This window comes from Pongo abelii, chromosome 7 (genome assembly GCF_028885655.2).
Source record: "Pongo abelii isolate AG06213 chromosome 7, NHGRI_mPonAbe1-v2.0_pri, whole genome shotgun sequence".
Classification (NCBI taxonomy): Eukaryota; Metazoa; Chordata; class Mammalia; order Primates; family Hominidae; genus Pongo; species Pongo abelii.
This window is the reverse complement of record NC_071992.2, coordinates 101,225,806-101,297,894: the sequence shown is the minus strand read 5'-3', so window position 1 is coordinate 101,297,894 and position 72,089 is coordinate 101,225,806. Positions and strand designations below refer to the sequence as shown.

Here is a 72,089-nt window from a genome sequence, read left to right as displayed (position 1 = left end):
CACCCTTTGAAAAAACACACAGGCTGAATGCAGTGGCTCACACCTGTAATATCGGCACTATGAGTGGCTGGGGCGGGTGGATCACTTGAGCCCAAGAGTTTGAGACAAGTCTGGGCAACATGGTGAAACCCCATCTCTATGAAAAATGCAAAAAATTAGCCAGGCATGGTGACGTGCACCTGTGGTCCCAGCTACTCGGGAGGATGAGGCAGGAGGATCACCTGAGCCCCAGAGACTGAGGTTGCAGTGAGCCAAGATCACATCACTGCCCTTGAGCCAGAGCAACAGAAAGAGACTCTGTCTCAAAAAAATAAAAAATAAAGAAAACACACAACTTTAATTCCTGAAACTTCCCTAATCGCCCTTCAATTCAATTGCTATTCAACTGATCAAAGAATACAAGTTTTATTATTCATAAATTCAAGAATATATGTTGCTTTATTGTGGTTGTTTTCTCATAATTATAGTGAATTAAATGAGGAAATATAGCTCCAGTGTTAAATATAAAATATTATTTTCATATTATATAGGAAAGATAAACTTAATTCAATTCAGAATGAAGTAGACACTTAAATATATATGATTTCACATATGATCATTTTATTTTTAATAAGAATTTATATTCATATTTTACTTTTTTATATCTAAAAGTAATATGAAGCTGTTTATATCATCTCATAACTCAATATATGCATATTTATCTTATAAATTATATTCCTTATTCACGCTCATCTTTTCTTCTTCCCCCTGAGGAGAGACTGTATGAGAAGAAAGCATTCAAAAGAGAGAAGGAACAATGGCTTTTCAGGAAGAAGAGAAAGAAACCTGATTGGTAGGAAAAAAGCCCAGGGTGGGCTGGTGCTCTCAGCTTCCTATTGGAGAGGCACAGCACTGATTTCTAAGAAGACTTTGAGAGAGGGCAATTGTCAGACAGAAATTCCTACAGACCTATAAAATAACCTGACATACAAATGCTGCAAGCATGTGTCAGAGTAATTATGTTGAGGTGAGCCAAACTTAAGGCAAAAGATTCTGAAGAGGTGGTAGGTACACTAAATAAAATAAGAATTTGCTTCCATAATTTCCCACTCAAGTTGCTTTATTTTTATTGACATCCGTATTTCTCCCAATTTGCTATTTGGTTTTTGTACAATTAACTTAAGGTGTTTTTGCCTTGACAGAATTTTTATGCAGTCGAATTCATCAATCTTTTCTTTTGAATATGGATTCTTAATCATAGTTTAAAAGTGTTTTCCTATACCTAGATTATAGAAGAATTCATCCATCCTTTAGTACTTTCATGGATTCTTTCTTTTTTTCTGTTTTTCATGTGTGAGAGGTGAGAAAATGATCTGACTGTATCTTTTGTCAAATGACTTAACTCTTTTTTTTAAATTTATTTTATTTATTTTATTTTTTTTGAGACAAGGTCTCACTCTGTAGCCCAGGCTGGAGTTCAGTGGCATGATCTCGGCTCAGTGCAACCTCAACCTTTTGGCTCTAGCGATCCTCCCACCCTTGCCTCCATAGTAGATGGGACTACAGGCGCATGTCACCACACCCAGCTAATTTGTATTTTTTGTAAAGACAGGGCTTCGCCATGTTGCCCGAACTTGCTGGTCTCAAACTTCTGGGCTCAGGTGATCTGCCTGCCTTGCCTCTCAAAGTGCTGGGATTACAGGCATGAGCAACTGCACCTAGCCAACTTTCTTCTTTTCCCAGCAATTTATTTAAAAGTCTATCCTTAGTCCAGTAATTTGAGACATTACTTTCACTAATATTAAATTTCCATGTTTACTTTGATCTATTTCTAGACTTTTTATTGTATTTCACTAGTCTGTCTGCCTACTCATGTGATAGTACCATACGGTGCTAATTACAGAGGCTTTCTAGCACGTTTTAATAGATGGTAAAGAAAGTCTCCTCATAGCTTTTTTTTTTTTTTTCCAGTATTTTACTGGCTATTCTGGTTTTAAGATTGCATTAAAGTTATAAACTAACGTAGAGAGAAATGACATCTTTATGATTGAGTCATCTTACCCAAAATTAATGGATATCTCTTCTTTTTTTAATTTTTTTGAGACGGAATCTCACTTTGTTGCCCAGGCTGGAGTGCCGTGGCGCGATCTTGGCTCACTGCAAGCTCCGCCTCCCGGGTTCACGCCATTCTCTTGCCTCAGCCTCCCGAGTAGCTGGGACTACAAGCAGGCACCCGCCACCATGCCCAGCTAATTTCTTTTTGTATTTTTAGTAGAGACGCGGTTTCACCGTGTTAGCCAAGATGGCCATGATCTCCTGACCTCGTGATCCGCCCGCCTCGGCCTTCCAAAGTGCTGGAATTACAGGCGTGAGCCACCGCACCCGGCCTGTGTTCAGTTTTAAATATTTATCTTCTTTTGCTATGTAAATGAAGTTTTCTGTATCATTTTATCTTTTAGCTTGCTATTTTTATTTTGTATATAAATGCTTTTTCTACATATTAATTTTATATCCTGCTACATTACTGAATTGTTTTATTATCTGAGTCCATGGACATTCATTTGAAAGCTACATGCTACAGACATTGTGACAGATGACATTGCCTAACTGAGGATGCTGTACTTTGGTCAAGGGTATGTGATGTTATTTAGAGTTGAAGGAAAATAATCTACAACAATGTTGAGCCTTAAAAATCTGTTTGTTTCAAGAAGAAATCAGCGTACTTCCTGATTTTAAAACGGTCTATGAAGAAATGGTAATGAAACCAGTGTGATACTGCTACAAGAATAGACATCTATACCAAATAAATAGAATTGAGAGTCTAGGTATAAAACCATACATTTACAGATTGGACAAATGGAAGCCAGTGCCAGAAAGGAAATTATGATCTGCTGCATAGTTCTGACTTTCAGAAAGGGGCGAGCAAGTTTGCCAGGTGCGGTGGCCCACACCTGTAATCTCAACACTCTGGGAGGCCGAGGGGGTAGTGGATTACCTCAAGTCAGGAGTTCAAGACCAGCGTGGCCAACAGGGCAAAACCCCATCTCTACTAAAAAATACAAATAATTAGCCAGGTGTGGTGGCTAGCGCTTGTAATCCCAGCTACTGGGGAGGCTGAGGCAGGAGAATCACTTGAACCCGGGAGGCAGGCTGCAGTGAGCCAAGATGGTGCCACTGCACTCCAGCTAGGCAACAGGGCAAGACTCCACCTCAAAAATAAAAATAAAAAAGGAAAGAGCAAGTTGATCAGTTCCCAACTACATAATCTTTTTATCTGCCACTAAACTCTTGAAAGTCTAAAAGAAATTTTATAAAAAGAGCTATTGAAGAATTTAACATGAATATTCCATAATATGCATATTTATGGTAATAGTTACAATTATAATTCTTCTAAATTACTTAAACTAGAAATATACAGTGTCTTATTAACTTGTATTATATCAGATTTCAGGAGATTGTTGAAGGTAAGGAAAGAATTATGTGAGAGGAGGAGCCAAGATGGCCGAATAGGAACAGCTCCGGTCTACAGCTCCCAGCGTGAGCGACGCAGAAGACGGGTGATTTCTGCATTTCCATCTGAGGTACCGTGTTCATCTCACTAGGGAGTGCCAGACAGTGGGCGCAGGTCAGTGGGTGAGCACACTGTGCGCCAGCCGAAGCAGGGGCGAGGCATTGCCTCACTCGGGAAGCGCAAGGGGTCAGGGAGCTCCCCTTCCAGGGGTGACAGACGGCACCTGGAAAATCGGGCCACTCCCACCCGAATACTGTGCTTTTCCGACGGGCTTAGGAACCGGTGCCCCAGGAGAGTATAGCCCACACCTGGCTCAGAGGGTCCTACGCCCACGGAGTCTCGCTGATTGCTAGCACAGCAGTCTGAGATCAAACAGCAAGTCGGCAGTGAGGCTGGGGGAGGGGCGCCCGCCATTGCCCAGGCTCGCTTAGGTAAACAAAGCAGCCTGGAAGCTTGAACTGGGTGGAGCCCACCACAGCTCAAGGAGGCCTGCCTGCCTCTGTAGGCTCCACCTCTGGGGGCAGGGCACAGACAAACAAAAAGACAGCAGTAACCTCTGCAGACTTAAATGTCCCTGTCTGACAGCTGTGAGGAGAGCAGTGGTTCTCCCAGCACGCAGCTGGAGATCTGAGAACCGGCTGACTGCCTCCTCAAGTGGGTTCCTGACCCCTGACCCCCGAGCAGCCTAACTGGGAGGCATCCCCCAGCAGGGGCAGACTGACACCTCACACGGCCGGCCAGGTACTCCAACAGACCTGCAGCTGAGGGTTCTGTCTGTTAGAAGGAAAACTAACAGAAAGGACATCCACACCAAAAACCCATCTGTACATCACCATCATCAAAGACCAAAAGTAGATAAAACCACAAAGATGGGGAAAAAACAGAGCAGAAAAACTGGAAACTCTAAAAACCAGAGTACCTCTCCTCCTCCAAAGGAACGCAGTTCCACACCAGCAACGGAACAAAGCTGGACGGAGAATGACTTTGACGAGCTGAGAGAAGAAGGCTTCAGACGATCAAATTACTCCGAGCTACGGGAGGATATTCAAACCAAAGGCAAAGAAGTTGAAAACTTTGAAAAAAATTTAGAAGAATGTATAACTAGAATAACCAATACAGAGAAGTGCTTAAAGGAGCTGATGGAGCTGAAAACCAAGGCTCGAGAACTACGTGAAGAATGCAGAAGCCTCAGGAGCCGATGCGATCAAATGGAAGAAAGGGTATCAGCCCTGGAAGATGAAATGAATGAAATGAAGCGAGAAGGGAAGTTTAGAGAAAAAAGAATAAAAAGAAACGAGCAAAGCCTCCAAGAAATGTGGGACTATGTGAAAAGACCAAATCTACGTCTGATTGGTGTACCTGAAAGTGACGGGGAGAATGGAACCAAGTTGGAAAACACTCTGCAGGATATTATCCAGGAGAACTTCCCCAATCTAGCAAGGCAGGCCAACATTCAGATTCAGGAAATACAGAGAACGCCACAAAGATACTCCTCGAGAAGAGCAACTCCAAGACACATAATTGTCAGATTCACCAAAGTTGAAATGAAGGAAAAAATGTTAAGGGCAGCCAGAGAGAAAGGTCGGGTTACCATCAAAGGGAAGCCCATCAGACTAACAGCGGATCTCTCGGCAGAAACCCTACAAGCCAGAAGAGAGTGGGGGCCAATATTCAACATTCTTAAAGAAAAGAATTTTCAACCCAGAATTTCATATCCTGCCAAACTAAGCTTCATAAGTGAAGGAGAAATAAAATCCTTTACAAACAAGCAAATGCTGAGAGATTTTGTCACCACCAGGCCTGCCCTAAAAGAGCTCCTTGAAGGAAGCGCTAAACATGGAAAGGCACAACCGGTACCAGCCACTGCAAAATCATACCGAAATGTAAAGACCATCGAGACTAGGAAGAGACTGCATCAACTAAGGAGCAAAATAACCAGCTAACATCATAATGACAGGATCAGATTCACACATAACAATATTAACTTTAAATGTAAATGGACTAAATGCTCCAATTAAAAGACACAGACTGGCAAATTGGATAAAGACTCAAGACCCATCAGTGTGCTGTATACAGGAAACCCATCTCACGTGCAGAGACACACATAGGCTCAAAATAAAAGGATGGAGGAAGATCTACCAAGCAAATGGAAAACAAAAAAAGGCAGGGGTTGCAATCCTAGTCTCTGATAAAACAGACTTTAAACCAACAAAGATCAAAAGAGACAAAGAAGGCCATTACATAATGGTAAAGGGATTAATTCAACAAGAAGAGCTAACTATCCTAAATATATATGCACCCAATACAGGAGCACCCAGATTCATAAAGCAAGTCCTGAGTGACCTACAAAGAGACTTAGACTCCCACACATTAATAATGGGAGACTTTAACACCCCACTGTCAACATTAGACAGATCAATGAGACAGAAAGTCAACAAGGATACCCAGGAATTGAACTCAGCTCTGCACCAAGCAGACCTACTAGACATCTACAGAACTCTCCACCCCAAATCAACAGAATATACATTTTTTTCAGCACCACACCACACCTATTCCAAAATTGACCATATACTTGGAAGTAAAGCTCTCCTCAATAAATGTAAAAGAACAGAAATTGTAACAAACTGTCTCTCAGATCACAGTGCAATCAAGCTAGAACTCAGGATTAAGAATCTCACTCAAAACCGCTCAACTACGTGGAAACTGAACAACCTGCTCCTGAATGACTACTGGGTACATAACTAAATGAAGGCAGAAATAAAGATGTTCTTTGAAACCAACGAGAACCAAGACACAACATACCAGAATCTCTGGGATGCATTCAAAGCAGTGTGTAGAGGGAAATTTATAGCCCTAAATGCCCACAAGAGAAAGCAGGAAAGATCCAAAATTGACACCCTAACATCACAATTAAAAGAACTAGAAAAGCAAGAGCAAACACATTCAAAAGCTAGCAGAAGGCAAGAAATAACTAAAATCAGAGCAGAACTGAAGGAAATAGAGACACAAAAAACCCTTCAAAAAATAAATGAATCCAGGAGCTGGTTTTTTGAAAGGATCAACAAAATTGATAGACCACTAGCAAGATTAATAAAGAAAAAAAGAGAGAAGAATCAAATAGATGCAATAAAAAATGATAAAGGGGATATCACCACCGATCCCACAGAAATACAAACTACCATCAGAGAATATTACAAACACCTCTTTGCAAATAAACTAGAAAATCTAGAAGAAATGGATAAATTCCTCAACACATACACCCTCCCAAGACTAAACCAGGAAGAAGTTGAATCTCTGAATAGACCAATAACAGGAGCTGAAATTGTGGCAATAATCAATAGCTTACCAACCAAAAAAAGTCCAGGACCAGATGGGTTCACAGCCGAATTCTACCAGAGGTACAAGGAGGAGCTGGTACCATTCCTTCTGAAACTATTCCAATAAATAGAAAAAGAGGGAATCCTCCCTAACTCATTTTATGAGGCCAGCATCATCCTGATAACAAAGCCTGGCAGAGACACAACAAAAAAAGAGAATTTTAGACCAATATCCTTGATGAACATTGATGCAAAAATCCTCAATAAGATACTGGCAAACAGAATCCAGCAGCACATCAAAAAGCTTATCCACCATGATCAAGTGGGCTTCATCCCTGGGATGCAAGGCTGGTTCAATATACGCAAATCAATAAATGTAATCCAGCATATAAACAGAACCAAAGACAAAAACCACATGATTATCTCAATAGATGCAGAAAAGGCCTTTGACAAAATTCAACAACCCTTCATGCTAAAAACTCTCAATAAATTAGGAATTGATGGGACGTATCTCAAAATAATAAGAGCTATTTATGACAAACCCACAGCCAATATCGTACTGAATGGGCAAAAACTGGAAGCATTCCCTTTGAAAACTGGCACAAGACAGGGATGCCCTCTCTCGCCACTTCTATTCAACATAGTGTTGGAAGTTCTGGCCAGGGCAATTAGACAGGAGAAGGAAATCAAGGGTATTCAATTAGGAAAAGAGGAAGTCAAATTGTCCTTGTTTGCAGATGACATGATAGTATATCTAGAAAACCCCATTGTCTCAGCCCAAAATCTCCTTAAGCTGATAAGCAACTTCAGCAAAGTCTCAGGATACAAAATCAATGTGCAAAAATCACAAGCATTCTTATACATCAATAACAGACAAACAGAGAGCCAAATCATGAGTGAACTCCCATTCACAATTGCTTCAAAGAGAATAAAATACCTAGGAATCCAACTTACAAGGGATGTGAAGGACCTCTTCAAGGAGAACTACAAACCACTGCTCAAGGAAATAAAAGAGGATACAAACAAATGGAAGAACATTCCATGCTCATGGGAAGGAAGAATCAATATCATGAAAATGGCCATCCTTCCCAAGGTAATTTACAGATTCAATGCCATCCCCATCAAGCTACCAATGTCTTTCTTCACAGAATTGGAAAAAACTACTTTAAAGTTCATATGGAACCAAAAAAGAGCCCGCATCGCCAAGTCAATCCTAAGCCAAAAGAACAAAGCTGGAGGCATCACACTACCTGACTTCAAACTATACTACAAGGCTACAGTAACCAAAACAGCATGGTACTGGTACCAAAACAGAGATATAGATCAATGGAACAGAACAGAGCCGTCAGAAATAATGCCACATATCTACAAGTATCTGATCTTTGACAAACCTGACAAAAACAAGAAATGGGGAAAGGATTCCCTATTTAATAAATGGTGCTGGGAAAACTGGCTAGCCATATGTAGAAAGCTGAAACTGGATCCCTTCCTTACACCTTATACAAAAATCAATTCAAGATGGATTAAAGACTTAAATGTTAGACCTAAAACCATAAAAACCCTAGAAGAAAACCTAGGCATTACCATTCAGGACATAGGCATGGGCAAGGACTTCATGTCTAAAACACCAAAAGCAATGGCAACAAAAGCCAAAATTGACAAATGGGATCTAATTAAACTCAAGAGCTTCTGCACAGCAAAAGAAACTACCCTCAGAGTGAACAGGCAACCTACAAAATGGGAGAAAATTTTCGCAACCTACTCATCTGACAAAGGGCTAATATCCAGAATCTACAATGAACTCCAACAAATTTACAAGAAAAAAACAAACAACCCCATCAAAAAGTGGGCGAAGGACATGAACAGACACTTCTCAAAAGAAGACATTTATGCAGCCAAAAAACACATGAAAAAATGCTCACCATCACTGGCCATCAGAGAAATGCAAATCAAAACCACAATGAGATACCATCTCACACCAGTTAGAATGGCAATCATTCAAAAGTCAGGAAACAATAGGTGCTGGAGAGGATGTGGAGAAATAGGAACACTTTTACACTGTTGGTGGGACTGTAAACTAGTTCAACCCTTGTGGAAGTCAGTGTGGCGATTCCTCAGGGATCTACAACTAGAAATTCCATTTGACCCAGCCATCCCATTACTGGGTATATACCCAAAGGACTATAAATCATGCTGCAATAAAGACACATGCACACGTATGTTTATTGCGGCATTATTCACAATAGCAAAGACTTGGAACCAACCCAAATGTCCAACAATGATAGACTGGATTAAGAAAATGTGGCACATATACACCATGGAATACTATGCAGCCATAAAAAATGATGAGTTCACGTCCTTTGTAGGGACATGGATGAAACTGGAAATCATCATTCTCAGTAAACTATCGCAAGAACAAAAAACCAAACACCACATATTCTCACTCATAGGTGGGAATTGAACAATGAGAACACATGGACACAGGAAGGGGAACATCACACTTCGGGGACTGTTGTGGGGTGGGGGGAGGGGGGAGGGATAGCATTGGGAGATATACCTAATGCTAGATGACGAGTTGGTGGGTGCAGCGCACCAGCATGGCACATGTATACATATGTAACTTACCTGCACATTGCGCACATGTACCATAAAACCTAAAGTATAATAATGATAATAATAATAATAATAAAAGAAAAAAAGAATTATGTGAGAATCACTAAATTTACGAACAAAATGAAAATTCGTAGGAGTTCTTTAATCTCTAAATGGACTCTGGCCTCAAAATTGTGATTGTGAAAAACTGCCATTCTTCATCAAATATTTGAGACAGAAAAACTAGTGAAGCACAAAAGTCATGCATGCAAACGTACAGTCTTTATATTTAAAAAAAAAATAGTAGCCACAGTTTATTGAGAACTTGCTAGGTTCTAAATGTTGTGTTAGTACTTTAAAACGTTATATTACTGAAGCCTCACAAGCACCTAATGCAGTTGCTGTTTATAGTCACTACTTTACAGATAAGGAAACTAAATGTGAGAAGCAGTGGTAGTTTTGTCAATGGTCCACAACCACAGCTAGTCCATGGTTGAGCTTGTTACTTTAGCAGATGACTTGCTTTCACATAGCAGGGCTCCCAATAATTAATATTTCTCGACATGTTACCAATGAATAAAATAACTAAAAATGTAAAATTGTGTATATAAAAGAGGAACATTTTCACCATATTGTTTATCTTAGATTGCTTTAATTTATTATTTATCTTCTAAAAGATTTGGCTGATCCTTTTTCACCTGTCTCTCTTTTGTCAGAAGCAAACTCAGTGTTATATAAAAATATGATCACATTTCCCAAAAGGCAAGGTAGTCAGAAAAAGCCAGTGATGATGACATGATACTGGACATTAAATATAGCCTTAAGCCAGACTTAAATTTCAGGTGGAGTCACTTGTCTGCCGAGAGAAATGCCATCATTGCTGATAAAGATTTTTAGACCCTAGCTTCAGAGTCCTGAGTTCTGAGTGATAGTTCCAAATGGTCAGTTAAAATCTGAGATCAGAGTCATGGCACTGAGTCCAAGAGCAAGATTGATTGTACATTTGCAGACCTGGCAGCTTTTGAGATGATGATTTAGGGTAATCAACTTTCACCTCTTCCTTTCCTCTGAGATTTGTGGAGAACATATTTAGTTTTGGAGGTGTTTCTGTTTTGTTTTGTTTTGTTTTTTGTTTTCTTACAGAAGAAGGATGCTTAGCTTTAGTGACACTCTAACTTCAGAACTAATTCAGAAAATCACACTAAAGTCTTTAATATGTTTGCATAATAACATATATTTAAAGCATTATAATTACAAAAAAAGTAGGATAAATCACCTTCTGGGTATTTATAACCAACTTTAGACTAAAGTAAAAGCTCAACATACAGTTTGCAAATTATTTAGATTCTCTGTTTCTTCTCCTGTGGTATCTACCTGGCTTTCGGCTTGTTGTTAAAAGCTGCATAGAGTAGAAGAAAATAGCTTTGCAGATATTATTTTTAAAAAGAAGAGAACTTGAAGTTAACTTGATTGCATTCTAATTATTTATGGATTAAATTTTCTATGTGCTGGTTGCCTATTCCTGTTAACCTCTGAAGAAGTTTAGAGAGACTTCATTGAGCATATATCTAAACTTGTGTCCTAAAATATAAATAAATTTATATAAAGATGCATTTTAGTGAGCACACACATTCCCTTTAAGAAATCAACAGGGAAATCACTAAAATATATGGAAAAAAATCATTGGATTGAGTCAGAGTCCTTTTTTATTTTTGGTGACAAATGGATCAGTAATCTCCAACATCAAGACTCCTACTGTCTTGATATTGAAACTTTTCCTGTCCTTTGAATGTCTGCCTCAGTCCTAGACCAATGCATTGTCATTACCCCTAACAAGTGCAGTTGTCTACGGCTCTCAAATATTGCCCAGGTCAAATTCTCTCAGCCTAGCTTGTGTCCTCTCTAGTGACCTTCAGCCAGCCTGGTCCTGGCATTTACATAAGAACAGGATATTAAAACATTCCCTGTGCATGTTTGAAGTTGATACTCACTGCACAGTTATTTCAGAAACTTTTTAGAACAACTGCTCTATCTTTAAAGTGTCTGCAGACAGGTGTCATAAATGGGCCATCCACGAATGTCAGAAACCATCAAAGCATTATTTGCAAAGTCAAAGCACTCTAGTGATGTTATTCATTGAACACAGTCTCAAAGTTTGCAGGTCATCTAGTCCAACTCTGTCTAATTCAATAAATTCTTTCTCCAGCATTCGTGGAAGGGGGCCTGAGGGGAAAGAGCACACGATATTTGTGAAGTCAGAAGGCCTGGGCCTGAGTCCTAGCTCCAGTTCATTCTACCTCTGTGTAAGCAAAATACAAACCCTCTGAACCTCAATTGAACATGTTAAGTACTTGGGTACATAGTAAGTGCTTAATACATAATTTTGAATGAATAAATATGACAACAACATCAGTCTCTCAAAGTTGTACTTGTAATTTTCCAAATCATTCTCTTCCTCTCAACTGTGCATTTGCATATCCTATATTCTGCCTGGGATTGCCTTTGCACCATTTCACCTGGTTAACTAGTACCTGTCCAGAGAAATCTCTCCTGACAAGAGCCTCCTACCCCAGGCACCTGAAGCCTGTCTAAGGTACCCTCTTTAAACATTCTGTGCTTATCGAATTAATCATGTGTTACAATCACTTGTCTCTACCTATGTCTGCCTACCAGGCTGTGAGTTTCTTGAGGACAGGGACTATGTTTTATTCCTTTATTTATGTACTTTCTGCAGGTGCAGAAGGTCAAGTTAATCACATCTCTCAGTTCAGGGGAAATTGCCATTATTCCTGTGAAAGTCCCTTTCTTCTTTTCCCCCTTTGTTATATTACTTTTTAACTTATTCTTTTTTGTATCCCCATAACCATCTCCCATTTTTCTCCCCTGCACAAGCATCCATTATAATGCAACTATATGTATCTTTTTGTTTGCATGTATTTTCTAAATGAGCTACGTTGTTCCATATAGCTATGTCTTACTTGATTTTAATGAATTGACATATTTTTGTACCAACACTTGTTTCCTGACTGGCACATCTTTAATTTTCAATAAATGTCTGTGAAATTACAAAGGAATAAGTTTAAAATGTGGTCACTGAATTTACTGTGAATCTGGCTTAGAAAGAAAATTGTGAAATAAAGTATGTGAAATTGATGTACAAATAGTATATTACATTACAAGAGTTACTAGTAACTAGTAATCTTTTAGCTTTTTATAATGTAATTTGAATGGCAGGAAACTTACTAGTTCACAAGAGAGTACATGGTAATCTAAAACAGGGATCCTCAACCTTTTTGGCACCAGGGACCAGTTTCATGGAAGATAATTTTTCCACAGACCGATGTGGGGGCGGGAATAATTTTGGGATGATTCAAGCAGATTACATGTATTGTGCACTTTATTTCTATTGTTATTACATTGTAATATATAATGAAATAATTGTACAACTCACTGTAATGTAGAATCAGTAGGAGCCCTGAGCTTGATTTCCTGCAACTAGAAGTTTCCATCTGGTGGTGCGGAGAGACACTGACAGATCATCAGGCATTAGATTCTCATAAGGAGCACACAAACTAGATCTCTTGCTTGCACAGTTCTCAATAGGGTTCATACTCCTATGAGAACCTAATGCCACTGCTGATCTGACATGAAGTAGAGCTCAGGCATTAATGTGAGTGATGGGGAGCAGCTGTAAATACAGATGAAGCTTCCCTCGCTGGCCTGCCACTCACCCCCTGCTGTACAGCCCTGTTCCTAACAGGCTAGGGACCTGTACTGTGACCTGTTAGATCAGGGGACTCCTGATCTAAAACACAAAATTTGTATCATTCATTCTTAGTGAACCAGTGCTGGCTCTTGGTGATTACCTCCATCTTTTGGTTTGTAATGTTTATGAGGGTATTTATGCACAGAAATAGTCTCTTAGTCTACAATATAAGGTTTTCTTTTCTTTCTTATTCTGTTTTTCTTTTTTTTTTCTTTTTTTTTTTTCTGTAATTGTGCGGTCTTGACCCAGTTTGAAGCCCTGGCTAAAGGCTGATAAATTCCCTTTCTCCAGCAGCTGAGTAATTCCACACCTTGAAGACTTTCCTTATCATGCTCTCACACTCACATCTGCCCTAATCTGCCCTGGGACCTAGCACCAAACAACTAGGGACAGTCCCTAAACCCCAGGGCCCACCAAAATTATTTAAATCATCCAATCCACAGAGAGCCTATGAAACCAAGCTAGCCCCACCCTGTGTGCCATACGTAAGCTGCTTCCTGTAGCTTGCAGTTACTCAGTTACTCGGTCCCCGACACAACTCCTGTAAGTGTCCACCATCAAAAGTCTTCAAATCTTATAAACAATTGGTACTGTGAGCAGGAAGGTGTGGCCATGATTGTGGACTCTTGGGTAGCTCCTTGCGGGGGCAGGGTGCAGGGTGTGAGGGTCTGCTCTTGGGTTACCCATTGGCTCCAGACCCGCACCAGCACAACTAGGGATGCAACTGCTGCCTGTTGGTGAGCTGCACTTTAGCTGGTGCTGCTGTGCCTGCCGGTGGTTTCCAAGTCTCTCCTTATCCACATTCCTGTGTTGGAACATTAAAAATGATCAGTGCTGAGTGGCTAAACTCCAAAGCTGTACACTAGTACAGCTGGGGCCCACCTTAGACCATTAGGAGTGATGAGCCACTTGAGCTGCCCTTTGCAGGGTCTGCATTCCCCATGCTTCTGCTCATAGCCTGTGTTTGGCAGAAGCCTATTCCAGGAGTCTGTAACTTCTTTGGAAGCAGTGTTTCTTTATTATTATGTAGGGCAGAATCCTGTTTGTCTGAGTGTTTCAGGTAAACTCTTGTGGAGGAAAGTGTTGGTTGGGCTCTCCCACAATACAGAAATGGCACCCCGGTCTCATTGTCAACTGGACCAATTTAACCAATTACTATAAAGGAACTATAAAGGAACATAGAAATTGGTTAAATTGGAGGGCTTCCTACAGACTAGTACTGGAGTTACAGCCTCAGCCGTAGATATATTAATTGGCAAACAACCTGACACCCTATTAACCATATGCACTCAAATCAGGCCATATGATTTAAAACCTGTGTACAGCAGAACCCCTCTCATCACACGTCTAGAAAAACCAGGGACTGTTGAGAGCTTTTATATTCAGCTTCCTTTATTTTTATTAATTTCATTTTATTTTAAGTTCTGGGACACAGGTGCAGGATATGCAGGTTTGTTACATAGGTAAACCTGTGCCATGGTGGTTTGCTGCACCTATCAACCCATCACCTAGGTATTAAGCCCCACATTCATTAGCTATTTATCCTTATGCTCTCCTTCCCCCTGCCATTACCCCTGAGAAAGGCCCCAGTGTGTGCTGTTCCCCTCCCTGTGTCCACGTGTTCTCATTGTTCAGCTCCCACTTATAAGTGAGAACATGAGGTGTTTGGTTTTCTGTTCCTGTATTAGTTTGCTGAGGATAATGGTTTTGAGCTCCAGGATGCAAAATCAATGTACAAAAATCACAAGCATTCCTATACACCAACAGTAGACAAGCAGAGAGTCAAATCATGAATGAACTCTCATTCACAATTGCTGCAAAGAGAATAAAATACCTAGGAATACAGCTAACAAGGAAAGTGAAGGACCTCTTCAAAGAGAACTAAAAACCACTGCTCAATGAAATCTGAGAGGACACAAACAAATGGGAAAACATTCCATGCTCATGGATAGGAAGAATCAATATCATGAAAATGGCCAAAATGCCCAAAGTGATTTACAGATTTAATGCTATTCCCATCAAGCTACCATTGACTTTCTTCACAAAACTAGAAAAAAACTACTTTAAAAGTAATGTGGAACCAAAAAAGAGCCCATATAGCAAAGACAATCCTAAGCAAAAAGAACAAAGATGGAGGCATTACATTACCCTACTTCAAACTATACTACAAATTTACAGTAACCAAAGCAGCATGGTACTGGTACAAAAACAGATACATAGACCAATGGAATAGAATAGCAATCTCAGAAATAAGACTGCACATCTACAACCATCTGATATTTGACAAACCTGACAAAAACAAGTAATGGGGAAAAGATTCCTTATTTAGTAAGTGGTGCTAGGAGAACTGGCTAGCCATATGCAGAAAATTGAAACTGAACCCCTTCCTCACATCTTACACAAAAATTAACTCAAGATGAATTAAAGACTTCGATGTAAAACGCGAAAGTAAAAAAAAAAAAACCCAGAAGAAAATCCAGGCAATACCATTCATAACATAGGCATAGGCAAAGATTTCATGACAAAAATGTCAAAAGCAATTGCAACAAAAGCAAAAATTGACAAATGGGATCTAATTAAACTAAAGAGCTTCTGCACAGCAAAAGGAGCTATCATTAGAGCAAACAGGCAACCTACAGAGTGGGAGAAAATTTTTGCAATCTATCTATCTGACAAAGGTCTAATATCCAGAATCTTCAAGGAACTTAAACAAATTTATAAGAAAAAAAATGAACAACCCCATTAAAAAGTGGGCAAAGCCCATTAACAAACACTTCTCAAAAGAAGACATATATGTGGTCAAGAAACATAAAAAAAGCTCAACATCACTGATCATTACAGGAACGCACATCAAAACCACAATGAGATATGATCTCACACCTGTCAGAATGGTGATTATTAAAAAGTCAAGAAACAACAGATGCTGGCGAGGCTATGGAGAAATAGGAGTGCTTTTCCACTGTTGGTGAGAATGTAAATTAGTTCCACCATTGTGGAAGACATTGTAGCAATTCCTTAAAGACCTAGAACCAGAAATAGCATTTGACACAGCAATCTCATTACTGGGTATATACACCCAAAAGAATATAAATTATTCTATTATAAAGATACATGCTTATGTATGTTCATTGCAACACTATTCACAATAACAAAGATGTGGAATCAACCCAAATGCCCATCAATGATAGACTATAAAGAAAATGTGGTACATATACACCATGGAATACTATGCCGTCATAAAAAGGAACAAGATCCTGTCCTTTGTAGGGACACTTAGCTGCCTTTAATTGAGACTTTGATTGTACCATTCAGATTCTGGCATTTTGGTCCAATTATAGCAGTATTCTGGATGCCAGCATCTTTGCTAGCTGTGCACCCACAAAGCCTTTGACTTAAAAGACATTTGCGAATCAAGCTCCCAGGACCCAACATTGTATTCAAATTCTACAAATGACTCAGCCTCATTATAACACCACAGAGCCACAAAAATACGGCCCATATCAACCCTAGTGGGTATCCATTTGGGAAGGTTACCCTAGTCCGACACTGCCCTAGCTCAAGACCACGCCATTAAAGATGACATGCCCCCTGCCTCCCAACCAACTACAAGCAGTGCCAACTACACCAGCATATGGAATGTCTTGCCATTCACAGGAGACCAGAGGCTCTTGGTTTTCCAGTAGCTGGTTACACTGCTGACTTCTGTTTTAAAAAAGCAAGACCCACAAAACTGGAGTAACTTTCCAGACTTTACAGACACCTATAAAACTCTAAGTTCTGCTCCCTGTGATTGTAATTCCACTCTATACCAGGTTAAGCCCTTATGAGACCAAGTCCAATGCCTCCTTAATGCTTCTAAGATTCGGGTTCCTGCTAATCCCACCCACTTCTCCTGACTAAAGGGTAACCTAACTGAAGTATCTACCCTGTGTGCTCTCCTAGGAGTAAAAGGAGCATCTGCTGGTCTCCCACTGTCAAACCATTTATTCCCTTCCATCCTCTTCCCTTTCCCTTTCTCATTGTCAGTATCCCTACTCCCACCCCCATCTCTTCCATCCTAACAGCATCTTCTCCTCTTGCCCTCTAAAAGACTACATAAGTAAAATTCAAACCCACTGCCCCAGCTTCTCTGATATTTATACGGACATCCAAAATACAAACACATTTGACTGAAGTAGACTCTTCTGCACTGACTATCCATAACTCATCACCCTGCTTCCACATATCCCACACCACACATTTACCCAACTGATAATTTCCCCAGAGATGAAAAATACTGAGAAATGAAAACCACTTCCAAATGGCCTTTTCTCCTGTATTGTGGTGCCCCCTCATGGCAAGTGGCAACTGCACTCATATTTTCTCAATACATACCACAGATGGGCTACCCAATGAACAACTGCATATTCTCACCTTATGCCCAACAAAAGCCACTGTCTTCCTCCAGTCCCATTCTTTAGTAATTTCCGTTTACCTAAATCAAGGTACAATTTTCCAATCTAAAGGTAATGCCACAAAACTATATTGTGTCCCAACCAACAAGGGTGTTTATCCCCTCTCCTTTGCCCTTCCATTACTCTGAAACTGGAAGCCACGAGATGCATTCTGGCCTCTCTTGGCATTCCTATTTATATAAATGTTAATTATTCTTTCCCCACCCAGCCAAATGTCATTGATGTGCCACATTCGTACCTATAATACTGGGACTCACCACTGCTCTGGGACTTGCTGCAATGGCCACAAGGACCATTGCTTTAGCCCAACAGTCAAAAATAATTGACGCTACCCTACAAATGTCCAAAATTCTAGTATATCATATTTCTAAATTACAGCAAATATTAGTTCTGCTAGACCAGGGAGCTTTGGCAAAAATGTTTTTTGACAGTAAATTTGTCCTTGATTATATATTAACTAGTCAAAGAGGTGTTCGTAACATTATTAGAGCTTCTGGTTGTAGGTGGGTTAACACCACCAGTCAAGAAGTCATTCTAACAGAAAGCCTGGATCACAAAACCATCACCCTAAAAAAACATGCCTTACATATTTAACACACTCTGAAATCCAGTCAAAATATGACTAAAGGCCCTTGCCATGACTGATGTATTCTCCCGGCCAACACCAAACAAATGGGAGCCTGGTTACAAGTCAGCCTTCAGGGACTTGTCACATTTCTACTTGGTTTCTTCCTTCTTATTGTCATAATAAAATGTTTTCTATGCTGTTTGGTGCAACTTAGGCCTTATTCTGTAGAAGTCTCCTCTACTATTCAGGCCACTCAAATACCCCAAATAATTGAGTTCAAAATCGACATCAAGATATAAAGCAGTCAGTGACTAAATATATTTTATATATGGTATTTTTATTGATTATTGTGCTGTCTTGACCTGGTATGGAGGCCTCTGCTAGAGGCTGGTCAGTTTCCTCTCTTGAGCAGCTGATTAAAGCCACACCCCAACCACTTCCCTTATCAGGTTCTCACACTCCGGGGCCACTATGTACCCACTCTAATCACCACAGGGCCAGATATCAGACAATTAAGGACAGCGCCCATGCCCCAAAGCCTGCCAAAATTATGCAAATTATTCAACCTAGCTAACCCCACCCTTTTTGCTGTACATAAGCTGCCCTTTCCCCCTCCAGCTTGTGGTACCCGGTCCTCAGGTGCAACCCCCTGCGTGGTCCTCTGTGGCAGCCTTCTCTCATTTGGAGCTGTAAGTAACAAAGACTTCTGCCTTTCATCTAGCTGAGCATTGAAGTGTTTTGTCCGACTGCCAAAAGAATCTTTAAATCTTATAAAATACAGTCGTACCTACATCTTAATTACTATTCAATGAATGAAAGCTGTAAAGTTTAAAAAGCCTTTATAGTTTTTCTAAACCTTTTATATTTATCAAGCAGATATCTATAAATCTGAAAAGGATAATATAAATTACCTTTTTTTTTTTTGAGACAGAGTCTTACTTGGCAGCCTAGGCTGGAGCACGGTGGCACCATCTCTGCTAACTGTAAACTTTGCCTCCCAGGTTCAAGTGATTCTCCTGCCTCAGCCTCCCGAGTAGCTGGGATTACAGGCACATGCCACCACACCTGGCTAATTATTGTATTTTTAGTAGAGGGGATTTCACCATGTTTGCAAGGCTGGTCTCGAACTACTGACCTCAGGTGATCTGCCCTCCTCAGCCTCCCAAAGTGCTGGGACTACTGCAGGCGTGAGCCACCGCACCCGGCCAATATAAATTACCATTTAAACTTATTCCATGACTAATGTTCAATTTGACGTTAATTCCCCTAAACAATTAATGCAACTGATAGACTTGGTTAATTAAGTTCCTTTAAATATTATATATTATATCAATTACAAATTTATTCTACCTGAATCTCTCAAACATTTCAAATGCCTGACACATTAGTATCTTTTATACATCTTGCAAGTTTACAAAAGGAGGGAGGGGGTTCTAATAATTAAAGCAATTCCAGTAAAAGTAATAAACCAAATATATGCAGTAGTAAGTTATGTTCTCTTGAACATTCAAACACTGTGTATAGACCGAAGAAAATGCTCTTGTACTTTAAAATTGAAATTATATGGTTCATATATCTGATTTTCTAATATATCAGGTTATATTAAATGCTTCAAGTAACTTAACAAACAATCTTTCATAGGTTATCTCAAGGATTAAATAATTAAATTTCTAAAGTTAATACAAATGTGTTAATACTGTGGATTTGACTAACTTCAACATTCTTATAGTTATTTCTCTCTTCTCCCAGTATTGTAAAGCCACTTATGCAAATAAAGAGAATAGAAAGATGTATGATCTGATTGGGCTGAGGATACTGTATCAGAGAATCAAGGCCAGGGTTGAAGTGTCAGTTAAAGAATTTGAGAGAGGCTCAGGGACCTAATTAGGTACCACACATGCCCAGGGTGCCTCTACACAACCCAAAAGTCAATCTGCTGGGCATCTCCTTGAGGTAACAGAGCTTTCCAAACTCACAATGTTTCATGCAGTCTAGTATATCATGTGTACCCTTACCTAGTTTTATTTTATTTATTTATTTATTTATTTATTTATTTATTTATTTATTTTTGAGACAGTGTCTCTGTTGCCAGGCTGGAGTGCAGTGGTGCGATCTCGGCTCACTGTAACCTCTGCCTCCTGGGTTCAAGCGATTCTCTTGCCTCAGTCTCCCGAGTAGCTGGGACTATAGGCATGTGCCACCACGCCTGTCTAATTTTTGTATTTTTAGTAGAGACAGGGTTTCACCATGTTGGCCAGGATTGTCTCAATCTCTTGACCTCTGATGATCCGCCTGCCTCGGCCTCCCAAAGTGCTAGGATTATAGGTGTGAGGCACCGTGCCCGGCCCCCTTACCCAATTTTTAAAGTTACCTCTTTTGTAACTTCTTTGTTTTTTTGAGACAGAATCTCACTCTGTCAACCAGGTTGGAGTGTAGTGGCACGATCTCTGCTCACTGCAACCTCTGCCTCCCGGTTCAAGCAATTCTCATGTCTCAGCCTCCCAAGTAGCTGGGATTACAAGTATGCGCCACCACGCCCAGCCAATTTTTGTATTTTTAGTAGAGATGGGGTTTCACCATGTTGGCCAGGCTGGTCCCAAACTCCTGACCTCAAGCGATCCACCAGCCTGGACCTCCCAAAGTACTGGGATTAAAGGCGTGAGCCACCATGCCCAGCTTCTTTTATAGCTTATAACTGTGTAATTTGATAGTTGAAATTCCCTCTGTAGGATATTATTCAGTACTGGACTGAATTTAATCTCTTTATTGCCTGATTGGAGTCAACTTGCGTTTTACGTGTTTTATATCCAGTTCAATATCAAGAATCCTTTTGTCATTTTATTGACCATTCCCTACGTGATTAACACTATCTACTGAATACTGTATCTTAGAATATTACCCACATTTGCATCAAGCTCATGATCTATAGCTCACCTACATCCACCATTCTATTTTTGAAATTTGGGATAGCAATTGCCAGGATACAGTTGTTCTGCCTGAGTCTTCACTGCACCTCAAGTTATTTTGAGGTTCATCCATCTTATCTGAACTTTCTCTGTGCTCTGGATTTTATTTCTCTCCAAGAGACACAAACTCATTTAGAGCATGTAGATCTTCCCTTGGGATGTTTCTGCCTATTTTATTCCTTGTTTCTATCATGCCAACATTTGTTCTAATCTTTCTATTTGTTCTAATTTTTTTTTTTCAAAAGAAAAGGAAAAAAACAGGTATTTTAGGCACCACTGGTCAGTGTAGGGCCGGTGGGTGGGACATGGCATTAGATGTGCTAGTTGAGCAGAGCTGTGCTGTTAATTTTCTGAAAGTGGTAACAAAATACATAAAATAAAACAGTGCAATGCCAGGACAGGCCAGCATGAGATACGTGAGTTCTTCCCTCCGAAGCCTTCCTTCCAGGCTGTTTTATGTGTCTTTCCTTAGTGTGTCCTTCCTGTCTAATTAGGTTTCTCTCATTGCCCTTGTCCTAATGTTTTACAGTTATCTAAGGTGGAATAGCACAGTGGAGAGAAGCAAAAATGTTGGAGTGAGACAGACTTAGGCAGAGGTGGCAATATTGTAAAAATAATGATGCTTAAGATGTAAGACTATTCATTGCTTGATTTACTCCCAAGATCCCAGAAGGGCACAAGAAATGTGTTCACACAATCATATGTTTTAAATAAAATTTGCAAAAGATATTTAACCACAATCAGTCAACCCCATGATCATTTTACTCTGACTGTCCGGCATCATATTTCCTGTATCAGGTGGTATTGGAGGGTCTGTGGGCATTTTTGAGACCCAAATGGGGGAAGTTGAGTTGAGAATAATTTCAGTTTGGCTTTAGTGGGACATATTTATGTGGGTGTCAGTCATATCTGTATATTGATAATCTATTGCTAGCTATTCAGGGTAGCATCCACTATGCCAAAACAAATATGCAGGGCCAGAAGTCATATCAAAAAGTGAAAGTGTGCTTCCTAATGGCTCCCAGGTTCAGAAATTTGTAGGTTATTGAAGAGAAGCAGATGGTGAAATGCACAGAGACAAAGCTAATCCAGGGAAAATAATTTCAATCATCCAGTGTGTAAAGCTGCAGACAGAGAATTTGGTTTTAGAATTTGACCAGAAAACCTAGTTAAGACAGGTTCTGTCAGGAATGTATCTGATAATGTCTTATGTACAATTAAAACCACATCATACGTTACAAAATTTTTTTGATGAAAATAGTACAAAATTAAAGAATCCGGTGTATTAAGACGCAAACCTATAGCAGTACTTCAAATGTGTGTGAAATTTTATGAATCCCAGTGTTAATAAGAACAAACATAAATTTTAATCAACTGTGCTTGAAATAAGACTGAAATATCTTTCTATTCTCTCTACAGAAAATAATATAAAATTTTTGTTATATGAAGAGATAATCCAGAATTATGAAATTAAAATATAGATAAAAGCTATTAGAGAATTATGTCTGGCAGTGGCTGAATATAAAATATTGTTTTTTTGATTATGTGATATTTTTGATATTTAACTTTGTAAAATATTTGATTTATTATAAATCATTTTCTTGTTCTAAATAGATATTCACTTTTGTCACTAATTTTATTATTAATTTTGTATTCTTTTTGTGGTAAAATTAAATTTACTACTTTAAACATTTTAAGGTATACAGGTCTGTGGCATTAAGTACATTGACGTTGCTGTGCAACCCCCATCGCGCATCATCTCCATAACTTTTTCATCTTTCCAAATGGAAACTCCATATTCATTAAACAATAACCCCCCACTCCTTCCTTCCCCGAGCTCTGGCAGCAATTACTCTATTTTCTAGCTCGATAAATTTGACTATTCTAGTTATCCCATATAAGTGGAATCACACAGTATTTGTCCTTTTGTATATGGCTTATTTCACTTAGCATAGTGTCTTCAATCTTCATCCATATTGCAGCATGTATCATTTCTTTTTAAGGCTGAATAATATTCCCTTGTATATACAGTAGTCCCCCTTATCTGTGAGGATACGTTACAAGACAATACATGAAACCATGGCTAGTACCGAACCCTATAAACACTATGTTTTTTTTCTTATACAAACACACCTATGATAAAGTTTAAATTATAAATTAGGAATAGGAAGAGATTAACAACAATAACTAAAAATAAAATAGAACAACTATAACAATATATCATAATAAAAGTTATGTGAATGTAGTCTCTCTCTCTCAAAATATTGCATTGTACCGTACTCACCTTTCTTGTGATGGGAGATGCTGTGATGTCTCTGTGATGAGATGACAGGAGGTGAATGATGTAAGCATTGTGATGTAGCTATAGGCTACTACTGATCTTCCTTATTTCTGAATCTGTGTAACCAGCCCTTTGCGGTGTGGTGTCACTCATTTCTTGCTTGCTGAAGTCTTCGCAGATGCTCAGTGCTTTCTGGTGCAACAGGTTGTTATCAAAACATGTTTTCTATTCATGTCTTCCACCCACCCATTTAATGTCTTTTCCGTCTTAACGAAACACCCATCTTCCACTGTAGCTGTAACTTTTACAGTTTGAGCTGCAACAGCAACACTAGCATGAATTTCTTTTTCCTCCTTCACAATTGCCTGGATAGAAGATTTGTTCTTACCATAGATCTTAGCAACCTCAGTATATGACTTTTTTCCTTTCCTTATTAAGCCAAGAGCTTTCAAATTTTCACTTAAAGGAAGGACTGATGGCTTCTCTTTGGCATATCCAAATTACCAGCATCACAAGTCTTGGGCTTTGGGACCATTATGAAGTAAAATAAAGGTTACTTGAACACAAGCACTGCAACATGGCAACAGCAAATCTGATAACTGAGAAGGCTACTAAGTGACTAAGGGGAGGGCAGTGTGTACAGAGGCGATACGATGGACAAAGGGAAGATTCACGGCCCCATCAGGATGGAGTGGGATGCTGTGAGATGTCATCACACTACTCAGAATGGCATGCAATTGAAAACGTATTAATTATTTCTGGAAGTTTCCATTTAATAATTTTGGACTGTGGTGGATCATACATAACTGAAACAGAGGAAAGCAAAGCTTTGGTTACGGGGGAAACTACTGTATATATAGTACCACATTTTGTTTATTCATTCATCTGACGATAAATACTGGGTTTGTTTCCACCTTTGGACTATTGTGAATAACGCTGCTATGAATACAGGTGTACAAATATCTGTAGAAGCCCCTGTTCTCAGTTCTTTCAGATATATACTCAGAAGTGGAATGCTGGACCATAAGGTAGTTCTGTGTTTAATTCTTTGAGGAATCACTATACTGCTTTCCACAATGGCAACAGCTCTTTACATTCCCACCAGAAATGCACAAGGGTTCTCATTTCTCCACATCATCACCAACACTAGTTTTCTGCTGTATTTTTGTCTGGTTGGTTTTCTTTTTGTTTCGTAGTAGCCATCTGATGAGTACAAAGTGCATTCTTTTTTAAAGAGGGCCTCCCAAAAACCTGGGTCTTCTCTGTGCTCGCGTCTGAATTTTAATTCTACCATGGCATATGGTCCATCGTCCATGATTTTGTTTCCTCGCTTGTAAAATGAGGATAAAAATAAACATGACTCTAGGATTGTTTTAAAGATTTGGTGAAATAATATATGTGAAACCATTAGCACGTAGTCTACACTTAAAAAGTAGCAATCCCTTTCATTATTATTTACTTACTTGTCTTTCTCCTGTACAACATTATGAGCTCCTCACTCATTTTCTGTCCTCAACACCCAGCATAGGACTTGACATATACTTGGTGTTTAATGGATGTTTGATGGTTGAGCTTAAAATCATCCATAGAAGACAGGCCACAATTCTTTTAGTCACAATGCATATAGAAGTTCAAAAGTTCCTCAGTGAAGAGGAACTGAAAGTAAATATCAGAACCTTGCTGCTCTGTAATTCACTGAGTGCAATCAAGTCTTTATCAACACAGTAAAACCTTTACTGTTCTCATTCTCTAAAGTAGCTTCACTCACGCTCAGCAAATGATTTTATTTTTCTCATTAAGTTGTAAATCATATTACCTCTCTGGGTATTGCTTTAGACAAATATTTGTATTGGGTGGACCCTACCTGACTACTGCTGACAAGATTCTGGTGCACCAAAGGGCAAGAAAGTTTCAATGGCATGTGATTTAGGATGCTGCCCCAGCTGGGCTGATTTCTGCTTAGGTGTACTACACATGGCATTAAAGCCTGCAATATTCAGAGACCCCATTCTTTGGGGGTTGCCTTAGGATTCATGAAAGCCCAGAAACTGTATTCAAAATTGTGAGCATGTGTGTATACGCACACACACCTGAGAATATGTGCACTTTCAAAGGAAACAAACCTAACTTTTGTCATAATTTCAAAGGAATGCATGACCAAAAGAATTAAGACTAACAGACCTAGAAAGCCTAGGGTGGCAGAATCATTATCAAGCCAGAGGCTTACCTTTCGGAAAAGAAACAGGTCTTGAAACAATTTGTGGTATGAGTTCAGATCTTTAGGGGAGCTAGAACCCCCAATTACTAGGACCAAGGCACAGAATCAGCTAACCAAACTCCAAGGATGAAGAGTCATTGGAGTTGGCAGGGCAATTTAAATCTCCTTTAAACTCCCTCTAACTGCACATAAGTTAGATTCAGAATCTGTGGATCCATCCTAAAGATGGCAGTAGTCATTATAGCTGGGAGCTATTCAGAGAGGCATTCCAATATCACAGTGTGTCATATGTTAAATGCAGACAACCAAAGGTGATAGAATTATGACATCAAATTTAAAATTCCTAGAAGTATCCAGAATAGTATGAAAATGTAAATTTAGCACTTCTAAGATCCATTTAAACACAACAATGGCAAATTATATTTTAACCTATTTTGTGTCTTAATCTGATAAGAAGAAATTTGAAATTGTGCATCTTTTAATACAGGACTGATTAAAATAATTTCTGAGAAAAGTCAATAAAAATAAATATTAGCTGAGAAAAGAAAATCTAAGACATGAATTTAAAATAGTGTATCCGTACATACTTATACTACAGGTTGTCATACATTTTGACAGTACTTGTCATTTTTAGAAAATTGAAATTACTTTCTATTTACTCTCTGTAAATAAAAAGCATCTCTACTGAGACATGGTTACTGAGTTCCATATTTACAGAAATGAGCTAGAATGTTTTACTCTCTAACTACAATAAAATCACCAAAGGTGATCATAAAGTTCCCATATCTCTTTCTAAAAAATAAAAATAAAATAGAACAAAGCTAAAAGATTTTAAAACTTTAAAAAAAAAACTCCAAGGTTTTAGTACTATTAAAAAATGCCTAAGTTTAGAGAGTTTTGATTCAATTTCCTCTTAATTTCACTCTTCCCATGATAACCAGTCACTACCATTTGTATCCCCAGAGGTTTGAATGAAGTCTGACAAAAGTTTACTTCAACTGATTTCCTGCCAATCTGAGATAGGCTGAGACTGTCAAAGTGAAGGAAAAACAGTACAAATAAACATATAAAATACAAGAAGCATAAATCTTTATGGGCTTATAAATTACAGGTATTAATATACAACGATCACTAGTTCTCTAGAACAGTCCTAACCTATTCTATGGCTGTGCCATCTAGTCCTTAATGACAGGGTTCAGCTTCAAAGAGAGCTGGTTCAACATCCCCCCATTTCAGTTCCTGGCCTGATTCCGAAAGGTTTGGTGTCATGTTATTTCTCACTACAGAGGAAAAAGTTTGCTGGACACATTAAACCCTACGTAGCCAAATTCCAGGGATCTTATTTGGTCATATATTACTTGGCTACTTGTTGAACTGTAATCCTATCCTCTACATACAAGTCCAGGACTATAACAGTTTCTTAATCATAAGTAAAAGTAATTTCCAATTAATAAGAAACAGACTAACATGGGTAACAGGCGTAAGGGATGAATGGAGAACATCAAGATTAACCCACCATAGTGCCAGGGTTCCCATTCATTTCCCCTTCAGGTAGCCATTTGGAGTATACTTTTAAAAGAGAACCCTGTTCACATGCTTTCTCTTAAGTACAACTTTTGCATCAACCAAACGTGGACTAGCTATTATGATGCAAAGGACCACGGGAAGCTGCTCTGGCTAAACATCTCCTTCTCGCTGGTCCTACCAGTCCACCGCATTTCATTGTTCAAAATGCATTTCTTTACTTAAGATCGTTGGAGTTGAAAATCACTATGTAAAGCAAAGATGTGACTAGAAGTTACCACATTAAGCTATTTTCTGTCATTAATGCATTGATATGAATTTGTTTCAAGATGGTTAACTAGCCAAGGTTAGGCATTGAAAGTTGGACAGATGCATCCTAGGCAAGCCGGGGTGATCTCCAAAGTGGGGTAACCAAGAGCATTAGGAAACTGAAGTTGGAAAAGAGAGGGTAGCATGAAAGATGAAATCTGATATAAATAAGGGGGTAGCAGGGCAAAGCCATTTCACAGATCTGTAAACAAACTGCAATGCTGACCTCTGGTTTCCCTAACATAAGAGCTTTCACAAAGTAAACATGTTATTTAAAAATAATATCTCAAATAGCCATGCAGTTATGATGCACAGTTTAACTGAGGCAGGGGAGATTCTCAGAGGGAAGAACCCAGAGATCAGGGTTCAAGGCTGGGAGAGAAGTGGCTACTTCCTTGGAAATGTTCCTAGGTGTCCTGATCTGCCACTGAGCTACAGCCTTCAAACTCAAACTGCAAGGGAAGCTTTTTTCGAGCCTCCCTGGAAAAAACCCATGACCCCAAAATCCTTCCCTCGAAACTCTGTCCAGAGGCTTGGTACTGCTTCAAGTAGAAAATCTGATTTGGTTTCTGGGAAGGAGGACCTGTTGGAAAGTTACAAGATTGACACGACAGTGACAAGTCTGGAACCTCCTGGCTCTGATGCACAGTGCTTGAACTCCCTTAGAAATGAAGCATTGCCCCCAAGATAGTATAAAGTTACAGTTATCTAAAGTTTTCTCTCTTTTTTTTTTTTACCTGTTTCTCTTTCTCCAAAAAAAAGTTTAATTTTAAGAACAATGAAAAATCAATCTTGAACAATTATAGGGAAACTCAAAAGAGCACACTGTGCATTTCAGCTACTTCAGTCACAATGAAACAATCATTAAAAAGATATTATGTTTCACACAAAGAAAATGTGAAAAAAAAACCCTCCATATTGTTAAAGCAATCATGTACCACAACTAAAGACAGGTAGAATTTTTAAATTTTAAATTTGGCCAGGTGCGGTGGCTCGCACCTGTAATCTCAGCACTTTGGGAGGCAGAGAAGGGCAGATCATGAGGTCAGGAGTCCAAGACCAGCCTAGCCAACATGGTGAAACCTCATCTCTACTAAAAATACAAAAAAATTACTGGGGCATGGTGGCACACTCCTCTAGTCCCAGCTGCTCAGGAGACTGAGGCATGAGAATCGCTTGAACCTGGGAGGCAGAGTTTGTGGTGAGCCGAGATTGCGCCACTACACTCCAGCCTGGCAACAGAATGAGATTCTGCCTCAAAATAATAATAATTATTATTTTATTTAATTTTTTAATTTTAAAATTACAAACGATTCGTAAACATTCTGTCCTCTCTTCTTTCAATATTTTATTTTCTAATATGTATAACTAGCTGGAAAATTGTACAGTTCATATTCTAAGTAATGAAAAGAAAATAAGTGAGATTTAATATATATAAATAATTTTCTATTATTCTTTAATGCTTTTTATTTATTTAGTGCTTTTGTTTTATACAACATACAAAATACTACCGCAGCACATGTAGTGTAATAGACAGCTTAGTTGTAATCTTACTTTTCAAAAAATTGTATATAATACATAATCTCAACCCCAGTATCAGATATCACTTGTGTACATCTTGCCTTTATTCCTATTCTTGCTTCTGGAAATCTTAGCCATTTCTGGCAAAGGGTATACAAGGAATATTTCTAAAACAGTGGCTCTCTAAGTGTGTTCCTCAGAGCAGCAGTATCAGCATCACCTGGGACTTGCTAGAAATGCAGATTCTCAGTTTCCATCCCAGACCTACTGAATCAGAAACTCTGAAGGTGAGGCTGGGCAATCTGTGTTTTAACAAAGCCCTCTGATGCACAGAAATGTTTGAGAACCACTCAATTAAAGGAACCACAAGGCAAAGATTTTTTACATGCTTCAGAACTTATCCCTAGCTTTGTTTTTCTCTTTTCAATCATTTAATTTAGATGTTTTCTCTTATGCCACAGAGTTGAGTGAGAGTCCCCTGACTCCCTTGGTTTTTTTCAAACAAGTACATTTCTTTTCCTCTTAGGAGTATAATCATCATGTAGATCGTACAAAATAAAATAACTTCTCCATGTGTTCATCTGCTTAGGAGATTTCCAATTTTATAAGGCAATAAAATAGTATTCAAAAGGGGGCACAATAGCTATATTGACATGTCAGTAGACATGTAGAAACTATAGAAATGGTTCTTTTCCTCTTATAAACTTTTTTTATTGGTTAAAACAAGATTTTATTAAAATATTGGCTTATTCTTAGGCAAGAAATTTTTAACTTTTAAATTCTATAATCTGTCTCTTGGAAATTCTTCAGATTAATATCTCAAAATCTTATAAACTTTTAAATATGAGGTTAAGAAAAAATTTAAATAACTTTATTACAAAAATGATATATGTTCTTTGCAACTATCAAACAATACAGATGTAAATCAAGTAACAATTAACAATCTGTCATCTTTTAAAGTCATATTCTCTTCAAGGCAACAAATGTTACCAGATTGGTGTTTCTTGCTAATCTCTCTTCACTGAATGCATAAGTGTGTAGATGCAAAACAATTTTATATGCAAAATCAGGATCATATTATGCCATTGCTCTTCAATTCACTTTTTACACTTAAAGTATCACAAATGCACTTGTCTAGTATCACTATTTAATTCCATTCCCCTTTAGGTTATTTTGAAATGCCTGCTCTTATAAACATTGATTCAGTTAGCATCCTTGCACATTTATTTCCAATTACTCTTGTTAATTTTTCAATTTCACAGACTCCTAAACGGGGAATATTTGAATCTAACTCTATGTCCATTTATAATTTAATTAAGTGCTGCAAATGAATTATTGGAGTACTTCGTGTTTCCACAGGAATATTATCAGTCTTTTGAATTTTGCCTCCCATTCCCATGGTCTCTCATTGTTTTGATCTACGTTTCTCTAAACAGTGGTCACATAGATGATCTTTTCTCACACTGTTGGCCATTGGCTATTTTGTGAGCAAAAGGTTAAAAGTCTTCCTTGGAGGCTAAGGGGGAAAAGTGACCTTTTGAAGCTCAGGGTGAGAAACAGCATGATGGGTAGCACACAGTAACTCACACCTGTAATCCTAACACTTTGGGAGGCTGAAGTGGGAGGATCACTTGAGCTCAGGAGTTTGAAACCAGCCTGGGCAACATAGTGGGACCTCATCTCTACAAAAAAATCGTAAAAAAAAAAAAAAGAAGAAAGAGCATGGTGGGGCTTCTCCCCTCCTTAACTGTGTGGATTAACAATAGTTCTGCTCAAAGTTGCAGTTCCTCTCCAGGGCTGCTAAAGTTGGCCTGCAGAAGCAAGCTGTACATAGGACATTGGCAAAGGCAATTTTTCGCCAAAGACCAAGAGACATCTACTGGGTTTCACTGACTGCACTCACTCAGGGAGCCAAGGGTTCTGAGTTCCTTATCCCAGGGCAAAACATCAACCCTGTACCTAGAGGAGACACTGCCCTCTGCCTGGGTCTATAAAAGCCTTCATTATTTTGGAGGTCCCTAGGCCTTGCTTATTCTACTGATTGACTCTCACCTGCAGGGCACTAGCAAGAAGAGGGAGGTCATGGATATGCAAGGAAATTGTCATCTGTCCCAATATTTTGTATTTTCTTCATGTGTATGGCCACAGGTGTTCTCCCTGAACTTAAAAATAAATTAACAAGCCCAGGCTATACTGAAGGTGAAGAGGAGATGATTTTAAAATAAGTTTTAAAGGGAATCAACCATTTATAAATTTATTTAGAATATAACACAAGCAAAGTGCATAAAATGATTTACCAGTTCTTCCAAATGCTCATTTTAAAGCAAAAGCCCTGTGTACGAACGAGTGCAGAACACTGTGGCACAAAGTCCGTCTTTGGCTTCCCCAGCCTGCAATGTGAGAGATTCCTTTTACCATAATAATATTAGGGAGGCTCTGTCCAGCCAAGCAGTGCTCACTTTCTTAAGTCATAGAGGTTTATCATGTCAGGCAAAGTTCAGAATCATTTAATCTCACCTTTCATCATCCATTATGGTAGAGACGGAGCTACCTACTTCTAGATTTATGTGCCTGTAATTTTTTCATGTTGTTCTGAAATGAAGTGCCTGTTAAGTTTACTCCCCAGATAATCCTTTGTTTCTGGAAGTTCATGGAAGTCACCCTTTGTCATCATTAATGTAATATTGTCTCACAAGCAGGTATTATAACTCAATTCTGAGATTCCCTCACCCTTTTATATACCGGTGATGCCATAACTAATTACTCTGCTTCACATAGCTCAGCTGTATCTCCAACCAGGGCCTGAGGCCTCCTCTTAAGCCCCTACCCCATCTGACCACCCACCTCCCCATCTCATCCTGGACCTCTTGCCCACAGAGGGAGAGCAGAGGGCTGCCTCCAGAGCCAAGAGACAGCTGTTGCTGCCAGTACCGTCTAGAAGCTGAACACCTACACCCACCCTCAGCACCTTTCTCTCCACATGCCCCTCGGCTGGCACTGCAGGGTGGATAATGCTCAAGTTAATTTGATACTCCCAGCCCTGTCAGAGTTATGAGCTATTAAAAATTGAAACTTATTTATTCTCCAGGTAGGTTTCACATTTCTGGTACTAAGACGAGGTCATGTCTTAGGGAAAGAAATGGTATCTCTTTCCTGAAAATAGTGTACTAAGATTCTGGCACCTTTTCCAGCATGAGATTTTTCATAGCTCAGTGGGTATTATAGCAGTGTAGCTTGATTAAAAATTCTGTTACTCTAGTTCCAGATGGTTTTTATTTTGGATGTGCTCAAAGTGTTTGTTCACCACATCACTAATGTTCCGTAGAATAAATTAACAAAATCAATTCACTTGCTTATTCATTCCAATATTTAACAAAAGTTTTTGATTATCTACTGAAGAGAATGGAAGATTCCTAGGACTGATAAAATTCAGACTCTGATTTTAAGAGTCTTACTACCCATCTGGTGGAGAGACAAGTATACACATAAATACAACCAAGGTTTCAACGTGTGAGTGCTGTCATAAGAAAGATGTAAAACAAACTCTATGGCAATGCAAAGATGAAAGACTTTATTCAAGAAACACCTATCATCTGAGATGTATTTTTGATGATAGGTTAGGTTTTCACAAGTGGATATGTGTGTTTGGGACAAGAGTTGGGCATTTCACATTAAAGAGCAGCACATCGCAAAGTCTGAAGGTAAAGAGAGAAAGACACAGAATAAATTTGGGGTTAATAGCCAGGTGCAGTGGCTCACGCCTGTAACTCCAGCATTTTGGGAGGCCAAGGTGGGCAGATCGCTTGAGCCCAGGAGCTCAAGACCAGCCTGGGCAACATGGTGAGACCCTGTCTCTATTTAAAAAAAAAAAAAAAAAGAAAAAAGAAAAGAAAGGAAAGGAAAGAAAAGGAATTTGGGGACACCATATAGTCCTGCTTTACTGAAAAATAAACAGTATAAAGGAAACTATTGAAATAAAAATCTGGAAAAGTAGATCTGAGGCCCTTGCCTGCTAGGTGGTGGTGTTTGTCTTTTATGCAAAGCACTGGGAAGCTGTCGAAAATTCCCTGACCATGAATGAGCTGACTGGAACAGGGCTTCAGGGCTATCATTCTTGCAGTAGGTCTGTAGCTGGATATGAGGGAGCAAAGGCTTAGACAATGAGATCAGTTAGGATGTGACTTGATGTCAGCAGGTAAGAGGCAATGGTGATGAAAGGAGAAGGAAGAAAAGAACACCAGAGGGGTTGTGAAGATAGAATTGGCAGCATTTACCACGAGAGCCTAAGGAAAGGGAAGGAGACACAGATAACTCCAAACCAGTGGGCCTAGACCCTTACCTTTGATAAGGATGGCAACAGTAACCAACACACTGGAGGCAGGAAGGGAACAATCACCAATTCATTTGGAGGCAGGAAGAGCTCAGAGTGTGGGCAAGTCACTCAGGTGGTGCTCCCTTCAGCAGAAAGGCTGTGTAGATGAGTGTTTAGTTAAAGAACTGACATTTTCACAGATATGCCTTGAAAATATGTAAATCTGTATTTCTTAAATGGTTAGCAAGCGGAGCCCTCAACAGCATTTATCACCTGCATGAACAGAATTATTTATTGTGCTGTGCTCCTGTGAATGGTATTCCAGGAATTGGAAAGATGTGGACAAAGTTTTGTTTTAAAATTAACTCTTAAAGAACAGGAATTTCTCTCATTAGTAGTAAAAGCAACAAGAGGTTGCCAAAAGCAAAAGTGTTGAGAAAGAAACATGTTCCCTTTACTTTTTCTTTAAATTATAAGTGAATGGACATGACACAAAACAGCAACCATGATGACTGAGCAAACCTATGTAGACTTAACAGCCCTTATAAAACTCACATCACCCTGACTTGCTTTCGTGCTATTGTGCCACAAGGGAATTGCAGGCAAACAGTTCACATAGATGACTATATTGATAATCATTCTGCCAAACTACACATCTTTAGTTCTTTCTAATTGCTTCTTCTCATGTATCTATTGCTAATATCAGCACTGATATTTTCATCAAAATAATATATGATAAGTTATCTGCCTAAAAATTTCAATAGAATCAATAGAATCGATGGATGACTCTTTTCTGCTACATCAACTACAGCCAATTGAATGATATCCATCAATATCCAGAGAATGATAAGCTTTAGTAATGAAACTATTTGTACATTTTATTATTTCAACCATTACTAACTCCCCTTGCTCTCCCCCTACACACCACAATTATACTCCCAATTTTGCTTTTTAGAAAGCAAAATCCCTGAATCTTTTTCAGCTCTCAGTGAAGCTAATTTCCTTGAATCCCACCCCCTCAAAATATGCCAATTCAATTACACCCAGGGCCAAAAATCATCTTTTATTTCCTGTTTGGCCTGTTTCCTCCTCAATACCCCAACCACCACCACCTTCAAATGCCACCATCACTAAACGAGTCCTTGAGAAGTTTCCCCTTGCTTCCTACCTGTAGTAGGCTAAATAACTGGCCCCAGTGATGTCCACATCTTAATCCCCAGAATCTTTGAAAATGTCTTACACAACACAAGGGACTTCACCGACGTGATTAAATGAAGGATCTGGAGATGGGAGATTATTCTGATTCATCCAGATGGGCCTGATATAATCACAAAGATTCTTATAAGAAGGAGGAAGAAAAGAGGAGGGAGAGAAGATTTTATACTGCTTGCTTTGAGGATGGAGAAGGGATCATAAGCCAAGGACTCTAGGAGGCATATAGAAACTGGAAAAGACAACAAAACAAATTCTCCCCTAGAGACTGCAGAAGGAATGCAACCCTGCCAACCCCTTGATTTTAGCCTCAAAAACATATTTTGGATTTGTGACTGCCAGAAGTGTCAGGAGAATAAATTTGTACTGTAAGAGGCTAAACTTTTGGTGATTTGTTTCAGCAGCAGTAGAAAACTACTATATTACCTCTCTGTATGGTCTGCCATAAACTCAATACCGTAAAGATGTGGATTGCCTGCCCAGAGAAGGTAACTTGCATGATCGATGTGCACCTTCAGATGATAGTAGCTGGTGAATTGGTGCTAATAGCGCTGGTCCAGTGAAGAAAGGATGAGGTGCAATCCACATGGAGTTTCCACATAGTAAGCCCCACTGAGTGTTAGACATCAAGCTCAATACTTCACGTCTGTTATTTTATTTTATTTTAGTTTATTTTTTGACAGAGTCTTGCTCTGAGTCTTGCTCTGTCACCTAGAGGGCATCTCACATTGCACCCAGGGAATGCAGTGGTGTGATGGCTCACTGCAACCTCTGCCTCCTGGGTTCAAGTGATTCTCATGTCTCGGCCTCCCATGTAGGTGGGATTACAGGTGCCTGCCACCATGCCCAGCTAACTTGTGTATTTTTAGTAGAGAGAGGGTTTCGTCGTGTTGGCCAGGCTGGTCTCAAACTCCTGGCATCAAGCAATCATTCTGCTTCGGCTTCCCAAAGTGCTGAGATTACAGGTGTGAGCCATGGTGCCTGGCCACATCTGATATCTCTTTAACATTTTCTTCTTTATTATCTTTTCAAATGTATTTGACACATACAGTGCTTATCTTCTTGGGTATCTGGTGGTCTTCATAAACTCATTATTTGATGATTTGGGGGAGTCCTAAATTCCTAAACTGGACAATCTTTCCTTAAAGAGATCAGTAGCCAGTGGTCATCAGCAACCATGAACCAGTTCAGCTCCCTTGAGAGTGTCTGAGCAGAAGAGTCACAGATTCAGATTTCCCCTCCCAGTGGCCTGAGCCTCAGAGTTATTATTGGCATCCACTCTCAGGATGGGACGCCATGTGCCTCTAAGGTCCAGTTCTCAGTTTTGGGGGGGTTTGCTTTGTGTTTAGAGGGAAAAGGTGCATTTCCTGAAAGGATCAATTACTTCTTGCAGAACCCACATTCTCTCCAGGAGTGTGGTCTCCCCAGGGCCTGGTGGTTCTGCAAGAGAGAAATGGTTGATGGCAGATGGTGGTGCAAAAGTAGATGATTTAAATTACGTTTAGGAGGAAGAAGCTATTAAACTTGCTGCTGATTTGATAAATAGATTTTGTGAAAGGAAATATTCAAAGAGGACTCCTAGGTTTCTTCCTTAAGAAATAGGGATGGTATAATGCCATTTACAGTTACCGGAGATGAGAAACAAGAGTTATGCTTGTATCATTTTTAATTGTTTATTCATATATTTATTTATTTATTTAGAGACAGGGGGTGTCGCCCAGGCTGGAGTGCGGTGCTGCGAACACAGCTTACTGCAGCTTTGACCTCCCAGGCTCAAGCAATCCTTCTGCCTCAGTCCCCCAAGTAGCTGGGACTACAGGCACATGCCACCACGCCTGGCTAATTTTTGCATTTTTTAGTAGAGATGGGGTTTTGCCATGTTGCCCAGGCTGGTCTGGAATTCCTGAGCTCAAGTGATACTCCTGCCTTGACCTCCCAAAGTGCTAGGATTATGGGCCTGAGCCACTACACCCAGCCAACGCTTGTGTTGCTTTCTAAAAAGGCTTTACTGTTGAGTGCCCAGGCCATTTTAAAAATTTTTTACCTTTTAGATCGACAAGGAAAGGTCAGCAGTGTCTTTAGTTTCACATTTAGGCCTACTTTCAGGGAAAACTGGTATTTCATCTTCTCATAAATAAAATCTGGCTGGCTTGATTTTTCTATTTAAGATATGAAAAATTACTAGATATTTCAAGCAAGTTAGGGTTAGAGGAGGTAAAAGACTACAAAATCTCATATTTTATCTTTCTAGAAGGATTTATGGAAGAAGGGCTATGGAATTTGTTCCCAAAGACTGGCTAACAAAGATTCAATGGGACTTGAACCGTTCTTTCTATATGTTCATAGCTTGCTTTTTCAGTGTCTTCTTTTTAACCAAATGCTACAACCAGAAAACATAATTTGTCTGGAACATCAGCACATGTTTTCCATGGTCTTCCAGGGAATTTAGTCTCCTTATTGGTAAATCATACGCAATACCAATAAGTGGGTTTTAAGCTCCGGGACTCAGGTTTCAGGGTATCTGGATGTCCCAGAGTATATCAAAGAGGCCAGTGCACAGAGATAAGATACATGCCTACATTTTTAGGCACATTAGTGGAATAAGCCTTTGTTATAACACCTACCAAGTTATCAACAATATGTGAAAGACTGTTGCAAGCAGCTTCTTCTGTGCTCTTGCACAAACAAAGATAAACAGAAAATAACCGTTGATGAAATTAGTCTTTTGTTTCTCCAGCTGCCCTGTCCTGTCTCATGTCATTTCCATGCAGGGCTTCCTTTTTATTCGAGGTTCAGTGTCTCTTCTTCCAAACCCTCTCCACCAATTAACACAAGAAGAGTCCTGATATCATCATTTACAAGTGGTTGAATCTCATTTTTCATTCGTTAGCAGTTCCAGGTCTTTCTATTTTTAAGAGTTACCTGAATTTCCCTAGGACTCATCCACCGAACGAAGTCACTGACTCATAGATCTGGCCTGCAGGAATAGATTCTCCCCATACTCCACTCCAGTCAAAACCCACCATGTTAATTCTTGGATGTTTCATGTGCTCAGAAACAAGTCTGCTCATGTTCTTCCATCTGGCCTTCCAGTTATGGCCTTTCTTGCCTCAAAAGCTATTTTTAAAAGACACTTCCTCTCTACCTTGGCTTCTGAAAACCATTAAGAGAATATGGCTTTGCTGAGTAGGGTACAGTGTGTGGGTGCCTTCCGAACTGCACAGCATCGAGGTACAAAGTGACACTTCATTTCTTTCAGTTCTCACTGTGTTCAAGGTCCTATGTTGTACTTGGTGAACTAATGGGCTAAAATTTTTGCAAATTACCACCTAAGCCTTCACACAACTTTGCTTTGGCCTTTGATCTCACCAAAATCACCTTGAAAAGAGTTCCTTTTGTTTCTACCTGCCATATTTGCTTCATTTAAAAATAATAATAATAAATTATTGATACCATTAAAGCTTTAATCTAGATTTCCCATTTTCTTGCTTTATTTTTTCCTTCCTGGAGGCAACTATGATCACCTGAACAGGTAGTTATTTTTCTCGAGTGTATTGTTCATGTGATTGCTACCTAGTCTGAATTTGTAAGTTACATGTTGCATTGCTATGCATATTTTTAAACATTATAAAATTGGTATTATGCTATATACATTGTTCTCCAATTTAACTTTTCTTGATTAATTATGTTTTTGAGAATTATGTATGTTGAGCATATAGTTCTGTTTATACTCTACTGTATAACAATGCCACAGTGTACTTGTCTATTCTCCTGTTGCTGATATGTAAGTGGTTTCTAGTTTTTAGCTACTAATGACTATGCTTCAATAAGTATTTTTCCTTTTAAATGGATTTGAAGCAATAGTAAGTGTGGAAAACTTATTAGGTTGGTGCAAAAGGGTAATTATGGTTTCTGCCATTACGTTCAATGGCAATTACCCTTGTACACCAACCAGATAGAATAAGGATGTGTTGTTCTTCATAACTCATACTTAGTTATGGTTGTCGCAGAGGGTCATCTACAATTTGGCAGAAGAGTAGTAAGAAGAAAAAGTTGCTTTCCTGGAATATCGCTTTTTTTCCTTTTATCTTCTCCCTAACTCTAACACAACTTTTCACCTCCTCTCTTTCTGCCACCAAAACTCTCATATATTGCCAACCCAGAGCCCATCCAGATCTTATATTGGCAATAGCTTGCTTTTGGAATTAGGAAGACCTAAGTTGAAATGCCGCCTCCACTTCTGTGAAAGTTTGGACAAAGCTATATAGATCATTTAAACTTCATTTTTCTCATCTGTAAAAATCTGAGTGATATTAATTACATTATACTGGTATTGTGAGGATTAAGAGACAATATCCGGGAACTTATGGTGGACTGCACTCTTCCCATAGAAGGATAAGGTATATCTCCTCCTCTTGAATTTCGGGGCAGAGCCGGGTAAATGGGCCTCTCCATGTAATTGCTCCAGCAGAATAATTAGCTTTCTAAACAGATGCTCAGGCCTCCCAGAGAGTGTTCCTAAAGAAGGGAAGTAGAGGCTACCAGTCTGATAAGGCCTAAGCCTGGGAACTGGTGCCGGATCTCTTCCACCATATCCCATTACTCAAAGCAGCAAAAGATATCTGGAATAGCCTCCTAACTGATCTTTTCAGTAATAAGTCTTCCCTTCCTTCAAACCTGTTAATTTCCATTGTGTTTAACATACAGTAACTTGACGTGTGTAAGGTTCTGAATGATTGTTTTGCTTTCTAAACCATCTAATACTACCTTCGCCTGCTCGCTATGCCTCGGCTCTGTTTCAGGTTTTTTGCACATAGCAGACCACCCAAAAACTCAGTGGCTTAGAGTGACAACTTTTTTTTTTCTTCTCACTGTTACGGGGTTGATGGGTGGATATTTCTATTGGTTTTACCTGGACTTACTCACTGAGCGCATTTCAGCTGGGTGGCTGAATTTCAGCTGGGACAGCTGGAATGCCAGCACCTTGCTCTCCAAGTGATATTTCCTCTTGAAGGAGACCAGACCAAGCAGGACTTTCTCACATGGCTCATCTGTGTTCTGAACAAGCACTTATCAAGCCTTTGCTTGTGTTGTTCGCTGATGTCCCATTGGCCAAATAAGTCATGTGGCCGTGCCCTGAGTCAGTAAGGGAGGAGACTACATAAGGGCATGGATAACAGAAGGCAGGATTCATTGGAGGCCATTAGCATCAACAAGACCCAAATGCCTCATTTTATTTCCTAGAATGTACCGAGCTCTTTTTTGCTTTAAGGTCTTTTCATAGTCTTCCTTTTAATCATTCAACAAATATTTAGGCACCCTCAGACGCTGGACAAAATGCTCAGAGCTCTCAAGAATCTTTCCTTCTAAAGAGGGAAAGCATATAATAAATACATGCAAAACTAGAAAAGATAATTTCAGAAGGTTATAAAACCTCCGAAAAAATAAACTGGGATAATGGGTAGAAAGTGATTGGCGAAAGTGGAGAGTGAAATGAAGTTCAGCCAGGTCAAGAAGGCCTTCTGAGGGGATGGCACTCCATCTGAAAGCTGGTGATGAGAAAGCACAGCAGTGAGGTGTCACAGAGGAGGAGTGTTCTGGCCATACCTCAACCTTGGTCATGGCTGTCCTGTCTCCTCTTGCCTTCCTCCTTGTAAGTAGCCCATTCCTGCCCTTACCACTGCCCACCTAGTTTATCCCTTTAGAAAATTCACCACAATTTTGGGTGATTTGCTGTTGCTCCTTGTTTAAGTCCCTCATAAACTATAATGCTAATGAAGATAGAGTTGTTTCTGTATGTTTCTTGGATATTTTCATAGATCTATGCTTAGTTGACATTCAAAAACAATTGCTAAATGAATAAATAAATGAATTCACATAGTCACTCGCGCAGGTCATGAACACATGACCACAGATGCTCAGGGTGAGACAGGTTCCTATGTCCAGTTCCTCATGGGCCCAGACTACATTTGCCTGTCTCTCAGTTGGGACCAACCCACTGTGCAAGTTCTTTCTACCCTCCTGGGGGTTTCATTTCAGGGGTTCTTTGGACTCTTTGGAACTTCCCTGACTCTGAGCTGAGAACAGTTGCTATCCTGTCCAGCCTAATAGGTTTCAATAAATGTTAAGTCCCAGAGACAAAGCTTTGGGGCCTTGCCCCTTTTCCCTTTAGGAAGTCTGCTGGAATTCATATACAAAATTTCTACCCCTTTTCCCTGCTACTTTCAAATTTGAAATAATAAAAAAAGAGATTTTATTCTATTTCATTAGATACCACCTCTCATGAACAATGATAGCAGCTATCAATCATACTGTAAGTACCAGGTAACTAGACACCTGGCCTATATTATCATTAATCCTCACCACAATCCTGCAAGATAGGATTCTTTTCCCCATTTTCAGATAAGGAAACAGAGGCTTATAGAGGTGAAATAATTTCCACAATAAATCCGAGGATTAAAAGGTAGATCAGGTGTTCAGGCCTACTTGAGTCCAGATCTGATGATCTTCCTACCAGACGCGTTGCCTTTGTGTTGACCCGCTCCACAGTGGGGATAAAAATACAGCTCCACTGTCTCTTATCTCCAGCTCTGAAATCCAAAAATTTCTGAAAACCAAAACTGTTCCTGAAAACACATGACCTGATGTGACCTGAACTCATCTGTGGGCCTAACCTGACCTGACACGAAGCTATTTATAGTCTTTATTTATTCCATGTACTATGACTATTCATACATTTGCTCCAAAAATAGTAATGTGTTCAATTACAGGGTACTCCCCCAGACCCTGATAAGGGCATTCATATATAGTGTTTGTGTTGTATTGCTTTCCAAAAATCTGAGAAATTCTGAATTCTGAAACACATGTGGCCCCAGGGTTTTCAGGTGTGCAACTGGGATTCTGTAATAATAAATTATGTTTGTGAATGGTTTTAGAGCTCACAAAGTTTTTAAGGGTTGAGGAAATTTTATTTTGTTTTCCTCTAGTACACAAAGAGTAATTTAGGAGATTTATCTGCACCTTATTTTCTTACTCTTCCATAAAGCAGCTTTATTCCTGATTTCAGGCTATTAATCATACTTGATCCCAACAGAAGTCTCAAGTTATTTCTTCTTGCAGAAAGACATTTAGTTTTAAGATTAAGTGAAATGAAAAAAAAAAGGAAAGCACTTTTCAGTAGCACTGGTATTCACTTCAGTTAAACTAACTCTAAATTTTTAATTTCCTAAAATAATGGCTTAGAATAGCACTAAAGTGAATACACTAAATGGATCCAACCATTAAAACGTATTCTAAAAATAGTGAATAAATATTTTTAAATGTAAGAAAGCAATTATAATAAGAGTACCTTGCATTTGCATTTATTAATTTGCAATTTATAAAACATTTTCACCTACCTGATCTCCTATACAATAATTATTATTATTATCATTTAGGAAAGTTGCCATTCACTGAGTGCTATCTTTTCATGAGACACTTTATATATACTATTTACTTATCCTCACAACTGTTTAAGGTTGTTATTATTATTTCTACCTCACAAACAAGAAAATTGAAGCTCAATGAGGCTGATATATTTGCTTCCAATTGCACAAATAGAAGGTTAGAGTGAGTACATGAGAAAAGCTGTGTGTAGAAGGCATTTACTTTTTGGTATTTTATTCTTACCAACATATGACAACATTCAATGTGTTTTTAATTTCAAGGTTCCTGATTGTCATGGAAAAAACTCTTGGGCTGGAGGCACAAAAAGTAGGATCAAATATCAACACTGCCACCCTGACTTCTGGCAAGTGACAAAATATTTCAACTTCAATCTCCTCATTTGTGAAATGAAGGACATTATATTCAGTCCGCACGTTGTCATGGGAATTATGTCAAATACTAGAAGGATTAAATGCTAGTAAAGGAAGCCAAGAAAGTCATGGCAGGCTGAGGTTCTTGATCTTTCAATAAGAAGAAGAAAAAAAAACTAGACCTGCCATTTATCACTGATCAAAATGGCTTGGTCCACCCAGTAAGTTTAGCTTCAAGTTACATTAAAACAAAATAAATAAAATACACTTAATCACTTTTTAAAAATAAAAAATATATACTTTTTAAAGTAAAAATTTAAATCTGGGCCAAGCACAGTGGCTCATGCCTATAATGCCCCTACTTTGAGAGGCCAAGACAAGAGGATTCCTGGATCCCAGGAGTTCAAGACCAGCCTGAGCAACATAGCAAGACTCTGTCTCTACTGAAAGTAAAAAAAAAAAAAAAGGAACTAGACATAGTGGCATGCACCTGTAGTCCCAGCTGCTTGGGAGGCTGAGGCGGGAGGATCGCTAGAGCCCAGGACCTGGATGCTGCAGTGATCTGCACCTAGCCTGGGTGACAGAGCAAGACCCTGTCTTTTAAAAATTTGTTTTTAATTTTTAAATGAAAAAATAAGTGCACAGGTACATTTGGTTGCTTTCTCACTAAGCTTTAAAGTTTCTTTCTTTGTATATTCACCTTCATACCTCAGTTAGAGAAAAACAATTTTGGGGTGATGTTTCTCAGCGTTCATGTGTACCATTTCTTCCTTTGCAGCTACAGTTTTTCTCGCACAGCAGTCAGTGATCTCAGTGCTCTGATTGGCTGCATTTCTCTCAACCTCTGGTTCAAGCAGTCACTTGACCCTGCACTCAACTAGTGGTCAGTATCAGGCCATGAAAAAGGGTGAGATAAGAGAGTCCTGGAGTAGAAGCTGGGCTGAGCTGGCAGGAAGGGGGTGGGCAGAGCAGGGACATGCATCCTGACACAGGCAGCAGTCAGTGGCTGTGAAATAAGACCAACCACAGGTCAAAGGCAAGGTCACAGTCTAGATTGGAAAACTGGGGCTAAGGTCTAGAGAGCTCAGTTGCTCCAGACGGCACAGGACAGAATGGAAAGCAGGCATACAGGTACAGGTTGGACATTCAAGCTAACCTAAATCTAGCTTCCAGAAAAGGCAGGTTCATACATATCTATTCCAGGATGTAACTAAGGTATGCTCCCTTGGTTTTAAGACTGTGCTCACAAACTTGTTTTCTCTCTTTATATCAAACACAAAAGTTGTCCTGGAGAGCTATTTATAAGGACAATGAGACTGCTCCTGCCTCCCCACCACCACACACACCTTTCAATCAGAAGCTGGTTCACCACCTTGAAAGATCTCTCTTCTCTGTTGTCTCAGTGACTTCCACTGGTGACTCCATCTTGAATCTGCTATCAATCATGTAAAAGTCACCCTTGTTCTATGAGCTATTTGTTTTCCTTTACTTTGTATATGTATGAGGAAACAGATATTTTTTAAAGCACTCTAAAAACAGATCATCCCGACAAGATTTTTTCTTAGCACTTTTTCTGGAAGGAAGAATGGACTTCTCTGTTAAAAAGTGGTACTCTGGGGTGTATCTAAGAGATGAATTTCCTTCCATTCAACTTTCCCTTTAAAGAAAGCTGTTACCTTTGCCTCTCTCTAGATATGTTTTTCCTTATGTTAAAAAAAAAAGAAAGAAAAATGGGCTAGGCACAGTAGCTCGCACCTATAATCCCAGCACTTTGGGAGGCCAAGGTGGGCAGATCACTTGAGGTCAGGAGTTTGAGACCAGCCTGGCCAACATGGTGAAACCCCATCCCTACTAAAAATACAAAAAAAAAAAAAAAAAAAAAAAAAATTAGCTGGATGTGGTGGCACGGGCCTGTAATCCCAGCTACTTGGGAGGCTGAGCTGGGAGGATCTCTTGAACCCAGGAGGCAGAGGTTGCAGTGAGCTGAGATCCAAGTCACTGCACTCCAGCCTGGGTGACAGAGTAAGACTCTGTCTCAAAACAAGAAAAGAAAAAAAAAAAGTATGTATTACCTTTCCCTCCCTGTCAGGATAGTTATTAGAATCTAAGCAGTGAGAAGTCATTGAGAAGAACAAAAATCTGTGTATTTATTTATAAGGTATTCATATTACTAGGCCCCTTTTCCTGTATCCAGGGCAAGTCCTCTCCATATACAAGGAAATGTACCATTCATTTCAACTTTGTTTATAACAATGAGAAATAACCTAAATGCCCGTTGATTGAGGAATGGCTAAATAAACAATGGCAATCCATAAAAAGAACATTGCAAAGCCAAATAAAAAAATACTCTTTGTATAATGGCCAAATTCCAAGATAATGAGTTAAGGAAAAAAAGTAAAACAAAACATGTAAAACAAAAAGAAAAAAAAATTACTCTTTGTATAGTAATAGGGCCAAATTCTAATGTATTAAGGGGAAAAAGTAAGGGACAAAAAAAGCATATAGAGTATGTATTATTTGTATTTTTTTCAAAAGAGCAAAATAATACATGCAGTTATACCCGTGTATATGCATCAAATATCTCTTTAAATGTATGAAATAAATTGATAACTTTAGTTTTCACTGGGACAGAAAATGGGAGAAGATTGTTTTTTAATTTGTACCCTTTTATACCTTTGAATTTGAAACCACATGAACATAGTACCCGTCCAACAAAATTAAATTAAGATCATAAATAAAAATATCCCTGAGTGATTTTTCACAATGTGTGAGAAACTCAAGATGCAAATGCTACCCAAGTGAGCTGAGTTGCAAGTTTATAGCCTCATGTTAGTTATTAGTGTAGCACAAGATTACTGGCTCATGTTCTTCTTGCTTTCACTTTTCTCCCACTTAAGCCAGATATTTCTCCTCAAATTTTTGACCACTGGAGAGCACACAGTGCCCTTTGTTTCTGGCTCAAAGCAGCCTGTACTCTCCCCTCTGGGATGTGGGTCCTTCAGCAGTATTCTTCTCAGGCCTAAACTCTCAGCCTCTGGTCTAAGCAGTCACTTGAGCCTGAACTCAACTAGTGGTCAGCATCAGATCATGGAATAGGATGGTGTAAGAGGTCCTGGATTAGAAGCTAGGCTGAGTTTGTGACCAGTCTGTCTAACTTGGCAAAACCCCGTCTCTATTAAAAATACAAAAATTAGCCAAGCATGGTGGCACATGCCTGTAGTCCCAGCTACCTGCAGGCTGAGGCACAAGAATCGCTTGAATCTGGGAGGCAGAGGTTGCAATGAGCTGAGATCACACCACTGCACTCCAGCCTGGGCAACAGAGTGAGATTATGTCTCAAAAAAAAAAAAAAAAAATGGAGCTGGGGGCTGAGCTGGCAGGAAGGGGATGGGCAGAGCAGGAGCATGCATCCTGACACAGGCAGCAGTCAGTGGCTGTGAAATAAGACCAACCACAGGTCAAAGGCAAGGTCACAGTCTAGATTGGAAAACTGGGGCTAAGGTCCAGAGAGCTGAGTTGCTCCAGATGGCACAGGACAGAATGGAAAGCAGGCATACGGGTGTTGGTTGGACATTCAAGCTAACCTAAATCTAGCTTCCAGAAAAGACAGGCTCACACATATCTATTCAGGATGTTACTAAGGTATGCCCCCTCAAATGGTTTTAAGCACTTTTCCTGCTGAGGATGTAGAGAGAGGGAGCCAGGATTCTGCAAGTGCCACTTTTAACATGTAGTGGGGCCAAATGTGATTCTCTCCCCTCCCACACTCAGTGCTGTCTAGCCCAAATTTTACACCCTAAGAAGCCATGGATCATTGAGTTCAAAACACACTGTCTCCATCCACCCCTTGAGGTTAGGTTGAATGATTTGGGTGCAGACCTGGTGTTTAAGGAGACAGATTGGTGACATTAATGGTAATATGCAACTATGGTTACAAAATCAACCCATAGCTAATTTCAACAACCAGAAGTTGTGGTGCCTGAGACAGTGCCCAACTGCCATGGTACCATTTGTTTTGTTCCTTGTTCATATTATGATGAGGGGATTAAGTTGTGCTCGAATCAGCTTCATCTAGACACTGCAGTTCAAGTCTTTCGTCAGTAGCTGCATTTTAATCCTACTGGGTTTAATAACAATACTAAAAATCTTTATGGTATGTCATTTAATCATCGACCTTTGCATTACTTCAACAGCAGCCTTACAAGTAACAAAGAATCAATCCTGTGCTTGCCTCTAGGTTTTCCACAGAGGTAGTGAAAAGAACTGGATTTTCAAGTTCACTTTGCAAGAGGCAAGTAGGAAGGAGACTGAAAGCTGCTCGTAGATCAGTAAATCAGTTGCTTTAGGCAGGACACCTGCCCTGTCAGTCTCAGCTACATCCAAATGGAAAAATGGGTGATCTAGGATTACCCTCAGGTGATGCCAATGGCCAAGGCACTAAAAGGTCACATCTATTATTGCTGGCATTTCTCTCCCCACTGGGCTGTTTTTTGAGTGGATGTCATACTCATCTCATACAGAAGGCATGTCCATCATGCTAGAGCAGTGCTGTCAATGTTGGATCTAATAAAATACACCCTATTTTTCTTTTCTGCAAACTTCATTATACCTAGCTGCTGCTAAAAGATGATTCCTTTTTTCCTTGCTACTCCAACATTACATTTTAGGGACATGAATCCTTAAGCAAAGTTTCATTTGCCACCTCTGATTTTAAAGTTAAAATAAGTCTTTTAAAAACATTAACCAAAATAAATGGCACAGTGAGTGCCATACCCAGAAATGGCTACATAAAACCACTACATAAACAGTCAATGCTCCCTTGGAAGAAGTCACTGGCCTTTACTAATAATATCATGTTCACCAGCAAACAATTTGGCAAGTGTGTAGTATCAGAAGTTGGGGGAGGACTAGAAACACAATCTTAACACACAAAAATAAATGTGGATAAAAAAGTGTAGCAACAGCTGTTGCCAGCTGCAAGCAACCACGCAGTAAAATCCTGTCCAACTCTGCAGGGGACTGTATGAGGACTCTTGGAGCCTGAGATAGGAGTGACAAAAGATCGCATTGTAAGAACATCAAACGTGAACCCTGGCTAGCAAGCTAGGAATTACCAATAGGAGGAATTGAGAACATTGCCAAGAATTCTTCTTCCCCAGATCGAATCACTGCATAAAATCAGCCCTATTTGTTCTAAGAAGTCCACATTCATAAGCTTCATTTTAACTGAGCTTGGTTCTTAGCCTATAAGGCCCATAAGAACTCCTCTGGAATCTGCGGATCTCCATTTTAAAAGCATTATTGACATGAACCTGGGGAGGTGTTTTTCCTGGAGTTCTTTCTCACCAGACTGGTTCTGGCTGCCTCCTGGGTGATGATGGAAAACTGAGGCACTTGCCAACATGTCATCCCCTCATTTTGCAACCCTCAGGCAGTTGCACAAAGGCTATGTGGAACTTTACCAACTAGTTAAAGGCAGAGTCTGGGACAGTCTTAAAGGAATTAGGACTACTGCAATGTCCAAGTGTTGCATATTAAGGAACTCCATCACAGGGACAGATAAACTAGGTGCAAGGCGATGCAATTAAGAGCCTTTCATTCAACACCTCTTCACTCATAACCCTGGGGTTTTGAAATGCAGAGCCTTTCAAGTCACACTTGAAAACTGTTGCCTAAGCAGCCTCTCCAGAGTTTTCTGATTCCAGAAGCTAAAAGAGCCCTAAGAAACCACAGGAGAAGCTGCCCTGCACTCCTTCTGTGGGAGTCACTGAGGACAGAAGAGTTACTCGATATCAAAGATCTTTAAGAGGCCTGAAAATTCTTCACTTACTTAGAGCTAAACCCATCTTAGAAATCTGCTTATTGTATATGTTTAGGTAACTCTCATTTGCCTGGAGCAACTTGAAAAAAAATTTTTTAGAAAGTAAAACAGGAAATTCAGAATAAGACATGGCCTTGACCAGCTAAATTAATTGCACAAGTAACCTTTTGCATAAAGGAAACGGGATCAGGAAGGACTTTCATTCAAACCTTGCTATTTTGCCTTTAGCTAAGAGGACAGGATTCTTTTCTGAAATTTTTCTGTGAAGACCCTAATAAATAATTTTGCTTTTTTCTCCTTCCTATTCTAGAAATAGAAGGGAGGAGGACCTATTTTGTTCCATCCTGTAGGCTGATCCTTTACACTTAGGACTGGAAGAAATAAAGTAGATTTTTGTGGAAATATAGAATACGCATTCACCAGCTACATTGGAATCAGGAAGCATAAATCACAAGTAGCTTGGTCTCTCCACAGAAATGTGGAAATGGTAGGCCCTGAAAGAGCCTCAGTAGGGATGCATGTGATAGCTTCGTGGGCTGGGCAGACTAGCTGTGGAGATGCAAAAACCACAGCATGCAGCATGCATTCTCTCCAAAGATGGTCCATACCCCATCACCAGCACCCATGGACAAAATCAAGCCAAAGTTATAGGGTCTGTTTTAGGGAAACTACAACGACTGTTTTGAGGTAATAGCTTCCCATGTGACTAAACTCTTTTGTGATAATAAAGTAAAAAGTAATGAAAAAAAGTTATTGTTAGTTTGATTTTATAATTTATCATAGTGGGAAGAATTCTTGACCCAGAGTTTAAAGACTTGACATTCCACTTTTAACAGTTTCATCTGATTTTGGACAAGTGGCTTAATTTTCTCATCTGTGAAAGCCTCTTTCTTCCTTTTGAAATGGAAATACTGATATTTGTTTTTCTCAGCCTCTGAATTTCTTAAAAGTTATAAATTAAGATCATGTGAGTAAAAAAAGTACAGGAGTAAAATGGTCTCATTCTATTGGGCTATTCTAAAAGAAACTATTTATATTTCTTTCTTTAAAAGCACCTGTTGTGTCCTTAGTGTAGAGGCTAAAAATAAAAAGATTTTTTAAAAATCAGAAAGCACTTGTAATCATTCCGTTTATTCCTTCCCCATTTATTAGAAAAACTCCAGGGTAAGGGGGTCAGATTATGTCCCTTGATTTCAAGGCTGATCAGCTAATGTACATCATCAAATCCTTGGAAGCTCAGACATAGCCATGTGTCCTCCTTAACACCTGGCTGCATTTACGTTTCAACCATAGCCCACACAGTTTTCTATTAGTAGTAGCACACTCAGTAAAAAATAAAAGCCATCTTTTACTGTGCATCTGCTATGTGCAATTAATCATTAATCCTCATTTAGAAAATATTTTTAGGTATTTTATACTTATTAACCCAGGTTTATCATAAAGAAACAGCATTACTCAAAGAAATTGGGTTAGACAGATTAAAAAAATTTTACTGTTAATGCTAATTCTTAAAAATAACTCTGAAGCAAAAGACAGTCTAGAGACTAAAGGAACATTGTAGATACTACTTCATCCTCATTCTATGTCTTTGTTTACTCTTTTAAGATCAGTAAAGAGGACCTCTGTAATGTACTTTTTCTGTGAACCCTGCCCTTGAGTAATGAGTCGTTCTGCAAATCATTAGTTCAAATAGTGCACTTGCCACTTTTCTTTGGTAGATCTACTAAGACAAAGATCAGATAAGAGTAAATTAAAATGACAATCTCCTGCAGGCCACAATTGGTATTTCCATTACTAGAAGGCATTTAGTTATTGTACCTGTCTTTACTTAATCATGGCTCTAACTTGAGCATTTGATTTAAAAACTACTGCAGAGCAAGTCACCACCCTGTATTTAGCATACTGACTTAATAGTTAAAAGGGTATCACAAAAAATGAATGAAAAAAAATTTATTCACTGGGGTTAGGTACTAGTAAAAGCATTAAAAATTCAAGAAATCTTATGGGGGAAATCTAATTTAGAAAAACAGTGAGTAGTTTTTGAAGTGGCTGTTGAAGTGAATATTAATTCAGTATTCTTCCTAAAGGAGAAAGCATGTCAAGAAAACAGCATTTAGGATTTTTAAAAATGTTTGTGAAAGTCTACAAATATGTTTTTAATATATTACCTGGAAATGTCTGTTAAAAACATAGATTCCCAGGTCTTGCATGCAGAGATTTTGATTCAGTAGTGTTATAATTATACATCACTTCAGTATAAATAACTTTTGTTCATATAATCTAATGCCTAATAGGAATGCTTGATAGTGTCCTAATCAGGACCTGCCCTCTTCAGAGGTGGCTACTTAGCTATTTGTACTGAAATCAACAGCTAAAGTTTTGTTATTTACTATAAAAGATGTTAGAAAGAATTTTGTACAATTAGAGGTATCAAGAGTAGTAACTGCGAAGGAAAAATTTTCTGGACCCAGAAAATGTCTTGTATGAACAAGACATAGGAGTGGAGAAGCCCAGCACTAAAATGTCATTGATGGACTATGTGAGGTCTAAGCCCCACTGAACTCAGCTGCCTGACCCAAAAGAGGTCTTGATGTCATTGACGTCTGTTTGGAGTGAGCTTTTCATGCAAGGTGCTGGTTGGTGAGCCTCACTTGCAGCCAGCCCGCCTGAAATTACAGGCAAGACATATGACTATTTTCTGGCTGTTTGCTTATAACACATGTACACTTGGGAAATTTGATTGTTGAAGACTTGCTTTCACTGAAATACGCCTCTTGGTAATTAGATTGTGAGGATGGAGCCATCTAACTCCCAGATACCTCTAACAAAGCTACCAATACTTACTAAAACAGCTTATTTGTTGATCATCTAAACTGGCCAAGGCCATTCACAAAAATAAAGGATTGGTTGAGACACACACGTTGTGTTTTAATATCACTTCAGGTGACTCTGAAGCAGGTGATTTACAAACCGTACACTGGGAACCACTGGATTAAGAAAAGACATGTCATTACAAATGTATTTTAGAAATCTAGTCTTTGATAAAAGGATTTAAGAGCTGATTTCAGGAGTAAGAAGACATGTTTTTTTAATCTTAAAATGATTTTAGGTAGCTAGAACCCCCAAACAGATGCATGAAGGATGTTACTACAAGGTAACTAATAGAACTGACTTTCACCTCCCTTAATATTTACACTTGAGAACTTATCTCTTTTCATATTTACATATAGGATTTAGTTTAATCTACAGCAAACATGTATCTATGTAGCAAGTGTTTGAATTTCAGGCCACATGCAATATTTGAACTATTTTGTTTTATATCATCATCTATTTGCCTGAGAGTTAAAATCAAACTCTTTTTTTTTTGAGGCTTATGTCGATCATTTATATTTATGCAGAATTTTATTATTTATTTATTTATTTATTTTGAGATGGAGTTTCACTCTTGTTGCCCAGGCTGGAGTGCAGCGGTGCAGTCTCGGCTCACTGCAACCTCTGGCTCCCGGGTTCAAGCAATTCTCCTGCCTCAGCCTCCCAAGTAGCTGGGATTACAGGTGCCTGCCACCATGCCTGGCTAATTTTTTGTATTTTAGTAGAGACGGGATTTCATGATGTTGGCCAGGCTGGTCTCAAACTCCTGACCTCAGGTGATCCACCTGTCTCAGTTTCCCAAGGTGCTGGGATTACAGGCATGAGCCACCACGCCTGGCAGAATTTTATGCTTTATAAATCATTAATGAATGTTATTTTCTTTTTAGGTGAAAAATGTTACTTAATAGTGTCATCATCTGTTCTACAAGACTCATTAATTTCCCAAATAGTTATAGAAGATAAGATACAAATAGTATATTCTCAATTTTAAAAATAAATACGGGGATAGTACTATTAACCTGCCCAAGTTATCCATTCATGCAATAGAAGAGATTCCTAATTATTAACATAAAAGTTCACTAGACATTCTCTGAATATACAGTGTGTCTTTCTAGCCAGTAATTTCAATAAGCATGACAGTCAATGAGATATACTTAAAATTTAATATTTTCAAAAGCATGAAATTGTAGGACATTGTGAATGCCTCTATGCTGTGTATTAAAATGATTACATATAAAGAGTTGACTTGGTTGTTAATAAAAAACACCTATTAGCAGATTTAACAACTGTGTTAAAAATAAAATATTCCAAGACAGGAAATAAAAGGTTGCAACTTTTCTTTAGTTACAGCAATAAAAGCCATAAAAGTGATGGATTTTTGAAATTTATATGTCAAATTTCAAACTATATTTGAAGAGTTAGATTTTGACACTTACAAAGTGTCATAAACTTGACACTTACAAAGATCAGTGTTCTCATTCTCCCAGTAATGACTGACAGACACAGACGGGTCACTTCATTCCTCCCATTAATAGAACTGAGAGGGGAAAGGCTTTTTCCTTAATCCAAAAACAAACATGAGTATAGCAAATCTCATTCACATGCCCAAATATCAATGTACCACACAACCTGAGTTCAGACCAGTGCACTTGGGTAAGCATAGTCCCTGATAACATTCTGCTCTTCTACATCTTTAAAAATATACAATAGTTTAAATTAAAAATGACCATTTAATTATTCTCTCTATAAGTGTCTATTGAGCGCCACTGTTTTCCAGGCATATTATAGGTGAAGAGAACATGGTGGTGAAAAAAATGATCAAGGCTTTATCATATCATAGAGACGCCATTTTAGAGATCGTTACAGACATTAAGCAAGTAAATTAATTTCACAATACAAACAAGATGTGACAAATGCTATGAAAGAAATAAGACAGAATGATATAATGGAGTGACTGGGAAAAGGAGGACATGTGAATTTGGAGTTCAGGAAAGTCATTTCTAAGCAGGAGATATTTGAGGCTATACAAAGGTCTGGGTACAGAGCAATCTGGACGGCAGCACAGCAAGCACAAAGGTCCTAAAATGGGAACAAGCTCGGTATGGATGGAGACAAATACAAACACTGGAAGGAATAAAGTTACCAACACAGCTTTGTTACAGGTGATGAGAAAGCCCAACTGAGAGAAAACGATAGCTGTGAAATCCAGATAACCCATCCTGCCACTTCAGTTGATTAATCAGAATTTCTAGTTGTCTCAATGCAGAAATGTCTAGGCTAACATCACCATTTTCCATGACCCACTTCTCCACTGGAAATAAGATTTATCTTGCCACCCCAAATGATACCATTTCTGGAGGGGCAGGGAATTTAGGAGGCAATGTGAGAGTCAGGCCAAATTTAATAGTCAACAATGACACTTATTTTCACAATATATAATTCCTCATTTTAGGGAAAATATGAATCCCAGGAAAGCCACTTATTGTTGTGGAACTCTAAGCATTGTAGAGCAGCTATGGCTTTTTGGAATTTGGTCCTGCCAAGGTGTGGATTTTTCCTTTCAGTGGCATTTAGCAGATCTCGTCCGTAACTAGGCACGGATGGCACTCTTTTTCACTTTTTGTTCCTTTTATACCAGAGTTATTTTCAAGTACAAATTTAAATTTGAAACTCAATATAATTTATTTGCTTCCAGAAGAGTTCATGTTTTTAATTTTTAAATATTAAAATAAAAATTAGATGAAAAGTATCAAAGGAACTAGGAGAACAAAAGCTAAAATAAGAAATACTAAGGCTCTTAAATATAATTTAAAACTGACTTAAATATATACTTAAAAACACTGAAGAAATGCTTTTTTGAAAAAAATTTTAGGTTACTAAAAAATCTTTAGGTGAAATTAATTGGTGTTAATAAATAAATGTAATAATCTAATATATATATTATATATGTATAAATTCAAATTATATTATATACTATATATAATATATAATTATATACTATATATAATATATAATTATATTATATATCTAAATTTAAAAGTTATATATAAAATTTAAAAGTATATATATATATACACTTTTAGTTTAGAAGAGCAGAGTCTTTGTAGATTAAACTCCTTCTTGGTAGGCAAAAGTAACCCAAAGATCATTCTGGAAAAGTATACTGGGAGGAGGCTGTTGGTGAAAGTGAAGTGAATACAAAACTAAACATCTTGAATTTGGCATAGATTCAGCTGAGAGAAGCAAAATTTGTAAGCAGAAAAAGAAGGATAAAGGTAAATGGGAAGGGTGTTTGGACTTATAAAGGCTCATTAAACTTTATATCCTTTCTCTATATAATTTTCTGCCAGTACAATAACACACCCTGGGTACACAATAAAATAAAAGGTGATAATAGTGAGGGTCCAGTGTCATTCTGCACCTAAAACTTTAAATAAATTCCCATTCCATATGGATGTTAAAGCATTTATGTGACGAATCATCGCATAATTGTGTAATGAAAGGGGGTTGCTGTTTTTCAAATCTGTTGATTAATAGAGTAGTTCAAGCTAAAGTTACTTTTTACAAAGTGTACAATATTAGGAGGTAAATTACCTGGCAGGGGGTAGCCTGCTCCTGTCACTCCGTGAGCTTCCAGAGTGAAGTAAGCCCAAGGATGAAGCCTGACTCTTGGTCATCTTGAGCCAAACCAAGCTACATCACCTAATCCAGTCCTCCAGAAAATAGAATCAACTGGAGGTCAGTGGACAATTGTTGACAGTGGAAGGCTAAGCAAATGTATTAGCTTTGGAATTACACAGATCTAGGCTTAAACCCTAGGCTTATGGGATATAAGCAGCCACTTGCAAGTTTTGTAACCCTGAGGAGGTGTCTTCACCTCTCTAAGCCTCAATTTTTTTTTAATGTAAAACACAATTTTTTTTTCTTTTTTCAGAAACAGAGTGTCACTATGTTGCCCAAGCTGGTCTGGACCTCCTAGGCTCAAGAGATCCTCCCACCTCAGCCTAAAACACAGATTTTAATGCCCAATTTTGTTATAATAAGAATTAAATAAGTTAATGCACGTAAAGTTTTTAGCACAGCAGTTGATTCCTATTGGGCCTTCAATAAACAGTACTTTGAAAAAAAAAGGAATTCCCTTTTAAACAATATCTTCTTATGCTTACTAAAGCCATAGAATGGGAGCTTGAGCCTCTTCCCACTCTGTGGATGTTCATGACCACAGCCCACTCTGCAGATGTTCATGACCACAGCCCACTCTGCATATGAGATAATGAACCATCACTAACTGCAAAGGAGCAAACAACGTGTCTCCAGTCAGCCTTGGTGAAAATTGTTCCTGATCCCTCTCTTCTTTCAGGGGTTGCAGCAGCTCAGACAATCCTTACTGTGTGAAAGGAGGAATACTGTCACGGCATGAAAAAAGCATCACTATGGAAGCTTATTTTTCTGGTTTTCTTTTCTTTGAGCATGTTTAGAGCTTTGAACATGTAGAACTGGCCTGAGTCTGGCACATCCTAATCAGTTTTCTTTGCCTTCCTGAAAGGTCCTGTGTACCTTCTCATCATTCAATTGGCATTAGTTCTCATCTTGGTCCAGGCTTAACTTGGACTTAAGAGTATTGTGAGCATAGGAGGGGAATTAGTGTGGCATTTGGTGGAGGTGTAGTGAAGAAGGGAACTGGATTAGGAGGCTGAAGTCTTGGCTTCTTGGCTTGTTGCCAGTTGTGGCAAAGTACCTCAATATTTCTCAATTACAAATGCTAATTCTTACTATATAGCATTTGTATGTATGTGTGATGGTGAAATAAAATAATAAGAAAGTGGTTTATAAATTATATAGAGCTATTAAAAAATAAGACTTTTATTCTAGTAAATCTATTTGATTTATAAAATAAATATTGTGTTATATTTAACTTTAATATTAATAAAATCTTCTCCATTTATGAATTCCAATATTGCTCCAAAATGGACTTTATTCTTACCCTGTATATCTATAAAATGTGCCATTATAAATAACATATATTACAAATGATTAGTAATTTAATTATCTGATTTTAAATTAACATTAAGATACTAGTTCAGATCAGCCTGTAAACACACAAATTATTCTCCTGATAAATTACTTTTGCTTATATTGCTTAAGTAACTAACAAAGGTAGAGTTGGAAATCTTGAGTGTACAAAGTATTTTTCATTTAGAAAATCTAAAGAATTACATATTATAATATTAAGCCATATCTTCTGCTAACATGAGTGAAACAGAACTTGGCTTTATAAAATCTAGGATTTGATAATTCTCTTTTACAATATAAGAAAATTAAGCAATTGAAACTAACATAGCCCTTGTAGAATTTTTTACAACACCTTTTTTTTAGATATGTGTACTTCCTGATAAGCAGAGATGATGAAATAATGGCCTAGTAAAAGCAAATAGTTTCTATAAAAACGCCCAAGCACGGATTTAAGGCATCTCCTGCATGCACAGTTGCAGTTAGTTATTCCAGGTATTATTTTTGTTTTCAGGAAAAGAAAACTCAGTAGAAGATAATGGCAAGTCCAGACTGGGGATATGATGACAAAAATGGTAAGAGTTCTCCCGTTTATATAGATCAAAATGATAGCTTGTTCCCATTTCCAACAGAAGAGATATTAAGCATTTAAAGTAATTGTACAGCCATAGGTTAATTGTTGAACTGTCTGCTTTAAATAATTATACTATCTTTGCATGTATTCTTAGCATTGTCTTTTGGGGCACGGCTGACTACAAAATATGTTTGATATGTATATACAGGCATACCTCAGAGATACTGAAGTTGCAATTGCAGACCTCTATCATTAAGCAAATATCACAAGAAAGCAAGTCACATAAAATTTGGAGTTTTCCAGGTCATTTACAAGTTATCTTTACACTATGCTGTTGTCTATTAAGTATGCAATAGCATGTTTAAAAATTCTACGTACTTTAATTAAAAATACTTTATTGCTAAAGTATGCTAGTGATCATCTGAGCCTTCAGAAGTATTAATTTTTTTTCTTTGACACAGAGTCTTGCTCTGTCGCCCAGGCTAGAGTGCAATGGCATGATCTAGGCTCACTGCAACCTCTGCCTCCCAGGTTCAAGTGATTCTCCTGCCTCAGCCTCCAGAGTAGCTGGGACTACAGGTGCCCACCACTACGCCTAGCTAATTTTTTTGTATTTTTAGTAGAGATGGGGTTCCACCGTGTTACCCAGGATGCTCTCAATCTCCTGACCTCATGATCTGCCCTCCTTGGCCTCCCAGTGTGCTGGGATTACAGGTGTGAGCCACCGTGCCCAGCCAAGTATTAATCTTTTTGATGGTGGAGGGTCTTGCCTCAATGTGGATGACTGCTGACTGATCAGGATAGTGGTTGCTGAAGGTTGGGAAGGCTCAAAGTTATCCATGACTTTGGAATCAACTTCTTCCAAACTCCTGTTAATGTTGATAACTTGACCTTCTCCCATGAATTACAAATGTTCATGCAGAATGGTGAATCCTTTCCAGACAACTTCCATTTCCTTTACTCAGATCCATCATAAAAAAAATTATTATCTATGGGAACTACAGCCTTACAAAGTATATTCTTAAATAAGATTTGAAAGTTGAAATTACTCCTTGATCCATAGACTGCAGAATAGATGCTGGGTTAGCAGGCATGAACATAACATCAACCTCCTTGTACATCTCCATCAGAGCTCCTGGGTGACCAGGTGCATTGTCAATGAGCAGTGATATTTTGAAAGGAATCTTCTTTTACTGAGGAGTAGAGCTCAACAGTGGACTTAAAAATAGTCAGTAAACCAGGCTGTAAACAGATGTGCTGTCATTCAGGCTTTGTTGTTCCTTTTATAGAGCACAGGCAGAGTAGATTGAGCATAATTCTTAAGGGTCCTAGGATTTTCAGAATGTTAAATGAGTGTTGGCTTCAACTTAAAGTCAACAGCTGCATTTGACCCTAACAAAAGAGTCAGGCTGTTTTTAAAAATTTTGAAACCATGCATTGACTTCTCCTCTCTAGCTATGAAAGTCTTAGATGCTATCTTCTTCCAAAAGAAGGCTGTTTTTTCTACTCTGAAAACCTGTGGTTTAGTGTAGTCACCTTCATTGGTTATCTTAGCTAGATCTTCTGTATAACTGTCTGCAGCTTCAGTATCAGCACTTGCCACATCACCTCGCACTTTCATGTTATGGAGATGGCATCTTTCTTTAAATCTCATGAACCAACCTCCACTAGCTTCTAACTTTCCTTCTGCAGCTTCTTTGCCTTTCTCAGCCTTCACAGAATTAAAGAGAGCTATAGCCTTGCTCTGATTAGGATTTGGCTTAAGGGAATGTGGTTGTTGGTTTGATCTTCTATCCAGACTACTCAAACTTTCTCCATATCAGCAATAATGCTGCTTTGCTTTCTTATCATTTGTGTGTGCACTGGTGTAGCACCTTTAATTTTCTCCAAGAACTTTTCTTTTGCATTCATGGCTTGGCTAACTGGCACAAGAGGTCTAGTTTTTGGCCTGTCTCAACTCTTGACATGCCTTCCTCACTGAGCTTAATCATTTCTAGCTTTTTATTTAAAGTGAGAAATATGTGACTCTTCCTCTCACTGGAGTATTTACTTACAGGTCTTTGTAGGGTTATTAAACAGATTAATTTCAATGTTCTTGTCTCAGGGAATAGGGAGACTTATAGAGAGGGAGATAGATGGGGAATAGCCAGTCAGTAAAGTAGTTAAAACACACACAACATTTACAGATTAAGTTCATCATCTTACTTGGACATGGTTTATGGTGCCACAACACTATTATAATAGTAACATCAAAGATCTCCATGATAGATATATGAACAATTAAAAAGTTTAAAATATTGTGAGAATTACCAAAATGTGACACAGAGATGTGAAATAAACACATGCTGTTGAAAATATGCCCCTAATAAGCTTGCTTGATGCAAGGTTGCTACAAATCTTCAGTTTGTAAAAAATGCAATATCTGCAAAGCACAATAAAGTGAAGTGCAACAAAATGAGGTAAGCTTGTATTAGAAATCTATTGCTAATAATAAAATATGTATGGTCTGATTCTATAGACTAAAAGTATAGATCTATATTAGTAGTATTGACAAATACACTATTTTATAGTACAATATAGAAAAGGGGCCGGGTGCAGTGGCTCATGCTTGTAATCCCAGCACTTTGGGAGACTGAGGCAGATGGATCACTTGAAGTCAGGAGTTCGAGACAAGCCTGGACAACTTAATGAAGCCCCATTTCTACTAAAAATACAAAAAAAATGGCCAGGCATGGTGGCATGCACCTGTAATCCCAGCTACTTGGGAAACTCAGGCATGAGAATCGCTTGAGCTTGGGAGGCAGAGGTTGCAGTGAGCCGAGAGCGCATCACTGCACTCCAGCCTGGGTGACAGAGCAAGGCTCTGTCAAAAAAAAAAAGAAAGAGAGAGAGAGAGAGAGAAAAAGAAAGAAAGAAAGAAAGAAAGAAAGAAAGAAAGAAAGAAAGAAAGAAAGGAAGGAAGGAAGGAAGGAAGGAAGGAAGGAAAGAAAGAAAGAAAGAAAGAAAGAAAGAAAGAGAGAGAGAGTAAGAAAGAAAGAAAAGGGACATTTTCAAACACAGAATTTCTATTAATCTTAAGAGAATATCATTTAATACACTTAAATAAACCCTAATCTAATAAGCAAACAGGTAACTATACCCCTAAAACTTGGAATCAAGCATTTGATAAAGCATTGATTTTACACGTGTTTGTCCTGGTAGGTCCTGAACAATGGAGCAAGCTGTATCCCATTGCCAATGGAAATAACCAGTCCCCTGTTGATATTAAAACCAGTGAAGCCAAACATGACACCTCTCTGAAACCTGTTAGTGTCTCCTACAACCCAGCCACAGCCAAAGAAATTATCAATGTGGGACATTCCTTCCATGTAAATTTTGAGGACAACGATAACCGATCAGGTGAGCTGAAAGACCCTTCTGATATTTTTTTTCTTACAGTCTACTGGGGAAATTTAAAAAATAGTGCTCAAAAAATATGACACCCATTCTAAGTCTTTTGTGCTTGTGTGCAGCATTGCTGTAATCTAGTGAGGCATCTTGGACTTCTGGAAAACGCCCAGGTGGTAAAGAAAATTTTTGGAACTCCCAGCTCTCTATTTTCAGTCTTTCTTTTCAAAGTCACCATCACGTCTCTTCTCGTCATTCCAGTATCTGTATGCTTAGTTCACTGTCTCTGAATAAACAGCATTTATCCAGAAAGGTCTAGTGAACCAGTCATTACAAATATAACAACTAAAAAGAAAAATATTTTCTAATTGGGATGAGTATGAATGAGCACAGTAGAAAAGAAAAACAAAGCAGTAACTGAATTATCCTTATACTCCAGAATCTGGAACAAATGTTGCTACAGAGTTAGCTTTTCATGAAGGTTTATTGAATATTTTATTAAATGACAATTCCATAAAACAGTTCTACTGATTTAAAATGCTAAATTTCTTTACTAGTTTCTGAGGCCTAAATTTTAGGCACCTTGGAGCTATGTCCATTATTAATATTAGATTAGGTCTGGTATTATGTGCATTTAACTAATATTATCATTGGATAGGCTCTCCAAGGTTTTATAAATGCCCCACTGCCCCACTGGTACTCTCTCTTGGTCCCTGGCCAGGGATTCTCAACAAAGCTGTCAAGATATACTGTTGTGTCTTCATCAGTTACATAGTAGGTGATGAATGGTTCATTATTCAAAATAAACTACTAAAGATTTTTGATGCATACTGTCTTTGTTGAAAGAATGAAGGAATAAACTTGCAAATTAAAGGAGATTCAAGGACAGCCCTGTAATGATATAACTCACTCACATGGCAATATGCTTTCTAGGAGTTAGAAGTAGGTAAAATTGTAGCTCGTGTGCTGGGAAATGTGTATAATTCATGGAATATCTCATCAATGCCACAGTCAGGGGTGCACCATACATATGACTGTCATCCTCATGGATGTGGGGGAAAACAAGATGAAAGTTTAGGCACTAATGTTTGTTTTCACTTCTACTCAACACAATTTAGTGTTAGTTTATATTAAATGCAAAGATAAGCTAGAGTTTGTGGAGCATCAGGCTAACAATCGGTTCCCTTTTCTTCCAGTGCTGAAAGGTGGTCCTCTCTCCGACAGCTATAGGCTTTTTCAGTTCCATTTTCACTGGGGCAGTACAAATGAGCATGGTTCAGAACATACAGTGGATGGAGTCAAATATTCTGCCGAGGTAATGTAATTTAGTAAGTGAGAGATAATTACCCTGAGAGTACTCCCAGAAGCAGCTTCTCCCTTCTCTTCTAAGACAACATCATAATGACTCCAAAGGAATGGGTATTCCAGTAAGGAACTCCCAGGTTCCATTAAAATCAAGCACAGACACATAATGTTTGGCAAGAGAGGGAAAATTTTCATGTGGAAAGAGGCAGCTAAACTACTGAGCCCAAGATTCACCTTTCCCTGAGAATGCCTCAAAAACTGTTACCTTGATATCAAAGCTAGCTTCAAAGGGTGACACTGCTCTCCTTTAAAGCTGTAACCCCAAATGGAACACACGACCATTTCCTCTTTATTTAAATGTTCAAGTTTGGATACACCAGCAGTATCGTTGTGGCCAAGCCAGGACAATTCAATGAGACTCTACTAAGAGCAATGGTCATAGCAATGGTCACTGAACAGCATATACCTAGATGAGGGTCTGAGCTTCCCTGGCTCTTAACCTGCTCTCACATGGAAGCTTGTGACTTATTTCAGGACATTATTATCAGTATGTCCAAAGAAAAATGGAGACATGTACACTAAACTGTCAACAGAGGGTCTGGGAGATTAAAATGGGAGAAATTTTGCTCTTTACTTTAGATGTATGAATTATATAATACATGTGTACCCATATATGCAGGTTGACTTTTTAATTTTATTTTCATCAAATGAATTCTATAATATATATAATTTTGCAACCTGCTTTTTTTTCTATTTACCCATTTATCATGACAATTTTTAAAAATCAGAAGATTGAATTCCACCTTTTTTACTGTCATCATAGTATTTCATTTGGGTGAATGCATCAGAATTTATTTAACTGCCTTCTATTGATGAACAATCACAACATATGATTTTTGTTATATTGGTTTCTTTTGCTTTTATTAAAAAATGCTTCAGTGAATATATCTGTACATATATCTTGTGCACTAGTGAAAGTAATTATGTAGGATAGATTTTTACAGGGAAGACTGCTACATTACAAAGTATGTGTATCTTTTATTATGATAGAATATCAGCAGATTGTATACAAATAGAACTTGCTTTACCTTGTGTTGTAAAGCATGACTAACACCTTTCAATGCGCAGAAATCTGTTAATTGGGTTTTCCCCTCCATAAAATTGAAGGTAAATTAAAATTAAATGGACTAAGAGCCTAAATTAGTATTATCTTTTTGGAAGGATAGTTGGTAGTATCCAAGAAAATTAAATTAGTGACTCTCTCATCTAAATTGAGAAAAATCAATATAATCCATGCTAGATATGAGAGACTTAGCCACAAAGTTTAGCATATGATTAAATTCAGTTCAATAAACCTTCTTGGGATACCTATAAGACAATAGGTTTGAGAGGCAGTGCAGCCTGTTGCTTAAGAATGCAAGTACCCAGCTGACTGCCAGGATTTGAATCAAAGCTCGACCACTTACTAGCTGTACAACTTCGAACAAATCACTCTATACTCCAATATTCCTATATAGAGAATCTAGATAATATAGCATTAGTATCTATCTTAATAATTGTTGACAGCATGAAAAGAGTCAACCCATACAGAGCACACTTAGACCAGCAACTTTCATGTTGCATGTGCTGAATAATGTTACTTAACATTTCCATAGAGATACAAGCAAACGCTTTTCAAGCAGGGAAGTATAGGCATAAATTATTGTGATTAAATAAATATAGCAGTAAACGGCAGTATGACTATTCACAAAGAAGCATGGGAATACAGATGTAAGAATAATTAATTACAAGTAGGGACAGAATCTACACTGGCATGGTCAGAGGAAACTGCAATAAGTGATCCCTCTTAATAAACTGTCTTAATCATTCTTTTTTAATTCAACAAATATTCATTGAACACCTACAATATGCCAGATACTGTCTTTATTTATTTTTTGTTGTTATTTATTTTTGAGAAAGAGTCTTGCTCTGTTGCCCAGGCTGGAGTCCAGAGGCGCGATCTCGGCTCACTGCAACCTCCTCTTCTCAGGTTCAAGTGATTCTCCTGCCTTGGCCTCCTGAGTAGCTGGGATTACAGGCATGTGCCACCACACCCGGCTAATTTTGTATTTTTAGTAGAGATGGAGTTTCACCATGTTGGTCAGGCTGATCTCGAACTCCTGACCTCGTGATCCGCCCGCCTCGGCCTCCCAAAGTGCTGGAATTACAGGCGGGAGATACTGTTTTTAAAAAGTACTTGCTATCAGAACTTGCATTTGATAGGGAAAATAAAAATTTCAGAGGGAGGAAGGCAGGAAAGAAGGGAGGGAAGGAGGAAGGAAGTGAGGGAGGAAGGAAGAAGGGAGGAAGGAAGGGAGGGAGGGAGGAAGGGAGGGAGGAGAATAGGAAGAAGAGAGATTAAATAAGTGATATGGATAGAACTGTTTTGATTTGTGGTGGTTACTTTATATTGGATGATCAGAAAAGAATTACTTAAGGAGTGGCATTTGAGTTCAACCCTAATTCAAGACAAAAGTCTGCCATTTGAAGATCATGGGGAAGGAAATTCCAGAGAAAATTAGAAGCTAATGCAAAGGCTCAAAGTTGTGAACATGTGACGAAGTATAATCTGTAAGATGTGAATGTTAATAGGTGGGGAAAGTAAGAAATGAATGATAATTGTTGTACTTATTGATTGAGCAATTTAAAAACCTTATCCTAAGAAGGTAAAATTAAGCAGGTATGGCAAGAAGGAAATCTAGAGTTCTATTTTGGCCAGATTAAGTCTGAAACATCTATTAGACATCCATGTAGAGATATCAAGAATATATCAAGAATACATATATACATATTTGGATGTACAAATCTAGAGTTTGCAGAGACATTAAGCTGGAGATATTTATTTGAGAGGTGTTTGGAAAGGGCACTAATGTGCCCGAAAGAATCTGTTCTTGGCCAAGACTCCCAGGTACTCCAGGAACCCTTTCTCATAAATTTACTATAAAGTACCTCATGTGGGAGAAAATTACTTCAATTATTTTCTCAAAAACTAGTTAGTCATATTTCCTGATCTTTTCATAACAAAGAGAGATACATTTAAAGGAGTAATATTCAATAACAATATCGTAGGAAAGGACATTTTGCTTACTGCTTCCAGGTTTTGTAATCTCTACTTGGCACACAGATAACCCTTCCTACGAGTGAGAACATAACTCTTCTAATCCACTGGATAAAGGTTCACATAAGTTTTATGTATCTAAGCCAAGATACATCATCATATGGTAATAAGTTAACTTATAACTTACCTTTTTTCATCACACTGGTATAAATAATTAATTAACCATAGTATCATTTTTAGCTTCACATAGTTCACTGGAATTCTGCAAAGTACTCCAGCCTTGCTGAAGCTGTCTCAAAGGCTGATGGTTTGGCAGTTATTGGTGTTTTGATGAAGGTGAGTTACAGATAATTACACAGCTCTGCTTCCACTGTCTTACCAATTAGACCTCAAAATAGAAGGAAATAAGGTAACATATATTTTAGAATTTCTTATTTTAAAGTTTGCATTTAACTGATGACTACAGGTGAACAAATAGTTCCCTAGTATTTCATTGCTTGGTTTTATCTCTGCCGTCTTAAAGAGAGAAATGAGTTTCAGGTGGAGGTGAGATAGAACGGTGTTCATAGGGAAAAAGGAATTTCTATTTTCCATCTCTTCCAAATTCCTTTTCCTCTAAACTTCCTACATCATATATTCTGAAATTTATTAATTTAATATCTCATCAGGAAATAAATATTATTAAATATTAATAAGGAAACCTGAAATCATAGATTCAGAAATTTATCAATTTAATATCTCATTAGGAAAGAAATAGTAAGAGAATTTTTTCTTTCAAAGAACATTCAATTGATTTTTTAAATGGGAGATATTGCTCAAATCCTCTATAGAAGAATCCCTGAAAAGTTCTACGAAAAAGTTATTATTAAATTGGGTATGCCTGGGTAACCAAATAACTCTTGAAATTGTAGCACCTCTACTTAACCTTTACTGAGCACTTACAATATGCCAAATACTGTAGTAATGAAAACTAATATAACAGACCAAAATAAGAGATTTGTTTTTGTGTCAGTTTTGATAAATTACTAGATTTTGCCCTGTATAACCTTGAACATATTGCCAATAATTCAGTTTAAATCGAGCTTTTAGTTTGCTACTTTATCTGTAGGTACATATTATAAACAATTTATAGAGTACAAAGGCCCTCAAAGACATACAGCTTGAAAAATTTCCCCTTCTAAAGCAGAGAGAAAATACCTTACCTCTTGTCAGTTGTTAATTGAAAAAAAATTCAAAACTTAGCTAAGCAGTGTTCGATTGATAATAATCTTTATCTCATACTTTATTTTCTTAAATCTCCAGGTTGGTGAGGCCAACCCAAAGCTGCAGAAAGTACTTGATGCCCTCCAAGCAATTAAAACCAAGGTAAGCACACTACATAAGTAGTTTAAATCAGAGAACAAGAATTTACAGATCTATGGAAATCATTTAATGAAGTATTAAAACTGGGGAGTAGGATGGCCATAGCAAAAGCTGCCAGCTGAAAATCAAGGTGCTACTTCAATACTGCCTACCTCTGAGAAAGTCTCTAATGCAGGGAAATGTTTTGGTTTTTTGTTTTTCATAGTTATGGTTTATTTATTTCAGCAGAATATGGCATGTAGAAAACCAGATTACATAGCCATTTAAATTTGCTTGAAAAACTATATCTAACAAAATTGTGATTTTCCATTTGATAAATAAAGATATCTCTAGCTTTTTAGCAGTACAAAAATTCAGAAGTAAAGGGCATTCTTTTGAGATATGATTGATACACAATCTTTGATAACCGTAACTCTTGTCAACTCAAAAAAATATGGATTTTTTGATATACACAAACAGCTTTATTGTTTTAATGGTAAGCAGTTAAACCATAAATCAGAGATTTGTCATGTTTTGCAGCATGGAGAACTGTCATATATTTGTGTAAAATAAATCTGATTTATGCTGATTCTAGAAAAGATTAAACTTAAATGAGTGTCTTATAAAGTATAAATGACAGAAGATAAAAAATAAGCCCTCAACTCAAGAGTTATCAAAAAAAAAGAAAAGAAAATATAAGGAAATAATTAGTGAAGATAAAAGCAGAAAAGAATAAAATAAGAAAGAAAAATGATGGCCGGGTGTGGTGGCTCATGCCTGTAATCCCTGCACTTTGGGAGGCCGAGGCGGGTAGATTGCTTGAGGTCAGGAGTTCAAGACCAGCCTGGCCAACATAGTGAAATCCTGTCTCTACTAAAAATACAAAAAATTCGCTGGGCTTGGTGGTGCACACACGTAGTCCTAGCTACTCAGGAGATTGAGGCAGGAGAATCGCTTGAACCCAGGAGGTGGAGGTTGCAGTGGGCCGAGATTGTGCCACTGCACTCCAGCCTGGGTAACAGAGTGAGACTCCATCTTAAATAAATAAATAAATAAATTTTAAAAAGAAAAATGATGACTAAGTAAGGGGTAAAATTTTATCAATAAATTGAAAAGTTGATTCTTTGGAAGAACAACAAAAAAGTCAGACTTTGGGGAAGCTGGATAAAGAGAAAAAAAGCCGTACATATAAAACATTATTAGAAATAAATAGGTTGTGACTAAAGATATAGAAGAGAATTTTAAGAGACAAAATTTTTTATAACATTATGCCAGTAAATTTGAAAATGTAGATAAAATGGATAATTTTCCAAGAAAATGTGAAGTAAGGGAATTGACTCAAAAGGAGTTAGAATACCTAAATAGACTGAGAACCTAAAAGTAAATTTAAACAATAGTCAAAATGTATCTATTAAACAAAAAGACTAGGCCCAGACCACTTCATGGAAAAGGGTTACTCAACTTTTAAGAAACAATCATGCCAGTGTTAACTAAACTGCCCAGATGAAGGAACAGACAGAAAACTTCCCATCAATTTAATGGAATCTGATACCAAAACCGGGTATGAAAACTACAAAACAGACAAACAAAACAAAAAACATAGGATAAACTTTCTTAGGAATGTAGCTAAAGGAAATCCTAAAATTTATTATAACAAATCAAATTCAACAGTGTATTAAAAGAGTAGTTTCTGAACTAGTAGAGTTTCTGAACTAGTATTTTTGGGAAAATACAAGAATGACTCAATATTAGAAAATCTTAAATTAATTCATTATATTAACTAGTTAAAGATGAAGAAAACCTCATGATCAACTTGTTAAATGCTTAAAATCATTTGATAAAAGTTAATGCCCTTTCTTTAGGATGAAACAAAATGAAAGAAAACTGTCTGAAAACTTATTGAATTTGATAAAGAATTTACCTAGAAACTTGTATCAACATTTAACTTCGTAGTGAAACACTTGAAGCATTTTCATTTCAATCAGGGACAAGACCAAGGTGCCACTGTGACCATCACAATTGAAAATTATAATAAGGGTCCTAGTCAGTGCAACAAAATAATGAAAGAGTACATATTATGATAGATATTGAAATAGCAAAAACAAAACTATCATTATGTGCAGTTGATATCATCACTAATATCCACCTGAAAACTCCAGAAGAATCATCTAAAATACAGAATGCATAAAAGATTAGCATACAAATATCAGTATATTTCCTATACACCAGTAATAATCAGAAAAGATGATAGGAATAAATAGAATAAAACTAAAACAACAAATATGCATGTCAATAAAGATTTTTGCCATTGAAATAGAATCTGGCATCATTCCTAGAGAAAAAACAAAAGCTTTATACTAGAAATTAAATATGTTTTAAAGATATAGATTGTAAAAAAGGTTTTTGAATCTTTGCTTATCTGCAACCAAATGAAGAAGGAAACGTCTTGGTCAAAAACTTACATATAACACATTTTTCATCTTTTTTTCTTCTGTTGATATTGTTGTTTATATCCACAAACACACCAGTCATTAAATACTAAATAGTAGAAAAATCAATGACTCTTAGCTAAAATCTCTAAATAATGTATAACAAGATAATATAGCATATATATGTCACATGTATTCATATAAGTATTTTATATCATGCTGTAATGATGTATTCTTTTCTTCCAGGGCAAACGAGCCCCATTCACAAATTTTGACCCCTCTACTCTCCTTCCTTCATCCCTGGATTTCTGGACCTACCCTGGCTCTCTGACTCATCCTCCTCTTTATGAGAGTGTAACTTGGATCATCTTTAAGGAGAGCATCAGTGTCAGCTCAGAGCAGGTAGAGTTGTGAATGAATGGGAACTGGGAATGCGTAGCAGGAATATTACTTTAATTGATAGTATCAGTGAGAGAGATTATTATTTCAGTCAGCTTTGTGAGAAGTTCATTTTTCCTCCCAACTTAAAAATATTAATTTGGGGACATAGGTTTATTAAATATCCAAAAATGCATTATAATACTTTTTTTTGCCTTTATGCAGAAAAAAAAAATGACTCCCACCACTGTTTCCTCTTTAATAAGGAAAAGTCCAACCTTGTTAAATGTCTTCTTAAGCATTTCAGAAATAAAGGAAAAACTGTGACTGGACATTTCAATAAGACTTTGGGGAATTGTGGCTCCCAGCTGGCATACCTTGATAGTTGGCAAAATATGTTTATTCCTTTTGTGGAGCTTAAACTTTTAAATATTCAACAAAATATCTCATTAACTGTTGTTTATAATGGTGATTATAGTATCATTCATTGCTCAATCATGTTTATTAGGTGCCTTACATATATTTTATTAGCCAATTCTCATAACAAACCTACAGGACAAGCATTGTAGCCTGTTGCTAACTGACATTTATTGAGCACATGCTATATGTCAAGCATCATTCTAAGGGCTTTGTGTGTATTAACCCATTTAATCTTCACAACAACACAGTGAAGTAAGTACTATATGGAAACTAAGGTACCAAGCTAATAAGTCACTCACCCAACGTACCCCCAGCTGAAATTAAAAAGTTGATACTTTAACCCAGTCATCAATAATTAAAGCAAAATGCCTGGTTCAAAGGAATGAATGTAAAGGATTTGGGGCTTTCTCTCTTCCTATTAGTGATATTACTGCAATTTCTAACTCAGTTTTCTAAATATCAGTGCGTTAGTAATCATGTAAATAAAACGCTTTATGTAACTTTAAAAACTTTTTATTTTAAAAATATTTTATCCTTCCAGCTGGCACAATTCCGCAGTCTTCTATCAAATGTTGAAGGTGATAACGCTGTCCCCATTCAGCACAACAACCGCCCAACCCAACCTCTGAAGGGCAGAACAGTGAGAGCTTCATTTTGATGAGTCTGAGAAGAAACTTGTCCTTCCTCAAGAACACAGCCTTGCTTCTGACATAATCCAGTAAAATAATAATTTTTAAGAAATAAATTTATTTCAATATTAGCAAGACAGCATGCCTTCAAATCAGTCTGTAAAACTAAGAAACTTAAATTTTAGTTCTTACTGCTTAATTCAAATAATAATTAGTAAGCTAGCAAATAGTAATCTGTAAGCATAAGCTTATGCTTAAATTCAAGTTTAGTTTGAGGTATTCTTTAAAATTACAACTAAGTGATTTGTATGTCTAATTTTTCAGTTTATTTGAACCAATAAAATAATTTTATCTCTTTCTTTCTATTGTGCAGTTTCTAAAACCATTAAGTTTCTACTCCATTTACATTCAAAAATCTTAAATACTTTACTTGCAAGAGTATTTTGCCTCAAATATAACAACCTAAGAGCAGCTGGAGATGAAATATTGAGAAATTAGTTTGCTTACTCCTGAAGACAAAAATACAGCTGAGATGACAACTGGATTTAATATCGTTATGCTGGCCCAACATTGCCATCATTTGTGTTGTCTGTGATCAAAATGATTATCTTTTATATAGGAAGATGATGCTTCTAGATATTGCTTTCACTTCTTCTCCCCACGTTAGCAAGGACAATGCTTCTCTGCCATTATTACAACTAGTTAGTTTGCATGGAGAATCTTTACTTTAAAATTGGAAGAAAAGTCACAAGTGAATGGTTTATAAAAATGCTAAAGAAGTCATTTGTGCTTAGAATCCTATAGAAACATCATGCAATCTTTTAGTCAGATGTGCACTTCACCTTATGCTATTTTTATCTTTAATTGACACACAATAATTGTACATGTTTATGGAGTACAGTGTGGTGTTTTTTGTTTGTTTGTTTTTTGAGACAAGGTCTCACTCTGCCAGTCAGGGGGAATGCGATGGTGGGATCATAGCTCACTGCAGCCTCAAACCCCTGGGCTCAAGGGATACTCTCACCTCAGCCTCTTAAGTAGCTGGGACTATAGATGCATGTCACCATGCCAGCCTAATTTTTAAATTTTTTTTGTAGAGACATGGTCTCTCTATGTTGCCCAGGCTAGAAGTGTGATATTTTGATTCATGTATACAATGTGTAATGATCAAATCAGGGTAATTAGCATATCCATCACCTTAGACATTTATCATTTCTTTGTGTTGAGAATATTCAAAATCCTTTCCTCTAGCTATTTTAAAATATACAATAAAGTATTGTTTATTATAGTCACCCTATTATGCTGTAAAACACTAGAACTTATTCCTCCTATTTTGCCAAAGCCATGTCTACATCCAGAATTCTACAAATCCTGTGTCCCGGTGTTTAATCTTGTGATTTACTTTAGTTATCTCATTTGAACTAGTAGAGACCAAGCCCAGTTGTTCATTTCTGTACGTTTTAGTAAAATTACTTTAAAAACATTAAGCAGATTCTTCACTGCTCTAATAAGCCTTTCTGCAAAGGCTGTGTTTGTTTTACACCTAAAAACCATACTAAGAGACTTCTTTTGAAATATTGACTTGGGGCCTAGAATTTAGGTGAATCCTCTTTATTAAAATGTAATTTGTTTTTATTTTATTTTTAATCAAAATTGATTTGTTTTTCTACACAAAGTTGGGAAATTTAGAATTTATTAATTGAAAAAAATAAATACAAATATAATGGAGTCAACTAACACATTAGCTCTGCCCCCAAATGCAATCTCTAAATATAAAATACTTTATTTGCAAAGGAATCCAACTGTGTATGATACTCTGTATTTGCCAAATACTGAGAAAGCCTGCAACACTTATACCTGGCCTAGGATCCTATTACTTCACATGAGTTGTATTGATAGGATTTTAATTATAAAGTTATAAAAGTCTCTCAAAAGGTGAGACCCAAAGAAAGAGAGATATGAGCTTAAGTTGAGAAACACATTTGCAAAAGATGTTCATTTGAAAACATTTTCTGAAAAGAAATTAAACAATTTAGAAATAAGTTTCACAGGAAGGATCTGAGAAACAATTTACCTGATGGTCCATATATTTTTTAAGAAGGTTAAAATGGATTCCAGCATTTAGATATAAGTCTGTAAGTCTTATTATGGACAGGGCAAAGATGTGACAAAAAATACATGATGACCATCAAACATTATCCCTAACGCAAATGCCAAATGGGGAGCATGTTTCCCCATACTGCCTCTGCCAGAATTTCATATATTTGGCAGAACTCATGAGATGCATTATTAATTTCTCTGAAGTAGCCGATAAAAACAGCTGTTGAGCGAAGGTATGAAAACTAGGCACTGGATCATCTGAGAGTGTAACTCATATGTGTCACTGACTCACCCTCCTCTTGTATGTCCTCATCCTTTGTAAACTTACGTAAAGAATTTAAACATCCTGCAAGGATTCTCTGGTTTTTCCATGATGTTTGGCAGCTGATCTTCTTTATACC

General features: G+C 37.9%; 1 protein-coding gene across 5 annotated transcripts; it reads left to right on the top strand.

Moving 5' to 3' along the window:
* Nucleotides 1–18,737: 18,737 nt before the first annotated feature.
* Nucleotides 18,738–69,947, top strand: CA1 (carbonic anhydrase 1). Of its 5 annotated transcripts, XM_054561813.1 has the most exons (9): nt 18,775–18,876; nt 42,237–42,319; nt 56,543–56,603; nt 59,804–60,001; nt 61,186–61,304; nt 64,632–64,727; nt 65,694–65,756; nt 68,408–68,563; nt 69,501–69,947. In XM_054561813.1, the coding sequence occupies exons 3-9, from the start codon at nt 56,567–56,569 to the stop codon at nt 69,615–69,617; spliced, it is 786 nt and encodes a 261-aa protein (XP_054417788.1). In that variant the 5' UTR covers nt 18,775–18,876; nt 42,237–42,319; nt 56,543–56,566; the 3' UTR covers nt 69,618–69,947. The 5 variants fall into 5 exon arrangements, with proteins under 5 accessions (XP_054417787.1, XP_054417788.1, XP_063582776.1 ...); XM_054561812.2 differs by lacking the exon at nt 42,237–42,319 and having other exon boundaries at nt 18,738–18,876; XM_063726706.1 differs by lacking the exons at nt 18,775–18,876; nt 42,237–42,319 and adding an exon at nt 43,191–43,209.
* Nucleotides 69,948–72,089: the final 2,142 nt, after the last annotated feature.

Coding starts and splice junctions, on each gene's coding strand:
- CA1 (XM_054561812.2), top strand. CDS start 56,567: ATGGCAAGTCCAGACTGGGGATATGATGACAAAAATG. Junction 61,305..64,631: donor GAGTCAAATATTCTGCCGAG/GTAATGTAATTT, acceptor TATCATTTTTAG/CTTCACATAGTTCACTGGAA. Junction 64,728..65,693: donor TTATTGGTGTTTTGATGAAG/GTGAGTTACAGA, acceptor TTAAATCTCCAG/GTTGGTGAGGCCAACCCAAA.